The sequence below is a fragment of the Gossypium hirsutum genome, chromosome A01, assembly GCF_007990345.1.
Source record: "Gossypium hirsutum isolate 1008001.06 chromosome A01, Gossypium_hirsutum_v2.1, whole genome shotgun sequence".
NCBI classification, from domain to species: domain Eukaryota; kingdom Viridiplantae; phylum Streptophyta; class Magnoliopsida; order Malvales; family Malvaceae; genus Gossypium; species Gossypium hirsutum.
The window spans coordinates 13,903,593-13,974,646 of record NC_053424.1 but is presented as its reverse complement, the minus strand read 5'-3'; the positions used below and the strand labels follow the sequence as shown (position 1 = coordinate 13,974,646).

Genomic DNA, 71,054 nt, shown 5'->3' with positions numbered 1-71,054 from the left:
CCTACGCTTGAAGGACTCTAACAAACAAAAGGAAGTTCGAGGACTTATCTACAGTAGAACGCAACGAGGAATGCTCCACTATACTCTAAAACAAGCTGCCAACCAAACTAAAATATCCAGGAAGTTTTACTATCCTTTGCTTAATTGGTAATCTGAATGTTGAAAAAGCACTAGTTGATTTAGGCGCCGGTATTAATTTGATGCCATATAAAATGTTCAAACAACTTGGTCTTGGGGAACCTAAACCTACTAGGATGAGTATACAATTAGCCGATAGATCTGTTAAATATCCTAGGGGTATTATAGAAGACGTACTCGTAAAATTAGATAAATTTATATTCCCTGTTGATTTTGTTGTGCTTGACATGGATGCAGATGTGGAAGTACCATTAATTTAGGATGCCTATTCCTAGCCACTGGTAGAGCGGTGATTGACGTGGGTGACGGTAAATTGGTACTTAGAGTAGGTGACGAGGAGATGATCTTTAAAATTTACGATGCTATGTGATTCTCTAGGAAACAGGATGATTCATGTTATTTCATTGACTCTATTGATCATGTTACTCAAGAATCTTTTCAGGAGATTGTATAAGAGGAGACGACGAAACCATATCCAGCTCAAGACGAGGAGACAGGTGAAGAACCTAATGACCATTCATCAAGACAAGTAGAATATGAGGGTATTAAGATAAACGATGACCTTAAGCAAAAACCCTCTATTGAGGAGTCTCCCAAACTGGAACTTAAACAATTACCAAACCATTTAGAATACGCATTTCTTGGAAATAATTCTACATTACCAGTTATTATTGCTTCTAATTTGTAACCCAAGGAGAAAGAGGAATTAATCCAAGTATTAAAAGAACATAAGAAGGCCATAGCGTGGAAAATTTCTGACATTAAAGGAATCAGCCCTTGTTTCTGCACCCATAATATTTTGATGGAAGATGAATACAAACCGTGTGTGCAAGCTCAAAGACGTCTGAACCCCAACATGAAGGAAGTTGTAAAAGCCGAGGCAATTAAACTTTTAAATGCTGGAATTATTTATCCTATTTCTGACAGTTCTTGGGTAAGTCCAATGCAGGTTGTCCCCAAGAAAGGAGGCATGACGGTCGTGACCAACGAGAAGAATGAATTAATCCCAACAAGAACAATTACAGGGTGGAGAGTTTGCATAGACTACAGGAAACTGAACGACGCCACAAGAAAAGATCACTTCCTCTTACCATTCATTGACCAACTGTTGGAAAGATTATCCGGACACATGTATTAATGCTTTCTAGACGGACTCTCTGGTTACTTCCAAATCCCAATAGCTCTTGAAGATCAAGAAAAGACAACATTCACATGCCCATATGGTACGTTCGCTTATCGTAGAATGCCTTTTGGATTATGTAATGCTCCTGCCACTTTTTAGCGCTGTATGAGAGCCATATTTGACGAACTCGTGGAAGATATCATGGAAGTCTTCATGGATGATTTTTTGGTATTCGGTAACTCTTTCCATCTCTGCTTTAAAAATTTAAAACGAGTTCTAATAAGATGTGAGGAAATAAACCTTGTGCTTAACTGGGAGAAATGTCACTTCATGGTTCAAGAAGGTGTTGTATTAGGGCATAAAATTTCTAGTAAAAGGATTGAGGTGGATAAATCTAAAATAGAAACAATCGAAAAATTACCGCCCCCTAGTTCAGTTAAGGATATTAGAAGCTTTTTATGACATGCTGGTTTTTATAGAAGATTTATTAAGTATTTTTCTAAAATAGCTAAGCCTTTGACTAAATTACTAGAAAAATATATACCTTTTAACTTCGATCAGGAATGCTTAGAAGCATTTCATACTTTAAAGGATAAATTAATTAATGCTCCAATCATAATTGCACCTGATTGGAACTTGCCATTTGAACTAATGTGTGATGCGAGTGATTTTGCAGTAAGTGCAGTATTGGGACAACGAAGAGACAAGCATTTTCAACCTATCTATTACGCCAGCAAAACCTTAACGGCTGCACAAGAAAATTATACTACTATAGAAAAAGAGTTGTTAGCCGTGGTTTTTACATTTGATAAATTTCGATCATATCTCATATTGTCTAAAGTTGTTGTTTACACTGACCATTCTGCCTTTCGGTACCTTTTAACTAAAATCGATGCAAAACCTCAACTCATTCAATGGATTCTCCTATTGCAGGAATTCGACTTGGAAATTCAGGACAAGAAAGGTGCTGAAAATCTCGCGGCTGATCATCTGTCCAAGCTCGAGAAATCCAATACCATATAACCAGATGACGTGGAAATAAATGATTCGTTCCCTGAAGAACAATTTTTTGCTATATCTAAATCCGAGGTACCTAGGTTTGCAGACATCGCAAATTTTTTAGTTGCTAACATTATCCCAAAAGGGTTAACACACCAACAAAAGAAGCGATTCTTTAATGATGTGAAAAACTACTTTTGGGATGATCCATTTCTGTTTCGCAGATGTGCAGATCAAGTCATCAGAAGATAAGTTACAGGATCAGAAATATAAAAAATAGTGGAACATTGCCACTCAGGGCCCACCGGAGGACACTATAATGGCACTAACACCGCACACAAAATACTTGAATCAGGTTTTTATTGGCCTTCGTTATTCAAAAACGCTATCAGGTATGTTACTTGATGCGACAAATGCCAAGGGACAGGTAACATATCTAAACGTGATGAAATGCCTCAAAACTATATGTTTTCTTGTGAAATATTTGATGTTTGGGGTATCGATTTCATGGGCCCATTTTTCAGTTCATTCGGAAATAAATACATCTTAGTAGCAGTTTACTACATGTCCAAATGGGTAGAAGCCCAAGCTCTACCTACTAATGACACTAGAGTCGTAGTACATTTCCATAAAAAACTCTTCTCGAGATTCAGAACGCCTAGAGCAATTATCAGTGACAGGGACACTCATTTTTGTAATACCCAATTTGAAAAAACCCTTAAGAAATACGGAGTTCATCATAGAACAACCATCCCATACCATCCTCAAACTAATGGACAAGTTGAAGTAGCAAACCGAGAACTCAAACGGATCCTTGAAAAAATAGTAGAATCAAATAGAAAAGACTGGGCAACAAAAGTAGACGATGCCTTATGGGCTTACAGAACTGTTTTTAAAACTCCTATAAGGACATCACCTTACAGACTTGTTTATGGAAAAATTTGTCATCTACCATTCGAACTAGAGCATAAAGCTTTTTGGGCTATTAAATTTCTAAACCTTGATCCCGAACTTGCAGGAAAAAATAGGTTGATGCAGCTGAACGAGCTAGATGAATGGCGAGCCAATGCATACGAAAATTGATGCCTATACAAGGAAGCAACAAAGCAGTGCCATGTCATTCATTTAAAGCAACGAAAACAATTTGAAGTTGGGGATCTCGTCTTATTTTACAACTCAAGACTCAAATTGTTTCCCAGGAAACTAAAATCACGATGGTCAGGACCTTTCGTAATTCAATCTGTTCATCTATATGGCACAATAGAGGTAAGTCACTCATCATACGGTACTTTCAAGGTAAATAGACACCGTCTCAAACTTTATAATGGTGAGAATTTTAAAGTCGATAGAGAGGAGCTACGACTCCACAAACCGTCCTGAATATAGCAACAAGGTATGAGCTTAGACTATAAATAAGCGCTTCTCAGGAGGAAACCTGAGTATTAACAATTTTAAATTATTTTAAATTCAAGTTTTAAACATTTAGGTCACTAACAGGGTATTTGAAGCACAGGTTCCCAGCTCTACACGGCCGATAACACGGCCGTGCTTAAGGCCGTGTGATCAACACGGAGGGAAACACGGTTGTGCATTATGGTCGTACAAAAATAGGGTAAATAATTTCCCCAAAACACGGGATACGATAAATCCACACGACCGTGCGACATGGCCGTAAGTGAATTTGATAGGTGAACACAGGCGTGGGAATAGAAAAACATGAGCGTGCCAGGGGCAAGGCTCGATTCTGTTTCTTCGGCATGGGCGTGAGACATGCCTATGCTGTGAAGCTGTGGATAACAATACATGGGTGTGGTACCCTAACACATAGGCGTGGTACCCTAACACATGGGCGTGGGAGAAGCGAACAAAGCTAGGAACGGCCGTGCGATATGGCTGTGGGCCACACACGCCCAAGACACACGGGCGTGGGATAGTAGCCGGGCACGACCTAAATTGAAAATTTTGAAAAACACGGGCTCACTTTCAGAGTACACGGGCGTGGCCCTAGGCCGTGTGGCTTCCCCCTATATAAGCAAACCACTATTCATTTTCTTCTTCCTTTCAAAACCCTAGCGGAAATCTCCCCATTTCCACTCCCTAATCCCTATTCCGGCCACCATTCCACAAATTCTCACTTCCTCAACCCCCAACCCACCCTAAACTCCACTCCACCTGCATTAATCCTCACTTTCCCCTCTCTTTTCCCTCCATTTTTCCTCTACACGGTTGTACCCCCACAGCACGAGGACCCACTGACTCAGCCACCACCACCCTCTCGTCCAGTTCATGCGGCGACTTCATATGTTGACATCTCTGAGCGCCTCACCTGATTCGAGCAGCAGTGTTTTCAACAATTTGACAACATTGATGCTACTCTACAGCAGATTTGTCAGCACCTCCACATCTCATCGCCAATCCCACCTCGCGAACAATCCAGTGATAAAGATGTTTAGAAATATTTATTCTATTATTTTATGTTTTTAATTTTTATTCAAACTACTTTTTATTTTTTTATTTTTATTTTTATTTTTTAGTAGATTTAAAATTTTATTATAAATTTCAGTTATTTCTTTTCAAGTATTTATTCTTCCTAATATCTCCTAAAAAGTTCCTGATTTTATCACAGTTATATAGAGCTCTTAAGCTCATCATCACGTAGGAACTAAAACTCCACCGGGAAAGGGTCTCCACGACTACCATGTCCTGCTCGACCACGACCATAGCTACCACTAGATATAATATTCTTTTCGTGCAGGACTTATGGCCTAATGAACCTCTACGACCGCTAGAGTATCCTCCTCCACTCTCGAATCGATCACTCTCCAAAACTCTAGTTCGAGGAATTCATCATACAAGAAGTTTCACTTCTCTCCCAATCTTATTTTTATACTCTAATATCTATCTTTGTACATTGAGGGCAATGTACATCTTAAGTGTGGGGGTATTTATTTTATTATCAGAAAAATCACTGAATAATCATCTTCTTCTCTTGAAAAACTCTCATATCATATTTAGGATAAATTTTAATTAATTTATGATTTTGATTGATATATCTTAAATTAAAACATAGGGATTTATGCATTGATTATTTAAACTTTAAGACAATAGAGAGTCAAGCATGATGAGTTGATTTTTAAGAATTCAAAATCTTAGGCTGTTTCCCTAAGTCTAGGTATTACTTTGAATTGGAATTCACGAGTCTAAACATTAAAAAACCATAATTTTTGTGAGATTTTTGAGCCTTTTGAGCATCTATTCATCCTTTTATGCTCACTTTTATTATTGCTTTGAGTGCGTCAGTATTGAACTGTTATTCTAGAACTTGCTTGATTATGCTTGTCGAAACCACACCATTTGATTTGATATATCAAAATGATTAAGGCACTTGGGATTAACCCACTCATGCCATGAAAAGCCTACCCCCACGATTAATCCCTAGTAAACCTCCTTGAGCCTAACAAACCAATTTTTGTATTACCCTTAATATTAACCTTTAACCCATTATTGAAATCTCCTAAATTAATCCCTATTTTTGTCGAGATTTGAGTTGAATGGATTGCATAGCTATGTTTTGATCTTGATATTTAGTCTATATTATTTAACTTGTTCTTAAAAAAAAAACTATGTATGCATATCTGTAATTTCATAATTCTGAGAGAAGCTCTGTTGTACGCAAGTGAAGATTAACTCTTTTTCTAGTTAGGCAAACTTTCAATTCAATCTCGATTCTAACCCTTTCTTTCAGCTTGTGACCACACCTCCTAATCAAGCATCATTACAAACCTCTAAAGACCTTTTGATTGATGTTCCATCTTAAATTATAGTGGTGGAGATTTGATTTTCATGCAAGCCTATGGTAATGACTTTCCATTATTGACTATTGAGTGATTCCTTTATTATTCTTAAAACACCTCGAGTGATTTAAGTGAATCTTTAGTGAGGATATAAAACTCTGTGATATTCTAAATTAAAAGTAATTACTTAGATGAGGGAAGACACCTATGTTTTCGGAATAAAATGCTCAACTTGGAATGATTGAAACTTTTATGTTCTTTTAGTTAAATTCTCAATGTATGATTATGTAACACCCCTTACCCGAGACCGTCTCCGGAATCGAGTACGAGATGTCTTCCAATTTAACTTACCGATTCGGAGCATAAAAATTTGCTTTTAAAATTAAATTCACTGTTCATAACAACACTGTCCACCTGCGCAACTGTCACTAATTTAATTATAACTTGAGTTACGAAACTCAAAATTTAAATCCGTAAATTTTCCGTGAAACTAGACTCATATTCCTACTTACCATAAAATTTTCAGAATTTTTTACTTAGCACATTAGTACAGTTTATTCATTAAAGTATCCCCTGTTTCATAGCTCGATAGATCTGACCTCTTGGCGCTAAAAATCAAATATCTAATTGTACAGAATTCATATAAGGTTACCATTAATTTATTTTGAAAATAGACTCACTAAGGAATCTAAACATATAAATTATGACCTATAATTATTTCTGTACAATTTATAATGATTTTCTAAAGTTAGAACAGGGGACTTCAAAAACCATTCTGACCCTGTCTCACTAAAATTTAAATATCTCAAAATATAATATTCATTTGACTACACCGTTTCTTTCATGTAAAAATATACTTGATAAGCTTTAATTCTATATATAATTCACCCTCTAATTCCATTTCTACTATTTATGGTGATTTTTCACATTCACGTCACTGCTGCTGTCAAAGAAACTGCTTCTTTGAATTAGTTACCATTTAAACATACATAACTCCAAAACATATTCTTTAATAACTACTTCAATAGCTAACATTAGCCATATCATTTGGACATGCTCAAAATGATTAAGACTCTATACATGCCATAGTTTAAACATTTTGAAAAGCACATAATACCGAGATGGTTATGATAGTGTGATACGAGCTCCGACGGTCCACTATTCGATCAAGTTCAAATCACTATAAAACAAAGGAAAGAAAGAGATGTGTAAGCTATAAATAGCTTAGTAAGTTACATGTAAACAATAATTACTCAATTAATAATTAACACTTTTAACATATAACTAATCAAAACATTTCTTAGCAATTTCAATCACTTACACATACACAATCTTACCAATTCACTTGCATATACATTTTCACACTTAACATTTCATATTCACTTTAATTCATTATTAATCCCGTTGAACACTTGGAATATACACGGATACGTAGAGATTTAGCACATAAGTGCCACACTGATATGTAGCCGAAGCTACCACTGATATGTAGCCGAAGCTACCACTGGATGTAGCCAAAGCACCACTGAAATGTAGCCGAAGCTACCACTGATCAATAACACTGGAAATGTCCACGGGTCTGCTCACACAAGCTGTCAGGTGTCTGCAACACATGCTAGATCACCCAGCACCCGGGACTCTCTGTAACACTGTAACACTGGTCTTTAGGGACATGTCACTTGTATCCAATTCTATTCCTAAGTTCAACCGGGAATTTACACTTAACACTTTATTTTCAACACTTTATCACTTGAATAATTCATGAACAACTTTCCTTCCACATTCAATATTAATTCACATATCAAATATAATTCACAATTTATACAAATATAACTATTATTTACATATAACTTACCTCGGATGCAAAACGACTATTTTTGTAATTTAGTCGATAACTTTCTCTTTTCCCCGATCACTTGCACTATTTCTTCTTTCTTGATCTATATTAACACAATTTAATACATTTTATCAATATTCCATTCAAATACAATTCATACACAACATTTTGACACATTTACATTTTTCCCCATAACTTTTCAAAAATTCCACTTTTGTCCCTAAGCTCGTAAAAATAAAATTCTCTAAATTCTTAAATTTCAAACTTCACTAAATCATATTTCATGCTCATAACGGGCCTCAATTTCACAAAATCACAACTTTATGCACACTTTACCATCTTTCACAATTTAGCCCTTTTTCAACATTTTTCATTGAAATTCATCTAGTAAAACTTGTAATTAACACTTCAAACATTCATTATCTAACATCACTAATCAATTTACAATTATATCATGAATGGGTCAATTTTTAAACTTTAATTTCATTTAAATTAAATGGTAGAAACATGAAATTCAAGCTTCAATAAACATAAAAATACGAAAATAATTAAAAACGGGGCAAGAAATCACTTACAATTGAGCTTAGGAAAATCAAAACCCTTAACTATGGTAAACTGAAACTTTCGGCAGCAAGCTTCTGATTTTTTTGAAGAAGATGGACACTTATTTTCTCTTTATTTTGTCTTTTACCCAATTTGGACAAAAATGCCCTTGACCCATTACTTAGATATTTTTCTAGAAATACCCTTTTGTGTCCATAACACTAATTTATGGTCTAATTGCCACATAAACACTTCCAATTTCATGCAATAATTCAATTAAGTCATTTAATCACTAATTAGACACACTTTGCATTTTTCTCAATTTAGTCCTAAAAATTCAATTAAGCACTAAAGCATTAAAATTTCCTATCCATATTTTCACACAATATTTCAATCAATCAGTAACTAATAAAAATTTATAAAATTAAACTATTTCACTTCGGATTTGTGGTTACGAAACCACTATTCCGATTAGGCCCAATTTCGGGCTATCACAATTCTCCCCCTTAGGGATTTTCGTCCCCGAAAATCTTACCAGTGAATAAGTTGGGATACTGTTTCCTCATAGCCTCCTCGGTTTCCCATGTTGCCTCTTCCACCCCATGTCGTTGCCATAACACTTTCACTAAAGCAATTTCTTTGTTTTTCAACTGTTTCACTTCTCGTGCCAAGATTTGAATCGGTTCTTCTTCGTATGTCATATCCGATCGAATTTCCACTTCAGTCGGTGAAATCACATGTGATGGGTCCGATCGATATCGCCTCAACATAGAAACATGAAACAAATTATGAATTCTTTCCAATTCCAGTGGTAAAGACAATCGATAAGCCACTGGACCAATTCTTTCTATCACTTCATACGGACCAATAAATCTTGGACTTAATTTGCCTTTACGGCCAAATTTCAAAATTTTCTTCCATGGAGACACTTTCAAAAATACTTTATCTCCCACTTGAAACTCAATCTCTTTTCTTTTCAAGTCCGCATACGACTTCTGTCGATCCGATGCAGCTTTCAAACAATCACGGATTATCTTCACTTTTTCTTCGGTTTCTTTTACCAAATCGACTCCATGTAACTGATTTTCATTAAGTTCAGTCCAATATAATGGAGTCCGACACTTTCGTCCATACAACGCTTCATAATGTGCCATTTTTATGCTTGACTGATAACTATTATTATAAGCAAATTCCACCAAAGGTAAATATCTTTCCCAATTACCTTCAAATTCCAATACACAACATCTCAACATGTCTTCGAGTATTTGAATTACTCTTTTAGACTGTCCATCGGTTTGGGGATGGAATGCTGTACTAAAATTCAATTTAGTACCCAATGCCTCTTGTAATTTCTTCCAAAACCTTGAAGTAAATCGTGGATCTCTATCAGATATAATAGACATAGGTACACCATGTAATCGGACTATCTCAGCAATATACAATTCAGCTAACTTGTCAAGTGAAAAACTCATTCGCACAGGAATGAAATGAGCCGACTTAGTCAATCGATCAACTATAACCCAAATTGAGTCTTTCTTTTTCTGTGACAATGGCAATCCAGAAACAAAATCCATAGTAATTCTATCCCATTTCCACTCGGGCACCATAATAGGTTGAAGTAATCCTGAAGGTACTTGGTGTTCAGCTTTTACTTGTTGGCACACTAAACACTTTGTCACATACTCGGAGATATCCCGTTTCATACCCGACCACCAATAAAATTTCTTCAAATCATTGTACATTTTTACACTACCGGGGTGAACTGCCAAATGACTATCATGTGCTTCTTGCAAAATTTTCTGAATTAAATCAACATTTTTCGGAACACATATTCTATCACGAAACATTAAACATCCATCTGAATCAATCTGAAAATTAGAATTATTGTCCACTGCACACTGAGTCTTTCTTCTTTGCAATTCATTATCCACTTTCTGAGCCTCACAAATTTCTTGAAGAAACAATGGTCTAGCTTTTAACTCTGCAAACAATGATCCATCTTCAGTCAATGTTAATCTCGTATTCAAAGCTCTCAAAGCAAAGAGAGACTTTCTGCTCAAAGCATCAGCAACTATATTAGCTTTTCCCGGATGATAATCTATCACAAGTTCATAATCTTTCAACAATTCCAACCATCTTCTTTGCCGCAAATTCAGATCTTTTTGTGTCATAACATATTTCAAACTTTTACGATCTGTAAAAACACGACATTTCTCACCATATAAATAATGACGCCAAATCTTCAAAGCAAAGACAATAGCAGCCAACTCTAAATCATGGGTAGGATAATTTCGTTCATGCGGTTTCAATTGTCGAGAAGCATACGCTATCACCTTTCCTTCTTGCATCAATACACATCCAAGCCCATTTAGTGACGCGTCACTATAAACAACAAATTCCTTTCTTGACTCAGGTTGCACTAACACTGGTGCCTCAGTTAAACACTTCTTTAATTTCTCAAAACTTTGTTGACACTCCTCGGTCCATTCGAACTTAACATCTTTTTGCAACAATTTTGTCATCGGTGAAGCTATCATCGAAAAACCTTCTACAAATCGACGATAATATCCGGCTAAGCCCAGAAAACTCCTAACTTCAGATACATTTCTTGGAGGCTTCCACTCAACTATTGCCGATATCTTATTCGGATCCACTCGAATGCCATCTCCCGAGACAATATGCCCCAAAAATCCAACTTCACTAAGCCAAAATTCACTTTTGCTAAATTTAGCAAACAATTTCTTTTCTCGCAGCGTTTGTAGCACAATTCTTAAATGTTCAGCATGCTCGGCTTCACTTCGGGAATAAATAAGAATATCATCTATAAACACCACAACAAATTTATCCAAATAGGGCCGGAAAATTCGATTCATCAAATCCATAAAAATAGCTGGAGCATTAGTCAGACCAAAAGGCATTACAAGAAATTCATAGTGGCCATATCGGGTTCTGAAAGTAGTCTTTGGCACATCTGACTCTTTAACCCTCAATTGATAATATCCGGATCTCAAATCAATTTTGGAAAACACTGTGGCATCCTTTAACTGATCAAACAAGTCATCTATTCGGGGTAATGGATACTTATTCTTCACTGTCACTTTGTTAAGTTGACGATAATCAATACACAATCTCAATGTCCCATCCTTTTTCTTCACAAATAGCACGGGAGCACCCCACGGAGAGTAACTTGGTCTAACAAATCCTTTATCTGTCAGCTCTTGTAATTGCACTTTTGATTCTTTTAATTCAGTTGGTGCCATTCTGTAGGGAGCAATCGATATTGGAGCAGTACCTGGCATTACTTCAATACCAAACTCTACTTCTCTAATCGGAGGCAAACCTGGCAACTCTTCTGGGAACACATCTACATATTCACATACCACTGGCACTGATTCGATCTTTATTTCAGACACTTTTGTGTTCAACACATAAGCAAGATATGCTTCACAACCATTTTTCAAACATTTCTGAGCAGACATGGCAGAAATCACAATTGGCATCACATTTGACTTATCTGTTTCAACCCGAAGAACTGTACCACTACAACACTTCAACTCAAGAATTTTCTGACTGCAATCTATCTTGGCCTTATGTAATTTCAACCAATCCATTCCCAAAATAACATCAAATTCATCAAATGGCAACAACATTAAGTTGGTAGGGAAACACTGACCTTGTATAATCAAAGGACAATTTTTGCATATTTTATCAACTATCATATGCTTGCCTAAAGGATTCGACACTTTAACCACATACTCAGTCAATTCAACATACAAATTCTTATCAGACACTAAATTCATGCATACATACGAGTGAGTAGAACCAGGATCAATCAATGCAAGAACATTAGTGTCGTAAAGAGAAAATATACCAGTGATCACATCAGGAGAAGATGCTTCCTCTCTAGCTCGGATGGCATAAGCTCTTGCTGGAGCTCCCACTTTAGATCTTACAGTCGTGTCTTTTGTTACGCCTCTACCACTAGTTCCAATCCCCACATTTCTCTGTGGTCTTCCTCTAGCAGTCACACTGCTCGATCTCACATTCTGAAACTTTTCTATCTCTTCTCTTTCCGGACAATCTTTCACAAAATGATCTTGAGATCCACATTTAAAACAAGCTCGGCTGATTAAATAACATTCCCCCAAATGTCGTTTTCCACAATGTTGACATTCCGGTCTAGTAGGTTTAACACTACCTGTACTTGCCATAGAAGTTGCCTGAGCTTTAGAACCTGAATATTGTCTTCCTCGATCTCTTTGAAAATTCACACTAGAAACATTCGATTGAGTATTCATTTCTTTAAACTTCTTCGCTTGAGACTGAAATGGCTTGCCCATTGATCTTTTTCTTTCATCTCTTGCTTCACTTTCCACCTTTCTTTTCTCTTTGCTCAATTCTTCAGCCTTGATAGCTCTTTCAACTAGTACCACTAACTCTTTAATTTCAAGAATTCCCACTAGCAATCGGATATCCTCGTTTAATCCATCTTCAAACCTTTTACACAATGTAGCTTCATTAGATACACACTCTTGGGCATACTTGCTTAATTTGACAAATTCTCGCTCATATTCGGCTACCGTCATGCGCCCTTGTTTCAATTCAAGAAACTCTTTTCTATTTTGATCAATAAAACGCTGACTCACATACTTCTTCCGGAATTCTTCTTGAAAGAAGTCCCATGTAACTTTCTCTTTAGGCACCACTGACACTAAAGTTTTCCACCAATTATAAGCCGAATCCCTCAGCAATGAGATAGCACATTTGAGACTTTCTTCTGGAGTACAAGATAATTCATCCAACACTCTGATAGTATTATCAAGCCAGAACTCTGCTCTTTCAGGATCATCATTTACATTAGCTCGGAACTCTTCGGCTCCATACTTTCGAATTTTGTCCACTGGAGGCTTTGACAATTTTAACACTTCAGTTTGTTGAGGAGCTATGGGAACAGCTTGAGGAATAGGAGGGGGCGGAGGAGGTTGAGCATTAGGATTAGTTCTAACAAACTCAGTGTACCAATTGTTCATCATTTGGAGAAAAGCTTCTCGAGCCTCATCTCCTTGACCCTGAGTCTCGAATCGACTTTCAACAGGCACATTACTTTGAGCATCATCAGCTGTATCTCGGTTAGAATCCATTACTATAAAAAAAACATTTTAAGATGTCAGGAGTCGTCACACTATCATTATTCAATTATGACATGTATAGATAGTCTATTACACTCGCTACGTTAGTCCGAGAATCGACTAAACCGTAGCTCTGATACCACTAAATGTAACACCCCTTACCCGAGACCGTCTCCGGAATCGAGTACGAGATGTCATCCAATTTAACTTACCGATTCGGAGCATAAAAATTTACTTTTAAAATTAAATTCACTGTTCATAACAACACTGTCCACCTGCGCAACTGTCACTAATTTAATTATAACTTGAGTTACGAAACTCAAAATTTAAATCCGTAAATTTTTCCTGAAACTAGACTCATATTCCTACTTACCATAAAATTTTCAGAATTTTTGACTTAGCACATTAGTACAGTTTATTCATTAAAGTATCCCCTGTTTCACAGCTCAACAGATCTGACCTCTTGGTGCTAAAAATCAAATATCTAATTGTACAGAATTCATATAAGGTTACCATTAATTTATTTTGAAAATAGACTCACTAAGGAATCTAAACATATAAATTATGACCTATAATTATTTCTGTACAATTTATAATGATTTTCTAAAGTTAGAACAGGGGACTTCAAAAACCATTCTGACCCTGTCTCACTAAAATTTAAATATCTCAAAATATAAAATTCCTTTGCCTACACCGTTTCTTTCATGTAAAAATAGACTTGATAAGCTTTAATTCTATATATCATTAACCCTCTAATTCCATTTCTACTATTTATGGTGATTTTTCACATTCACGTCACTGCTGCTGTCAAAGAAACTGCTTCTTTGAATTAGTTACCATTTAAACATACATAACTCCAAAACATATTCTTTAATAACTACTTCAATAGCTAACATTAGCCATATCATTTGGACATGCTCAAAATGATTAAGACTCTATACATGCCATAGTTTAAACATTTTGAAAAGTACATAATACCGAGATGGTTATGATAGTGTGATACGAGCTCCGACGGTCCACTATTCGATCAAGTTCAAATCACTATAAAACAAAGGAAAGAAAGAGATGTGTAAGCTATAAATAGCTTAGTAAGTTACATGTAAACAATAATTACTCAATTAATAATTAACACTTTTAACATATAACTAATCAAAACATTTCTTAGCAATTTCAATCACTTACACATACACAATCTTACCAATTCACTTGCATATACATTTTCACACTTAACATTTCATATTCACTTTAATTCATTATTAATCCCGTTGAACACTTGGAATATACACGGATACGTAGAGATTTAGCACATAAGTGCCACACTGATATGTAGCCGAAGCTACCACTGATATGTAGCCGAAGCTACCACTGGATGTAGCCAAAGCTACCACTGAAATGTAGCCGAAGCTACCACTGATCAATAACACTGGAAATGTCCACGGGTCTGCTCACACAAGCTGTCAGGTGTCTGCAACACATGCTAGATCACCCAGCACCCGGGACTCACTGTAACACTGTAACACTGGTCTCTAGTGACATGTCACTTGTATCCAATTCTATTCCTAAGTTCAACCGGGAATTTACACTTAACACTTTATTTTCAACACTTTATCACTTGAATAATTCATGAACAACTTTCCTTCCACATTCAATATTAATTCACATATCAAATATAATTCACAATTTATACAAATATAACTATTATTTACATAAAACTTACCTCGGATGCAAAACGACTATTTTTGTAATTTAGTCGATAACTTTCTCTTTTCCCCGATCACTTGCACTATTTCTTCTTTCTTGATCTATATTAACACAATTTAATACATTTTATCAATATTCCATTCAAATACAATTCATACACAACATTTTGACACATTTACATTTTTCCCCATAACTTTTCAAAAATTCCACTTTTGTCCCTAAGCTCGTAAAAATAAAATTCTCTAAATTCTTAAATTTCAAACTTCACTAAATCATATTTCATGCTCATAACGGGCCTCAATTTCACAAAATCACAACTTTATGCACACTTTACCATCTTTCACAATTTAGCCATTTTTCAACATTTTTCATTGAAATTCATCTAGTAAAACTTGTAATTAACACTTCAAACATTCATTATCTAACATCACTAATCAATTTACAATTATATTATGAATGGGTCAATTTTTAAACTTTAATTTCATTTAAATTAAATGGTAGAAACATGAAATTCAAGCTTCAATAAGCATAAAAATACGAAAATAATTAAAAACGGGGCAAGAAATCACTTACAATTGAGCTTAGGAAAATCAAAACCCTTAACTATGGTAACCTGAAACTTTCGGCAGCAAGCTTCTGATTTTTTTGAAGAAGATGGACACTTATTTTCTCTTTATTTTGTCTTTTACCCAATTTGGACAAAAATGCCCTTGACCCATTACTTAGATATTTTTCTAGAAATACCCTTTTGTGTCCATAACACTAATTTATGGTCTAATTGCCACATAAACACTTCCAATTTCATGCAATAATTCAATTAAGTCATTTAATCACTAATTAGACACACTTTGCATTTTTCTCAATTTAGTCCTAAAAATTCAATTAAGCACTAAAGCATTAAAATTTCCTATCCATATTTTCACACAATATTTCAATCAATCATTAACTAATAAAAATTTATAAAATTAAACTATTTCACTTCGGATTTGTGGTTACGAAACTACTATTCCGATTAGGCCCTATTTCGGGCTATCACAGATTACCTACGGATTAATTTGAGATATTATTAATAGAAATTATAAGTTGAGAAAGATTTATTTTGATTATGAGTTGAGAATTTTACTTGAGGACAAGCAAATGCTTAAGTGTGGGAGTATTTGATAAACCGTAAATTATACATATTTTTACCCCATGTTTAATGCATTTTATGGATGATTTCTCATTAGAATTGGTGAATTCGATGCTCCTAATGCTTTAGTTCCATGTTTTACACTTAGGAAAGCATAAGAGAGCGAAAGGAGCCAAAAAAGAGCCAAAAAGGGACAAAACGGACCAAATCGAGAAGATGACACAGCCTAAGCCTTACCACACGGGTAGCTCACACACCTATGTTTTTCGAGGGTATCGACCAAGGCTTTCACGATTCACACGGCTTGGCCATTGACTCACATGGCCGTGTGTAATTTAACGGATCGAACATGGCCTAGCAATCACGTCACACGGCCGTGGCACACGGGCGTGTCCCTGCCGAGCCCAAGTTAAGTCCATTTCGGAAAAGGCCATTTTAGAGGGCTTTTAGGCATTCCAAAGCCTATAAATACACCCTAGAAGAGGAGAAAAAGGGAGATGGAGAATAGAGGGGTAAGGAATTACTCCAAGGAAGCTGATTGATCCATCTCAGAAGCAGGATTCATCATCAAAACTGAAGATCTCTCCTCAATTTCCCTTCAGGAGTTTTGGATTTTCTTTATGTTTTGTATTCTTTATTCTTCTGAGATGTTTTCTTATTTAGTTATGAACGAAAACCCCTAAATACCTAAGGGGAATGAAACCTAAGACGAATCTTGTTATTATTTTCTTAATCGTATGATAAATATTTAACTTGTTCTTAATTATGTGTTCTTAATTCTTGTTTTGATATCCCAGGATACTGATTCAAGACATGCTCTTATTCAGAGGAGGAATAGACCCTATCTAATAGTACTTTTGTCATATTTAGGTGGAGTTGATTGCACGTCTAGAAATAGGGTGACAAGATTTTGTCGGATTAGGGTGAAACCTAATACGAGGATCCATAGATTGAGTTAATGCAACCCTAGAGTGTTAATTAGAGAAAAGTCTCGGTTATTCAATTTAGGGATTAGACGTTATTAGTCTTGAATAGGGATAATAACATAACTTAAGGATCTCTACGGAACAAGTTGAATGAATAAATCGTCCGGTTCGGAGCCAGAATAACAAGTAAAGTCTAGGTGGATTTTTCCTTAGGTATTGTCTCAAGTCTTTCGATTTTCCCAAAAGCAATTCCCAATTCTCTTCTCTGTGCGTTCTTAGTTTAGATAATTAGTCAATTAAAACAAAACCCCATTATTCTTAGGCTAGATAATAAAAAGATAGTCATTACTAGTACTTTTAGTTCCTTTGGGTTCGACAATCCGGTCTTATTAAAACTATACTACTGTTCGATAGGTACACTTGCCTACATCACGATATTAGTTAGTCTAGGTTTGATCTTCATTATAAATATTTATTACTTGTTACGAATCACGCGATCAGTAAACGAATGATGTGGTTGAGAAAGAGGTTAGTACGAGACGATACAGGTATGTATAGAACCTATTCGAGTATTAAGTAGAGAAAGTTCAATGAGATGGTATTTAATCATGTATTAAGACATGAGAAAGGTTTGTAGTTAATGTGAAATTGGCTTATTTACATTTATTTGATGAATTAAGTTATTTACATACTAGCTTACTAAGCTATGAAGCTTACTTCGTGTTATTTTTCTATGTTTTATAGTGAATCAAGGCTAACTCGGATCCGAAAATCGTCGGGAACATCATCGCACTATCGGACATCTATTTGGTACTTTTGAGTTGTGTATATATGGTATATAGCATGTATAGCCTAGATGTGGTATTTTGGTTGTGTTTATAGCCATAAGAGTTGGCCTGTAAATGATATTAATGTTAATGTGTGTTTGGCCATTAGAAATAGCTTGTAAATGTATATGTTTGGTTTGTATATATAGCCATGAAAGATGACTTACTTTGGCATGTTTGGTATGAATATGGTTAAATGACTTATGAAGTATAAATGCGTGAGAAATGCTTTGATGAAGTATGATTTTAGAAGTTAAGTTGATAAAGTATTTGATTAGGTAAATGGCATTGAATTGAATTTTGAAATTGGTTGAAATGGATATTGTATGAAGGGTACATTTGGTTGATGTTTTGGCTGCCTAATTGTATGATGAAATGGTACCATTTTTATTATTTAGGTGTGCATGAATAAGGGTGGCAAATTGGCCTTGCAAATGGCCTAATTTTGTCTACACGGACAGAGACACGGGCGTGTGTCTCAATCGTGTGTGATACACGATCATGTTACACGGCCGTGTGTCCCCTGGTGTTGTTATTAAAATGAAGTCAATATGCTCACACGATCTCACACACGGACGCATGACTAGCCGTGTGGTACAAGTTAGCATACCTCCTAATTGGCACACGGCCTAGCACACAGACGTGTGACTTGGCCGTGTTTCATAAGTTAGTATACCCTATAGTTTTGGCACAGCCTAGTACACGGCCTGGCATACGAGTGTATGTGGCCACTCTGAAAGGCACACGGGCTAAACATACATGCGTGTGGTTGGCCGTATGACTCAAGTCAGTATGTATGCCCTATTTTCACCCGGCCTGAGACACGGGCGTGTCTGGAGTTGTGTGAGGCACACGACCTGTTCACACGGGCGTGTGACCCCTATATGTTTGAAATTTTACTAAGTTTTAAAAATTTTCGTATGATATCGGTTTAGTCTCGAACCACTTCTAAAGCATGTTTAAGGCTTCGTAGGCCCTTGTACGGGACAAGTAACTGTATTGAATGTTTATGGGAAAGAATGTTTTATGGTTGATAAATGTATGGTATACGTTGTGTATTGATCGGTAATATCTCGTAACCCTACTCCGGCGATGAATACGGGTTAGGGGCGTTACAACTTCCCTGCAGGAACACTACTTAGGATGCTTTGTAAGGAGACCCCTTTATCTTAGCACCTTTCACATATCTTGTTTTATTGTTGTACACTTCCCCGCTAAGATCGTGATAATGACGAAGAAAAGAAAATTTTCGAAACAATAAACAACTGAACAATAATCGAGTATGATTTTTGAAACTACAAAGTAGTCTCAGACAAAATAGAAAAAACAATTTATAGACTTATTAGTACTTCTTCATAAACGTATTGTTTTGGGATTTAAGGCCACAACCATAAACATCTGAGCACCTACACAATGCCAAATGTTCCTCATCATGGTTATTACTCTTAAAAAATGTTACATTTATGACGACTGTTCTTATAATCTAATGCATCTTCACTTTTTCTAGGATAATAAGGTTATGATCAAACTCTAGAGAATGTCTCATAGAAGGTCACTTTATAACCTCACGCTTGACTGAGGAGGGGGCTATTGTTATATCTCTCTACCAAACGAACACATGTCAGCACTAGAAGCATCATTGACCCTTACATTAATTTCCCCTGAAATAAAATCCTGATAGGCCTCTCAACCTTAGTATCTTTAAGTATGACCACTGCTTTCGCTCAATGGGGTTATCCACTCGAACTTAAGTGTTGATATTTCCGTAATGTGAAGAAACTTTCAAGGTAATAAGGAGTTTATTTAGGCTTAACTACCTCATACTAATAAAATCTCACAATATGTGTCCATGGTTATCCATTATGCATTTAACGGGGCAAAATGCATATCCCGATACATCATACCAATGGACAAGAAGATCTCTCCTATAAATACCTTAAAGAATAATGAACAAGGGGATTGATCTTTTAGCACCCTAAAGTTATTCTAAGCATTTGTCTTCTTGATCAACCTGTCCTTTTGTTCTTGTTCCGACTCTCAACCTCTTCAGTTGAGTCGGCCTCCACAACACCACCTTATCCTCCTCTCTTGTTGTATCCTGCATCGACATATTTTATAATTTTATTACAAATTAAATACAAAAAAATAGAATAATTAATGGTTTTATTTATTTTTAATTAATGGTTTTATTTATTTTCAATTTTTAATCAACAATAAAGATTTTAATATATATATGTAAGGTAATTGTTCACTTTTATCAAATAAATAAATATGTAAGATAATATAATAATTTTTAGGCATAATGACTTATTTGGCTTTCAAATTTTATTAAAAAAATTATTTTAGCCATATTTTTAATTTTTCGCCTTTTTTAACCCTTGAACTTAGATTTTTTTTGTCAAATCATCCCAAAATAGATGAAAAAGTTAACTTTTTAAACCTTTGTTGATGTGGCATACATGTGGATTATCACGTGGATGACATATTAGTATTTAATTAATTTTTTAAAATTTAAAAAATTTAAAATTATTAGAATAATTAAAAAGTATAAAAATATATTTATATATTTTTTAATTTTTAAAAAATTAATTAAATACTAACATGCCATCCACATGACACTCCACGTAAATGTCACGTTAGTAAAGTTAACAAACGTCAACTTTTCCATCAATTTAAGATGATTTGACAAAAAATGTAAGTTTAATGATTAAAACTGATGAAAATTAAACAAAGGGCTAATTTTATTTTATTTTTGTAAAGTTGAACTCCAAAAATGATTATGCTTAATTTTTTTTTATCAAAATGCGAATGACAAGTATTTATATTCGAAATAAGATGAAAAAAATTGTAATTTATTTTTTAGTTGGAATGATATCTTTTATTTAGTTATCAATGGTAATTATGAAAAGAATTGGTTTATTCAAGTTTTTTTTATTACAAGTGAAGGCTAATTTACTAAAAAATGCCTATTTCTAAAATTATTTACAAAAATGGGCCAATTTTTTGATTATTTATCGGAAAGGTCCAAATTCCCCGAAAGTTCGTCCACGCCAGCGCGAAGTCAGGAGCTGTGTCAGGAAATGCGTCCTTGGGGGAGCATTTTTACCATGTTAGCACAAATTGCGCCCTCGTGGACACGCTTTGCTGATGTGGCAAAAACACTTCCCCCAAGACACGTTTTAGCCCGTGTTTAAATTTTCAAAAAAGGTCATTTTTTTAAATATTATAAAAATAGACCATTTTTTTTTAAATTTACAAGAATAAACCTTAAAAAAGGCTTAAAGTGATAACACCACTTTTTTTAAGGTGTCACCAATTAATATGGAAACAAAACTTACAAAGCAAATCTTTATATAGACTCAAAGTGGTGTTATCACTTTGACCCTTTTTTAAATGAGACTTTGGGTCTATATAAAGATTTGCTTTTTAAGTTTTATTTCCATATTAATTGGTGACACTTTAAAAAAAATGGTGTTGTCACTTTGAGCATTTTTTAAGGTTTATTCTTGTAAAATTTCAAAAAAATTGGTCTATTTTTATAATATTTAAAAAATGACTTTTTTTTTTAAATTTAAACACAGGTTAAAACGTGTCCCTGGGGGAGTGTTTTTGCCACATCAGCAAAGCACGTCCACGAGGGTGCGATATGTGCTGACATGGCAAAAACGCTCCCCAAGGATGTGTTTTGCTAACATAACCCTTGACTTCACGCTGACGTGGACGCGCTTTAAGGGAATTTAAACCTTTCTGGTAAATAATAAAAAAATTAGTCCATTTTCGTAAATAATTTTGAAAACGGCAAGTGAACAAGAGAAATTTAATTATTTTTTTTTTTGAAAAGTGGAGTACCGATACATTAAAAAATGGGAAAAGTAATAGCTATTACAGTTAAATCAAAATATCCTATTCTACCTACAGGCATTACAAATGCCCTATTTCTATTGCCCTTAATGGACAGTGTCCTCGGGAAAGCCCAACCGTCAAGAAACAAAACTTTATTCCTAATTAATAAAAACAAAAGTAAACCCTAAAAGAAAACAAAATAAAGTTAGATCCTTAAAGACATAGCCTTTTACCCTTCCCCCTAGCCATTCTCCTCAATGGCATCGACAACTTATCAGAGAGGATTGGTTTCGAAATAGTATCGATGAACTCGTTTCTTTTCATCCAATCCCATTTCCCATTGAGCTCTTCGGAGTATTGATTAATTTCTCCAAACTTAAAAAATAATCTTTCTTAAAATATTCTATTTGAAAACCCCTTATGTCCATTGTCACAAGTTGATCAATTTCTGAGGGAACTTCCTCAATCCAATATGCTGGAGTTTCAATTTTGTGGTCGTATTTTGCCATCCCATGAGCTACATTGTTCACCACTTTTGAGATATGCCTGAAGGATAAGTGTCTATATGTTGAAATTCTTGCTTTAATATCCTTTATAACATTTGCAATTTCTAACTTATTCATATCATCTGCATGCAGTTTCTTTATGATTGTTAATGCTTCTCCCTCAACTCTGATCTCTCAAAAGCCTAGATCCTCTACAAAATTGACAGCCTAAAGACGAGCCCAAGCTTCGGTGGTGGTGGGATCCCGAACATTTTCCCACTGGTAAACACTTGCTCCCATTACCAATCCCTTAGAATTCTTTAAAACAACTCCTCTTATACCTTTTTTTGATTGCTTATGGTATGATGCATCGAAATTTACTTTAACAATCCCTTCTTCTAGGGGAACCCATGTTTCCTTCACTGTTGTGGATCTTATGTCTTTTGTATCTTCCAACTGCGTTAGATCTGTTAAGTATGGTTTAATGAACACTACTATGTCCTGCACATTGTCTTCAACACCTTCATGCATAAGTTTAATTATGTTGAACCATAGTGCCCAAAAAGTTATAGCAATGTTGGCATAATCTTGTGGAATTTTATTTCCAAGTTCTATTACTAACCATAGCTCTCACTCTTGCTCTGTATTGTGCATAAGAAAGTTATCCCAATCTCTTGGAGAACCTGCTTAGTCAGATTGCAATCATGGAAGCAATGTGCCACAGTTTCCTCTCCCTCGAAGCAAACTCTTAATTTTCTAACCTTCAAGTTGCTTAGAGTAGGAATAAAATTGTATGTAATTTTCCATAGGTTTATTTTTATTTTACTGGGTATTTTTAAGCTCCAAATAAATGTAAAGTATTTCTTTGTATCTCCGGCCTATATTGTATCATTATTCCCCAACAATCCTTGTTCTTCTGTTACTAGCCACCTGTACCCATTTTTGGCTGTGTAAACTCCAAAGCTACCACCTCTCCATACAAATTCGTTTGTCTGTAAAGTGTTCACTAAAGGAACAGATCGTATCTTTCCTGCTTGCTCATCACTGAATAAATTGTTGATATCTTCGACCTTCCAGTTAAATGTTTCTTTATGAATTAAGTCCGAAACTGTTGTGTAGTTTATGTTTATGTTTTGACACTCTATTCTTCCCTTTCCAGGTTTCGACAACAATGCGTCATTCCAGATGTTCACTAGTTCCCCATTCCCCATTCTCCATCTTATTCCTTTTTCCAAAAGGCTACGAGCTCCCCAATTGCTGTGCCAAGTAAATAAAGGGTAAGACCCCAACCTTGCACTCATAAAATCTCTTTGTGAGTAATATTTTGCTTTCATCACTTGTGCAACAATATTGTCTGGATTGGTAATTAGCTTTCACCCATGTTTTACCGAGAAGACTATATTAAATTTTGAAAAATCTCTAAACTCAATCCCACCTTGCATTTTTGGGGTGCACATATCCCTCCAACTACTTCAATGTATACCTCTGTTAGTTTTTTGATTTCGCCACCAAAATTTGCACATTATATTTTCTAACTCGTGGCATAAAGAGACTAGTAATAAGAAACATTGCATCGTATAAACCGGTAAAGCTTGAAAAATAGACTTAATAAAAATCTTTTCTCCACCCATTAATAAATTGCAAATACCCCTGCTTTTTATTTTCTATAAAAAAATTTCTTTTAATTCAACAAAAGCATTCTTTTTTCTTCTTCCAACTACTGTAGGCAAACCTAATTATTTTTCCAGATTATTTGCAATTTGAACCCCCAATATATTTCCTAATTGATTCTTATACCCATTATTCACGTTGCTACTAAAGAAAACTAGTGATTTATCAAAGTTCACTAATTGACATGATATGCTCTCATATTTGTCCACTAATGTCTTCATTGTCGTTACGCTTTTTACTGATGCCTCACCAAAAAGGATATTGTCATTTGCAAAAAGTAAGTGATTAATTGATATATTCCCTCTTCCTAATCTTATTCCCTCGATATTTTTATCCTTCTTAGAAATATTAACTTCGAGAAGCCTTCTGTGCAGATAATAAAAAGGAAGGACTTAGGGGGTCTCCTTGTCTTAGTCCTCTAGTGGCCTTAAAATTAGTACCTTGAACGTCATTTAGCACCACTAAATAGGACGTACTTTTTATACATCTCATAACCAGCGATATCCAGCCTTTACAAAAACCTAGAAAGCTCATCATATTTTCCACAAATTCCCATTCTACCTCATCATAGGTTTTGCTCATATCTAATTTTAGGGAAAATGCCCCTATCCTACCTTTTTTTTTTCCTTGTATACGAATGTAGAATTTCATAAGCCATTAGAATTTTGTCTGTTATTTTTCGTCCGAGTACAAATGTTCCTTGTGCTTCATCAATACAAATATTAAGAATTTTGTCTGTTTTTTCCTCTATCGTCCCCATTCATTTTAACTCTCACCTCCTTTGGTTCCTCTATCAACCATTGGCTCAACAATGGTTCTGCCCTTTTGGGTGGAGCTCTCAAAGTGATATCCCATCCAAACTCCATCTCTGTTGTCGCCATCGTTAATCAGATTGGGCAAAAGCTTTCTCTATACGTTAGCCCTCCATAAAGAAAACAAAATAACGATAGCTTCTTATACTGAAACGTCGCGTATGTAGATTTATCCTAGCCATACACAATACGTTTCTTCCTTTTTAGTGGGGATCGCACATCCAAACGTACTCGAACCCTCATGTATTTCTTGGGTCCTTTAGTTGTAAGCACCACATCATATTCTAGAAAAACCCTTATAAAATCCCCCAATTGTTTGGCCATACCTTTTGAAATGTATCCCTTAAGTAGATTATGGATTTGTACCCAAATGTTTGTACATAAAGGTGGAACTTAAATCGGAGCTTCCCTTATAACTAAACTGTGGAAAATTATTAAGTGTCTAAAAACCAATGTAAACCATCAACTACCCTTTTTATATCAATCTCATTATAGAACCGGAATAAGATTCTTTTGTCTTTAATTTCTGTAATTGTAACTCCTTCAATCGGGTGCCATAGTTCTGCTAACACATACTTCATAGACGGAAAGTGTACTGCACTTTCAATTAATACTCTCCTTACCAGACAGAAGTTGAACTCGTCTTCAACTTCATCTTCTTCTTGCCTATATGTTGAATCTTTTTCTTCATTAGCAAGATTTAAATTTGCTAATTCATCCTCCATTCTTTCTGTTTTGCGCCTTGCAAAATTAATTGTCGTTGTTTTTTCCTTGTCCAGATCCCTAAATTTATTAGAAAAGACAGAGGGAACCTCTCCAATGAATCAGTGATGATATGCAATTGGAGGAGGCTTACTATTGTGACTACTTTTTCTTCATAGAAACCCTAGGTTTTTGGCTAAAATGGAGACAAAATCTCCAACAAAACTGTGAGTACAGCAGAAAAAAAGAAAGAAAATAACGTGCTACTTTGGCAGACTCTTAACTTTTCTATTAAATTAGTTTATTTTTTTTGACGTAAATACTGAGAGATTTATTGGAAATAAAAAATAAAGAGTCAAATACAAAAAAACCAAACAAATGATAAAACTAATAAACCACCCTTAGCTGTAAAGCACTACAGAGAAAAAAAATAACTCTCGGCAAAACTTAGTGGGAAAGATGGAACGAAAAATCAATGCCCACTTCTATCTCAGTAGCAGATCAATAAAAACCCAAAAATTTCTCCAGCCAAAAACCCCATACAGAGCACCCTTCAAAACTGAGAAGCCATGCCCGCAAGATCTTTGGCCAAGTAAACTTCTGCCACTGCTGGTAAGTCCTCGACCTAGAAACTATCTTCCGAAATCAACATCCTCTCTTTTGCTAACATATGAACAACCGTGTTCGCTCATCTGTCAACATGCTGAAAGGAAATACACTAAAAAGAACTTACTTTTATCTTTATTTCTTTGATGTAAGTCCCCATGTCTGAAAAATCTGGAAGAACTTGGTTTATTTTAACAATCGTAGTTCTAGAATTACCCTCCATTTGTACATGAGTAAAACCCATATCCCTAGCGAAATCCAGAGCCTAAAGGCAGACTATAGCCTCAGCAGTGAACGAATCCGAGACAAACTTATTAAAAATGGTTCTGCATCCCATCACCTAACCCCTAGAATTTTTGATAATAAAACTAGAAGATGACCGATGAAGAGTTATTTTGAATGCAGCATCGAAATTTACCTTAACAAAAGGTTCTTGAGGAGGCATCCAAATGAGATTCATTTTGTTCACTGGAGCAGGTATTCTCTCTTTCAACTCACGCATCTCCTTTATAACACTGAAAGTAAGAAAGCAAATATCTTGGGCTGATTGTCGATTTCCCTCCATTGTACGTTTATTTCGGGCTTGCTAGAGTGCCCAGGCCGTGGTTGTAGCAATTTCACGAAAATCATGCCTTCTATCTTGAAAAACCAAGTTAAGCCAGGTACAAAAATCCATACTCTCATTGAAATTTGACCAGTCAACCCCCATTGATTGCCAAACATCTTTCGTAGGTCCACAAACCAGGAGAGTATGCATGAAATTCTCCGAGGCTTCACCACAGTTGGGGCAACTTGGGGAAGAGCTAATACGTCTATTGTATAGATTAACAGCAGTAGGAATATAATCTTTTGTAAATCACCAAACAATGATATGATCTTTAGGGGAAGATTTAATTCCCAAATTTTTTTGTAAACTCCTGATGAGTCAGTATTCATAGCGTCTTCAACCCGCGAACCAACAAGACAGCGATACCCATTATGAATCGTATACCTGTCGGAGTTATCAGCAAACCACACCATTCTATCTTCATAGTTGTAAATCGAAAGAAGAATGCAACAGATTGCAATAGCTTCCAAAGGGGTAAAACACCAACTAATTAAATCCACTTTCCAGGACTTAGTAGAATAATCAATAAGCTCTGACACTCTGTCAAACCCGTTGTTTGCAGAAGTAGCCTGAATTTTTCCCCCTGCCCAATGGGGTAACCAATAATCTTGCAAAACTGAGATTTGGGAACCTGATCCCACTTTCCAGCCCAAACCATTTTCTAAAACCTTTCTGGCCGCAAAAATACTCTTCCAAGTATACAACAGATTGGTGCCTAAAGTGGCATTCCAAAACGAGGTATGGGGATAGTACTTAGCTTTATAAATATGTCCCAATAAAGAATTCAGATTAGTAACTAACCTTCAACCTTGTTCGCTAAAAGGGCAATATTAAACTTGCCAAGATCCCTAAAACCCATACCACCACAATTTTTAGGGATACTGAGATTAGCCTAGTTACACCAGTGCATTCCATTTCGAGTTGAAATTTTTTGCCACCAAAACCTACTCATGATACTTTCAAGCTTTGTATACAATGTCTTAGGAAACAGGAAACACGACATCGAGTATGTAGGAATTGCTTGAAGGACCGCTTTAATAAAAACTACTTTTCCACCTTGGGAAAGAAGTTTAGCTTCCCAACTCTGAACTTTCATCCTCATCCTATCACAAATATGCTGAAACGCATCTTTCTTTTTCCTCCCAACCATCGTAGGGAGACCCAAATATCTCTCCATACATAGCGATCGCTGAACTCCTAACATCTGCACCAAACGACTACAAGAAATATCAGAGACATTTGAGCTGAAGAAAACCTGTGACTTATCAAGGTTTATCTTTTGCCCTGATGAGTTTCATAACGTTTCATAATATCCATCAAAACCCGCCCTCCTGTATCGTTTGCATCGCCAAAAATAATACTATCATCAGCAAAAAATAGATGAGTGACAGCAGGGCTCCCCCTACAAATTTTCACCCCTTTTAAGTTGCCCGTCTGAATGGCAGAGTCTAATAAAACTGAGAAGCCCTCCGTGCAAATCAAAAAAAGGTAGGGGCTTAAATGATCCCCTTGACGTAGTCCCCTTTGAGGGAAAAATTTCTCACTCGAGGACCCATTGAAATTGACAGTATAAGACACGTAGGAGATACAATACATGATCAAACTAATCCATTCCGACGCAAAACCCATATGCTTCATCATTCCTTCTAAAAAACCCCACTCCACTCTATTGTAAGATTTGCTCATGTCAAGCTTTAACGCAAAAAAACCTTTCTTCCCTTTTCTCTTTTTCTTCAAAGCATGTAAAATTTCATATGTTATAAGGACATTATTTGAGATTAGTTTACCCGGCACAAACGCTGTTGGTCCAAAACCAATTTCAATCTGTTAGCAATGGTCTTAGAAATTATTTTGTATAAGACTGAACATAGACTAATAGGGCGAAATAGAGACATCATATCCTCATCACTTACTTTGGGAATGAGAATAATCTTGGGAGAATTAACTTCATGAAGTGAAGTCTCCCTATTAATGACTTGTAAACAAAACTTTGCTACATCCTACCTAATTATGTGCCAGAACTTTTGAAAGAAAACAACATGAAAACCATCAACTCCTGACACTTTAGTCGGCTCTATCTCCCAAAGAACCTCTAAGATTTCCTCCACCTTGAACTCACGCAATAGTTGTTCATTCATAGATGGAGATATTCTTGAGGAAACTCCTTCATAGGTATTATCATCATCCCTCTGTCGAGAACTAGTAAATAATTCCTTAAAATAGCTGACTACTGTCTTCATCATCTCATCTTCCTCAGTAATAACCAAACCATCCTCACATCTGAGTCTCATGATCTTATTCATGCGGTGTTTGTTAGAAGTAAGACTGTGGAAAAAATTCGTATTACGATCCTCATTCTTAAGCCAATTAGATCGGGCATTTTGTTCCCAATACATTTCGATTTTATCTATTTCCAGATTAAGATCTAGCTTAGCTTCAATAATTTCCTCCAAGGTCTCGTTATTCGGAGGGGCGTTGTAAAGAGCATTCAATCTGCTATTAAGATAAATCATTTTACCATCTTTCTCCCTTTTAATCCTCATTGCCCATCTACTAAGACCTTCGCCAATAGCATGGAGACGCTCCGGAACATTAAGATGCTTATTCAATTCCCACAAAAGCTCAACTTCAGCATAACATGACTCTTCCGATAACCACATTTTTTCAAATCGGAAATCCCGATTCTTAACTACATATTTATCATTAGCAGAAAAATTAGAATTTAGGAAAATAGGACAATGATCCGAAGTCGAATTTGGTAAATGAACAAGCTTATAATTAGAGAAAAAATTATACCATTGGAGATTCGCAACTCCTCTATCTAATCTTTCTCGAATATTGGTAGACTCAAAATTCCCCCTTTCCCAAGTATACCAACGACATTGGTAACCAAGATCCGTGAGTCCACAATAATCCAAAGCATCTCTGAAAGCTTCGATTTGTTTTTCCTCTCTAAGTCTTCCTCCATATTTTTCTTGATTAAATAAGATTTCATTAAAATCACCCAACACGACCCATGCTTCGAAAAATTATGACTGAGGTTTCCAAGCAGATTTTAAGAACCAATTCTGTCTCTAACATCAGGAGCTCCGTAAAACCCGATAAGACACTAATCTGGTCTATTGTTGTTATTAATGACCATAGCATCAATACAACTGTCATTATAACCCAATAGTCAAATATCAACCTCATTAGTCCAACTAATAGAAAGACCACCCCTAGTACCATTGGTCGCAACCTCAATTCCATTCTTATACTCGAACTTTCTCCTTATTCTTTCCATTCTACTTCTATCAACTTTAGTTTCCATAAAGAAAAAAATATGGGGACAATATTCTTTCAGCAAATGCTAAACACGTCGGACCGACCGTGGATTCCCTAGTCCACGGACGTTCCAGCTTAAAATTTTCATAATATTCGTCTGACCCGCTAAGTAGGTTCAGCCGATTTCTCATTTTGATAAAAGTTCGTCCATTCCCTATGCCTTTCAGAAGAATCGCTTTGAATTGCAACTTCCTGCACAAAATTGGGCCTCAATCTTTTTTTCCTTCATTGACAAGAATAGGCCATTCCTTATTCATTGCTCCATCGTCCATAAAATCCTCTTTACTTAGGGGAAAAAAGACTTACCCATCAAGTTTAACCCCAAATTTTTTTCATAAATGCACATCAAATTAGGAATATGTTGGTTCCTAAAATCGCTCCCTGAATTTGATCCTGATGCCCCTGCCATTACTCCCCAATTTGTAACGAAATCCTTAAGCCAAGGACTCCCACCTACCATCGCTCGCCGAGGAAGAGCTCTTAACGAAATATCCCATCCCATCGGTAAATCTTTACTCCCATGATACATTCGAATCGGACAGAAGCTTTTTCCATGTCCTAGACGTCCACATAAGAAACAGAAAGTTGTTAACTTTTTATATTTAAAACTGACACAAAATTCTTTCGATTTAACAACCAGTAATTGCTTCATTCACTTCAAAGGTTTTCGGACATCCACTTGCACTCTAATTCTCATAATATTTCGTAGACCTGCTGTAATGGCTTTTGTATCATACTTTATGAAAGAATCTATAAAGTCACCAAACTGTCTTGCAATATTTTCTGAATACAGACCTGAAGGTAGATCATGGATCTGAACCCAGAAATTGGCGTTATTGAGAGGCACTTCCAGCGTGTCTTCCCCTTCTTTTAACATAAAGATGATGAACAAATGATTGTTGAAGGTCTATGGTGACCCTTTAACCACTCTATCTCTGTCCACTTCACAAAAGAAACGAAAAAGAATTCTTTTTTCACCAATGTCAGTAATAGAAACCCCTCCTATAGGATACCAGAGATTGGCCATCACCGTGCGCATAGATTCGAAATTGATAGTCGTTGCTGTAAAGAAACAACCGATTAAACAAAAATTAATGGCCTGCTCCGTTAAGTTTTCTTCTATTTCAATCTCCCACAACTCTTTATCTCCACTCTCCTCTTCCTCTTCGATTCGTAAACTTGCTAAGATGTTCTCCATATCTTCGCAAAAGGAACCAAAACACAAAAAGATGACAGAAAACTTCCTAAAAAACCTAAGAACAGAAAAGCTACACTACGGGCATACAGAGAAAAGCCACACTACGGGCATACTTTTTAGGAATAAAATGTTTGTTTTTTCTAAATTAGTTTATTTTTAAGTGAAATCCAAAATATTTCATTAGTTTTAATTAAATAAGAAAAAGAAGTCAAATAAATTATGGAGGGATTCACTTATATATAATGTAAAAATTAAAATAATTTTACACACTTTCGTAATTATTTATATAATTGATATTTTAACCATTATATTTAATTTGTTGATTATATATTAATATATAGAGTATTTTTTATTGGGGTAAACTACACTCATGGTCACTTTTGTTTACCTCAAGTTACATTTTAGTCATTTATGTTTGAAATATCACGTTTTAGTCACTTACGTTATCGTGTTGTAAAATTTTAGACACTGACGTGGCATGTTAAATCATCATTTCAAACAATAATTTTAGGGTAAATTATACAATTGATCCCCATATTTCTTTTCATTTTGGCCAATTTAATTTTTTTCTTTTATAATATTTTAACTTTTCTTTTTTTTTTCTTTATTTTCCATTCTCTTTTATTTTTCCTTCTACTTTCCTACCTTCTCAATTTCTTTTAACATATTAGGAAGTCGAATTGGCAGTGAAGAAAGAAGCATGGTATGGGTTTTGGTTATAGGTAATGTTGGCTTTCGACTTCTCTTCACTGCCAATTCAACTTCTTAGTATGATAAAAGAAATTGAGAAGGTAGGAAAACAGAGGGAGAAATAGAAGAGAATGAAAAAAAGAAAGGAAAGTTTAAAGAACATAAAAGAAAAAATTAAATTGCTCAAAAGGGTCCAATTGTATAATTTAACCTAAAATTTTTGTTTGAAAAGATAATTTAACATATCACGTCAGCTTATCATTACATCGTTAATGACAATTAATGGCTCAGTAACTAAGTGACTAAAACATAACATTTCAAATATAAATGATTAAAATGTAATTTGAAGTAAAGAAAAGTGACCATGGGTATAATTTACTCTTTTTATTTTTATTGATACGATAGAGATATATTGTAAAGGTGCTAGTGGTCCATCTTCTACAACTTTTCTATTTGATTGATTATCACTTTGAGAATCTGCTTTCTCGATTGTTGGACAATGACTGTATAAGCAGAACAATTTTCATTTAAAATAGAATTTTAATTCACAAATAATATTATTCTGATTTTAATTGATTGCCATTTAAAAATATCAAATTCAGCATTTGGAATTAAGGTGTATGTATATAATTTAGTAGGTAACTCATAGGAGAGATGGTTAAGGACAATTTCATTTTTGCTCCTCCCAAATGATAAAGCCAAAAAATTGATAATCCTCACAATAATTTTATTTATATCAAATAATACATGCAAATGAAATAATAATGTGGAAACCAGAACCTTTTAAACTCTAAAAAAAATTTAAATCTAAAGAATCAACGCCGATCCAATAACCAAACTCGCTATTAGAACAACGAACCCCACTTCGTAACCAGATTTTGAACCCGACTCATCATTAACCGCTGGACCCTCCCCACTCTCCGGCAACGAGCCCACTGGATTCGCCATCGACGGGCTACTGGTCGATGGGAAAATTGCAGGACTCTCCGCTGGCGTCGTTGAACTAGAAGGAATGTTAGCAGAAGACTCGGGAGTTCCAACCGGACCTTCCACAACAGGTGGAGCCCCGACTGGAGTCATGGACGGAGGAGAACTTGCCGTTGGTGGTGGAGTCGCTAGGGATTGAGCCGGGGGGCTAGAAGAAGCAGGCGGAGTGGCAGTAGGAGATTGAGAAGGTGTGGGCATAGCAGTGGGAGTTGTTGCAGGCGGAGGCGATATTATCGATGGGGAACTGGCAGGAGTTGCCGACGGAGGTGATGATGAAGGAGATTTAGAAGGTGATGTCATTGGAGGACTTGAAGAAGTGGTCGGAGGTTTCGCCAGAGACACAGGAGTTGTCTTTGGCGATGGAGAAGGTGCATTATCGGCTTTTACTAGGATGCCAGTAACAGAAATAAAGAGAACACAAATAGAAACATGGATGAGTCTATTCATCTTTGCTTTCTAAATTCTTCTCTATTTGCTTTGATGATTGATGATTTTCTGTTTTTAAAAATGGAAAAGGAGAAAGTGAGAAATTTATAAAAGTAGGCTTTCAGAATTTGAAAATGTCAAGTAACAGGTTAAAGGATTTGATTAGGATAAATACAGAAATTTTGACTGTTGGGAGTGTATTTCAAAAAGTTGTTTCTACTAAAATAGCCGTTAACTCTAATTTGGTCGCCTTAGGGTATCAGAAAAGTAGACCCGATTCCAAAAATCTATAAGCTGTTCATGTATTGTATTCTTTAAAATTTATTATTTAATTCATATTCATATATATTTTGAAATATTACCAAATACTATTAAAAAATAATAATTTATAGGATAAATTACACAAATAGCCACTTAACTATAATAATAAAAAAATTCATTTTTAGTATCTAAAATAAAAAGTTCGCAATTTAAACACTCGTATTGCATAGTTCAATCATTTTGGTCACTCATGTTAAAATCACAAATGGCAAACTAACGTGTCAACTACAAAAATTAGTATAATAATAAATTTAACCCTTAACATTTACACATTATATCGATTTAATCATAATTTTAAAATATTAACTCTTAAAAAGTTATAAATATTCTTAATTTGATTCTAATTTTAAAATTTTTAAAAAAATATATAAAAATACATAAATATTTTTAAAATATATAATAAATTTAAATTTTATATTAATATTAAATAAACATATTTATATTAATATTAAATAAAATAAAAATCCCCACCCCTTCCCCCACCACTGTCTCCATCCCTCCCACCACCGTCCCTCTCCAAAAGTATATACATACTAAAAGTTTTAAGATACTTCTCTATAACCCTCCTCAACGCATTCAACGAAAACAGGTGACAGAAAATCAACTTGTGAAACCAAACTAATACAACTGCTAGAGGTCAAATACACAATATGACAAACAGATATTTTATATTGCTCTACCAATGACCACTCATCCCCATGAACGGTTTACAATGTTTCTCCCTTAACGAGGAATTCACTCTGCATGAACCAATTGGTATCCTTCAGTCATGTAGTTGTACATCTTATTGGTATCCTTCAGTTATGTATGTTACATCTTTACTGTAGAATGTTTTATATTATGTTATTTTTATATATTATGTAATTTATAATATAAATAAAAAATATTAAAAATAATACAAATGGACCTAAAACAAGTTTGGGTTAACTTGGACAAAATTTTAGTTTTATATTTCGGATTGGACCGAGCTTGATAAACACAGAAGTGTTACTATTATACATAGACCCAACTGAAACTCAGTCCGATCCAACCCATAAAGATCTGTAGTTGTAATTAAACTTAAGAATTAATGATATAAAATAAAAAATAAGATATAAAAATTTGTTTATTGCGTTATATCTAAAGAGTAATTCACTCAAAATCTCCTTATATGGAGACTTCCTCCTTTAAAGAATTTTGCCTTTAAAGCTTAATTATAAATAAAACATTTTGATCACAATAATTTGCATTGAAATAATTTCCGGATTTGTTAACCTTATAATCTATGTGTATATTACCACCTGAATCTGTTGTTGTGGTATCTATCGTTTGAATCACTTACAATATTTTTATTTCTTAATTCAATTACATTAATTTTTATTTAACTTGCTTCAAAAAATTATCAAAATGTGCCTTTTAAATATATAAAATTTAAAAGTAAAATTGAGTTGCATAGAAAATTTGCAAATGTCACATTATTTAACCCAAATTAAGTAATTTATAAATATTAAAATCATAATAACTAGAGCAGAGGGCAGCTCAAAATCATCACAGAAATATAATCCTAGTGTTTTATTCTTCTACTGGAAACCGAACTATAACTAAAATCTCTACGCTGCGGATCTCAAATCCAAGGGCCCAAAACTGCCTCTTCCTTCCTTTCACCGTACACGTGTTATTGAGTGACTAGTGGGCCCTATCATAACTAGCTTCTCTTAAAGCTTACACGTGTACCCTATGATGACCTAACTGGGCCAACCCAATTTGGAGTAGGCTCAAATTTAACAAACCCGAAATTACTATCAAATTCATAAGAAAATCATACACGTGTCAGTGATAGTGACAGATGGGAAACTACTTCGGCCTACCCAAATTATTCGGAGGCCCACCTTTACCCAACCCACTACCCATATGATGAAACCCAGTAGAACCATACACGTGTCCTTGATGCTGATGTACCATCATCCCATACACCCCACCACCACCACCACCACCACCACTAGCAGCAACAAGAGGCGCGTCTTTATCACGTGCAACCGTGGTCTTCTCGCCTTCCATCTCCCTAAACCGCTGCAAGTAAACCTTCAAGGGCTCAACGTAGTCTTCAAAGCCTAAGGTGGTCATGGCCCACAAGAGATCATCACCGTTGATGGTCTTCCTCTTCTCCTTTTGACACTTGTCAGACGCTTCTCCGGTGATGAAGCTGATGAACTCCGATACACATTCCTGCACCGTTTCCTTAGCTTCCTTGGATATCTTGGCGTTAGCAGGCAAAGCCTTTTTCATGATCCTGCCAACGTTAGCAATAGGCAGGAACCTGTCCTGCTCTTTCGGGGAAAAAAGATGGTTATTGTTGCCTGCTGCGTTTGAAGCGTTGTTTTGAGCTCCTCCTGATTCACTGTCTGAATCCGCCATGGCTGGATCGTTTTTGGATGGTGAGCAAAGGTCTATAATGGGTTTCTTTTCTCTTTTTTTTTTTTTTGCAGTGATAAAGAGGAACTTGAGTTGAATATATATATTATATATACTAGTACTAGTACTAGGTTTTCAGTTTCCTCTCTTTTGGTAGGGTTTTTATGGTTGACAAAAGCGAAGCTTGTTTTAATGGAAGATGCTGAGGACCAAAGAAAGAATATATATATATTTGAGTTCTTCAAATATCCTTTTCCCGAAAGAACACTTGACCTTATAGACAGATTTGGTACTTTGATACTGAAAAAACAGTGAAAGGGAAAAGGTGGATATATATGGAACTTTTATATATAGAGAATGTAAATAGAAAAAAAATTAGTATACAAAATGGTAGTAAAAAGGTTTGAGGAATAAAAGAAATTTAATGTCATATGAAATAAAAATTAGTAATAATGATTATTTAAATTCAAAGTGAAATTGATGTATATTTTTATATTATGCTTGGACTGAGAAATGATTCAAGCTTATTTTAGATAGAAAAATATTACAGAAAGTCAGTCATCAAGTTCCAAATATAAAATGTTTATGTTTGAAAATAAACATCCAAATAAATAGGATATATATATAGGATAATTATTTTATTTATTATAAGATAAGATAATTATCCATGTATATTTTTTTAAAATATCTAGTGTTTTTTCATTTTATATTGTAGTATAAATATAATTAGATTACACAGTTATTGAAATATTATATAATAAATATATTTATAAAAATTGGATATGCAAATTAGGTTTTATTTGAAAAAAAATAATGCAAATTAGGTTTTAGTTGAAGTAAAGTTAAAACATTAAAGTTTATGGTGTAATTTGTATTTTTTTCCAGATTTGTATAAAAAATTAAAATGAAAAAATATTTTAAAATAATATTTATTACTTTATAAAAAAATATTTTTTATATAATTTATTAATGATTTGGTTAATGAATAATACCAACTCAATCAAACTCTTAAATACTTATGATACAAGTGAAAAATTGTATCATATAACAAATATTTTTGCAAACATTGATATACAAACAAACAAATTGGTATTTTTTTATTAAAAATTATAAAAAGATAAAAATATCCCTAAAATAATATTATTTCAATCATTATTCAACTAAATTGGTGTTTGGTAGACTCGTAACACCAACTCATCAATGACTTAATATGTAATTCAAATAAATGATATATTTACTAAATTATGGCACACGTGAGTAAAAAAAATTTGTGTAACGAATATATTTATTATATGTCTATATTACAAATCAAATTATGCTTTATTTGAAATGGTAAAGTTGAGCCTATTATATTCATAGTGCTTTTGGTTCAAATTCCTTCAATTGTAAATTTATATTGATTCATAAAAAAATGAAAAGATGAAAACACTCTTATAATAATATAATTTATATGGTTAAAAAAATAGAGTTTTTGGTAAATTCATAATTGAGTTGACACTCGATTAATGAGTTACACCAATTCAATTAATCCTTTTATATTTACACTATTATTTAAGTTTTTGACTAAGTTAGTGTCACAAGTCACTGGGCACTAACTCGATATGGAAGTACGTAAATGTTCTTCCATAACTATTATTTTAAACATACCATATGTATTTTTTTTTCCGCGCGTGATAAGATTTTGAGTGTATATAGAGTTGTGTATAAAAAGAAAAGATATATATATATATATATATAGTATATAGATAGGTGGTTGGTGTGGTAGAGCTAGAATATTGATTTTGGGGGGCAAGCTAAAATTAGAAGTGTTATGTATCAGACGATTTAAGCATATAAGCAATCGAATCAAAAGAAATAGTATTCCAACATACCACTCTATTTAAACATATAAAAAAATATATTTAAAAGAAGCAGTATTCCAACAATTAAGACGAAATATATATCATTTGACTAAGTTAACCATTTTTTTATTCGTTTTTCACATGAATGCTCACTACTTCACAAGCTATCATTTGACATAATTTTAAATAAAGTTACCAAGGTTTTTTTCCTCCCCTTCACTTTGGTTGTAACTTACTATAATATTATTATCTAACAATTTTTTTTTTACATTTCTAACAATTTAGAAATCGTCTCCTAATCATTTTACATAAAAAACATACACATTTCACTTAATTTTATAAGCTTCCAAGTTCCATCAATATCCTTTAATGGCAACTTTTAATATACTTGATAAAACAAAAAACTATTGATACATATATGTAAAATAAGTTTAAAATATTCAAAATCTATTAAAAGTTTGAAGAAAAACATATTTTATATTTCAAATTTGGAGGAAAAAATGATAAAGAAATTTTTTTTTCCCTTTCCTTGCTAAGCACCAATACAAAGACGAAAGATAATAAAAGTCTCTTCATCTTTTCTTTATATATTATTATTATTATATTACTTATAAAATATTATTAAGCTTCTTTAAGAAGATTTTCACTTTATTTTTTTTAAGAATAAATTTTTTAATATTATTTTTAATTCTATAAAAATATTGGAGGGGCTTTCTTATATTTTTAAGAAATCTATAATATATATACAAAGAGGAAAATTACAAAATTCTTAAACTTTGGAGGGTCTACTTATATTTTTGGGAGAGTGATGGTGTAAATTTACAAAGGATTAAGTTGGAAAAAAATAAACTGGCCCCCTGGGCTGGGTGGTTGGCTCTGGGTCGTTCTTTTCTGATAAGAGTGTTGTTTCCACAGGTAAAATCTAAGCCCTAGATTAGTTTCCAGAGTATGACTCCAACGTGATTAGCGTGGACTTTTCCTTTTCAATCAAAGCACTTAAAAGTAATTATGTCCAAAATATCTTTGGGTATTGGAATAATTAGGTAAGTAATAAAGATAAAAGACAAATTACTAAATTATAATTAAGCAGAATAGTTAAACTTTCCCGCAAAAGTCATTATTGTTTGTTGCAAGACAGTTAAAAAATATCTAAGATGACAACCAAATTATTATTAAATACAATTTTGAGTGTTTTGATTTTGACTTTTTATCACATTATTACATATGTCAGCTTTAAGCATATTCTTAATTTCACATTTAGAAAATAGCATAATAATTTTTTTTGACTTTCAATTTTATAAAAAATTATTTTAATTATTTATTTCTTTTAATTTTTAAATTTATATTTTTTGTCAATAAAAGATTAATATTTTTTTTTAATTTTATTGATGTGATATATATGTGGATTGCTACATGGATGGCATGTCAACATTAAATTTAAATTTAAATTTTTTTAAAATTTAAAAAATTAATTAAATGATGATGTGTCATCCACGTGGCAACCATGTTTATGCCATGTCAATAAAGGTAAAAAAAATTAACTTTTCTATTCATTTTAGGATAATTTGAGAAAAAATACAAGTTCATAAGCTAAAAGAGACGAAAAATTAAATAAAGGACTAAAATGAGATTTTTTGTAAAGCTGAAAGGTCAAAAAAGTCATTTTTAAGATGGTAAATTTATAGATAGTTAAGAATAATATTTCATATTGGAGTTTTGATAAATCCTAGTTAGTTATTTATAATAACATTGTATTAAGTGTCAAATGTTGAGATATTATTATATAATAATTATAATTTGTTAAAGAGTGTCATTGGAGTATTCTTATTAGTATTATATTAAAATGTTTTTTATGAATGCACTAAAAAATTATGAGAATAATAAAAATAATATGTTAAGTAGGCATAAGATAAATAGTCCCTCCTTAACAAGACTCTATACCATTAATAAGAAATGATAAATCAATTGAATGCTACATCTCATTGTATTGTATTGATGAAAAAAGGACTTTATAATATAATAATCTAAAAAAAAAATTAGTTTGAGGACAGTTGGTGTTCTTGTTTTGTTTTGGGTACAAGGACAGTTGTTTATTATATATCATATTAAGTAAGCATTTCATGTACTCAAAGGAGTTTATTTCCTGTTAGTACTAATAATATTTATAGAAAATTTGAACTTTGAAATGCTTTGTTGTTTTCTAATTTTCTTCTTAATATATTATACTTGTGGGGGCTTCCTACCTTTTATTTAAAACCCATTTCATAAATAATGTTTTTAAGCCTAGGATGTGTAATTCATAACAAATTTATTTTATTAGGGTAAATTACTCATTCAATTTTTTTTATTTTAAACATATGAAATAAAAGATTTATAAGTTAATCATTTACGTTACATAGTTCGATTATTTTAGTCACTTTTGTTAAAATCACAAACGGTAGATTGCTGTGCCAATTAAAAAAATAATATAATAATAAATTTAGCCATCAACTTTTACATATTATATCGATTTAGTCATAATTTTTTAAAATTAACCCTCAAAATTTATAAATATTCTCAATTTGATCCTAATACTAAAAAATTTAAAAAAATATATAAAAATACATAAATATTTTTTTAAAAATATATAATAATAAATTTAAATTTTATACTAATATTTATATTAATATTATATTAAAAAATTCCCCCACCCCACCCAGTCCCTCTCCCTTTCCCCACCATCATCTTTGTCCTCCCCTCCACCGTCCCTCTCCCCACTGGTTCTCCAAGAGAGACAATGGTGGAGGAGGGAGAGGGATGGTGGTGGGGGAAAGGGAAAGGGACGGGGGATGGTGGTGGGGGAGAGAAAATTTTATTTTATTTAATATTAAATTATTAATATAAAATTAAAATTTAGATTTATTATTATATATTTTAAAATATTATGTATTTATATATATTTAAAATTTTTTAGAATTAGGATCAAATTGAGAACATTTGTAAATTTTGAGGGCTAATTTTTTAAAATTATGACTAAATTGATATAATATGTAAAAGTTGAGGGCTAAATTTGTTATTATACTAATTTTTTTAACTGCCATATCAACTTGCCGTTTGTGATTTTAAATGGAGTGATCAAAATGATCGAATTATATAATGTGGGTGCTTAAATTGTAAACTTTTATTTTGGATGCCTAAAATGAAAATTTTTGAGAGTTGGGTCACTGTCTATGTAGTTTACCCCTTTTATTATTGGTATTCCACAAAAGCATGCACTATCTGCTTTGAATTTTGATTATTTAAGCTTTTATTTATAGACTTCTCAAGTTGATAACTAAGGATAGTCCGTGAGTGCTCCAATAATTAGTGGGGGAATCAACTTTGCATTAACTCCAAATTTGCTTTAATTTGTTTAGCCTTAAATTAATCATATAACCATGATTTGAGACTTGCACCTTCAATACATCAATCTGGATGCATATATGATATCCACAAAAGAAAAAGGATACCGGGGTTTGCATTACAGAGGAAAATTTCTACAAAATTTGTTAATGGTTCTACAAAAAGGCTACCTCGTATTTAATTAAATGCCAAGAATTGCTAAGAAAAGCAACTTAGAATAAATTACAACCTAACCTACCAAGATACAACTAAAAAGTACATATTGGCACAAGATAGAGACAACTATACTTACTTCCATGGTGTTGTTTCCCTTTCCTTGTTGTAGGTCAGGCTTCAAGCTCTTGACCAGCAGACTGGGCTCCATCTTTCTCACCATCCTCTTCTCCATCTTCATCATCTGCTAGTTTGGTAAGCTCTTCCTGAATCATCAGCTTTGTAGATAACTTCCTCGGGGTGAGGTCAGTATCAAACCTTTGCACTGAAACGTACAAACTCTCCATTAGGATATATGCATAGAAGATAATTCTGCAGCCTCAAGAGTGAGGCACTCAGTCCCGAACAACCTTTCGTATTCCGAGTCAAGGTTCCATCAGAGTCTAGAAATAAAAACTCAGAACACAAACCATTGCCAAGACTTCCTTATCAGAAGACATTATGATATTAATCAATGAAGATGGTTTCCATGATTGGTTTTTGTAATTTGATACTGGATGCAAGGTATGTTACCATATTACTTCCTTGGAAGTGCGAAACAAACGGTTTAAAATTCCAAAGTTTTGCCAGAAATGCAACATATTTAACGTATGTTACTAAGATGTATCGTTTATCTTCAGAATTTCATACAAGTGAAAAGAATTCATTTCTTGGTGCAAAAAAAAAAAATATACGAAGCATACCAAGTAGCTTCAGAATGTCAGTAAACGTCACCTACAGAACAAATTAATACAACTTATGTCAGCAAGAATATTAGAATCAACATCTACAAGGAAATGAAAACATGAGCGTAAAATTTTAAATCCTTTAAGCAAAAGAAATTGCAATTGCATATATCTAGGTAAAAGTTGTCAAGATCACACCAGAAGCTGAATGAACTTCATAATACTTTCTCTATTCATTAATGTGAGAGTACAAGTCTTTAATAGATGGAAGAGAATGAGAATAGCACTAACTAACTTGACAGTTAACAACTGCTTTAGCTAACTAACTAACTTCTAACTCCTTAACACTAACAAAACTCAAAAGCACTTGAGATTCTTATGTCTTATCTGAAATAAAATTGACCAAAAAAGGATCAAGGATAGCGTGTTTCAGAAAACTTAGTAGCAAAAGTAATGTCATTGTTATAATCATTTCCGAAACTGCAAAGCAATGGAAAAGACTTAGCTGATTACCGTACTGGCAATTGGAAGCAGAGAGGGAGTGTACGACAATCTCACTGCATGTAAATATTTTACTAATCAATCTAATATGTTTATGCATAAAGATAATAAATAAATTGAACATCAATAGCAGCACTGTACTCAATGAACCAGCTAAGTATGTTCTTATTCATGATTACATTAACAGACCAATTAATTATGGTCCTCAGACGTTGTCCTTTCCAATCAATGGAGGTGCTGGATATGACAATAATTTTCGTGCTGACCTATTTAGCAAGGAACAAAGTCCTGATAGCCCGACTTTCTAATTTACAACCAGAATACCAGAATAAAGTTTGATGTCAGGACCAGACTCATGCTATTACAAAATGTTATGTAACTGATTCAGCCATTATAGGTACTAAATTTATAGCAGATCTTACCGTATTGAAGTCAACTTCCTTAAGAATCCCACAAATTGTAGTCCTTAGTTCATAATCACTAGGTTTAACTTTCCTCTTTTTAGCTTTGTCCTTTCCCTTTGCAACCATTTTGCCTTAATAGCACTATACACTCATAACCCAAAAGTTTGTCTTACAAAATTTGCCACAAGAAACAAGCATATACATATAAAATGATAATGACTTTTACATCCATATATCTAACGATTTAATGGAAACTAATAGTTCTTTAAACATGATAAACACACTTGACAGGTCTAAAAGCACTGCAATGGTTGTTGAAATATTATATTTTGTTAGGGTTGTGTGACCTAAATTCTAAGAGTTTCCTTGCAAGTCAAGCTAAATAAAAATATATTTTCTTTCTAGAATATTTAGTGTTTATTAATATGTTATATTTAGCATTTATTAGCATAGTTTATTTGACTTACTAATTTAGTCTATAAATAGGCTCTTTTACAACCTTAGAAAAACACACCTATTAGATATTAGAACTCATAACACATTTAGAGAATTTTGAATTTACGTTTTGGGGGTTCTTTGTTTTCGGGTTTTCGGGGTTTAGTTTTTATCTCCATCTTTTGTACTTTTTATTCTATTGCCATTATAGTAAAATTATTTTTGCCCGTGGTTTTTTTATCCTCTTTGGAAGGGTTTTTTCCACGTTAAATTTGTATATTCAATTTCTCAATTTATTCCGCTATTTTTTTCTTATTGCTTAATCGGGTTGATCCTAACAAGTGGTATCAGAGCTAATTCAATTTTTATAGATCAGCTCGTTCAGAGATGGCAACAACAAGGTTTGAAATTGAGAAGTTCGATGGTGAGACAAATTTCAATCTATGGCAAGTTTGGATGATGGCAATTCTAGTTCAAACAGGCTTGAAAAAAGTTGTTACCGGGAAAAAGCCTGAGAATCTAAATTAAATAGAATGGGAAGAACTTGATGAAAAGGCTTTGTCTACAGTCCAGTTGTGCCTCGCGAATACGGTATTGCAGGAGGTATTGAGGTATTGATAGAGAAGACCTTATCCGCCTTATGGAAAAGGTTAGAAACTCTTTATGCGACTAAGTATTTAGCTAACCGTTTAGTGTTGAAACAACGTCTATTTACGTTTCGCATGAACGAAGGTGTGCTTCTTAAAAATCACATATGTCAATTCATTACTCTTTTAAATGATTTAAAGAATGTTGAGGTTCAGATTGACGATGAAGATTAGGCTATGCTATTATTGTGCTCTTTACCCCTTTCATACAAGTCTTTTAGGGAGACCCTGATTTATGACAGAAACAAACTCTCGTTCGAAGATGTGAAGGGTCATTTGTTGAGTAGAGACAAACTAGACAATGAGTTTGGTTTGGATAGTAAGGCAGATAGGTAAGCTTCCGTTTTGGTAGCATCAAAGAAACGAGACAAAATGTGTCACTATTGTAAAAAGTTAGGTCACATCAAAGTAAATTGTTATAAACTGCAAAATAAAAGAGTTGCTGAGAGTAACGAAGAAGATGTAGTTGGTGCTAATTTGGCCGATGAAGGTGGTGATGATTTCTTGTAGTGTGTCAACAAGTGATAACTCCAAGCTCACGTCCGAGTGGATCCTAGAATCGAGATGTTCTTTCTACATGTGTCCCAATAGAGAATGGTTCTCCACATACAGTTCAGTTGAAGGTGGAGTTGTACGTATGGGAAACGATTCATCCAGTAAGGTAATTGGTATTGGTACTGTTAAAATTAGGATACACGATGGGACGATTAGGACACTCTCAAATGTCATGTATGTACCTGATTTACGAAAGAATCTCATCTCCTTGAGTATTTTAGATTTGAAAGGATGTAGAATCAACATCGAGTCGAGCGGTATTAAAGTATCTCGTGGAGCTCTCATTTTGTTAAAAGGTAAAAGAATTGGCATTTTTTATATTCTGGAAGGATCTACAGTGACCGGTGAAATCGGATGTCCCTCGTCCGTTACGGAGTCAAAGTCAACTCGTTTGGAGCGGAGGCAACTTGGTCATAGGAGGGAAAAATGTATGACTGTTTCATTGAAGAGAGATTCTATTTTGGATATAGGTTTTGAAAAGTTAGGGCACTGTATTCGTGAAAATTAGACCTGGGTTAGTTTTTGATTTGGCAGTGCACAAGTCAAAGGCTAGAAGTCTTCCAGCTTCTAAGCATAGATTTGACTCAGTTAATTCCCTGCATAGTTCAAGGTAGGCCCGTGGCGGGCTTTGGCAAAGATGGCGTTGAAAGAATTCGTGTCAAGGTGGAGATTTTAGAGTTGTGTGACCCAAATTCTAAGAGATTGTTTGCAAGTCAAGTTAAACAAAAATATATTTTCTTTCTAGAATATTTAGTATTTATTAGTATAATATATTTAATATTTATTAGCATAGTTTATTTGACTTACTAATTTAGCCTATAAATAGGCTATTTTACAATCTTAGAAAAACACACCCATTAGATATTAGAACTCATAACACATTTAGATAATTTTGTGTTTACGTTTTGAGAGTTCTTTGTTTTCGGGTTTTCGCGATTTAGTTTTTATCTCCATATTTTGTACTTTTCGTTCTTTTGCCATTATAGTAAAATTATCTTTGCCCGTGGTTTTTTTATCCTCTTTGGAGGGGTTTTTTCCACGTTAAATTTGTGTGTTCAATTTCTCAATTTATTCAGCTATTTTTTTTACTTGTTGCTTAATTGGGTTGATCCTAACATATTTCTAATGTCAACAAGTAGAAACTAAAACCTTTGTAGATTGGTTTGATTTGGTCACAGACTTGGCAGCCCTTTTCAACTTTCTACTCTTATTAGACTGATAACAAACAGAAACTATATCTTAGAAAATGTGTAAAAATTGAAAGTTAGCAAAAGCTGCAGTTAAAGTTCAAGACCTTGTCTTTCACAGTAAGTAGAACGACAATTGTAGCATGAGGGGCCTCTAAAAAGTCTATCAGCTTTGCAATGATATCTTTCTGTAAGTCCATTTTACACTTATTAACAACTATTATAGATGCTCAACTGCTTTAGTATCAAATTAGCATTATGTTAATGCTAGTGAAAGTAGTATTAACAAATCCTCGTACAAATGACAATGCAGTACAAATTGCATCACCAAATCAGAGTTCATGAAAACCACAAAATTCACCCCTTAGCCTTCTATTGAAGCACAACCCCAGTAGCAGGATCGAATTCGATACAACTATTGTGTTCTTAGATAGGAATAGGGATAAAAAAATTCTCAGAACTTTCCTAACTATAAAAACTAATCACAGAAATGAGGTTTCTCTACAGAAAACATTTAAAACAACAAAAAGTTGACTTTCTAAAGAAAAGAAAAGGAATGAAAAGATTACTCAGATATGTAACTTTAAATACATATACAGACTTGCCTCCATTTTACTGCATTCTATGTACGAAACAGAACGACATTCATAGCCTATACATTTTGGCTTTTATTGATCAATTTGCATGAATGTTAAGTAGCTATCATTAAGAAAAAGTTCTTCATGAATCAAAGAAATAGAATGGTCATCATTTCTTTGACATGTGGACATAATTAAAACACAAATTACAGTAATAATCAACAAACTTTCCTCGCAGTAGCCCTTGTACTTGGTATGTCGAGCATGTCACAAAACTCCAGCAATTTCTCTTTTACTTTAGTTTTTTGCTTCTCCTGTAATTATCACAAATTAGTATTATTTAATATCAACCGATAAGCTAGTTAACCATACATCTGGCTTAAACTATAAGATACTACAAACATCTAATAGGTTAAACGTTAAAGCCCATAAGTGAAATTCTTACAAAACAATCAATTATGTACAAAAGAAATTTAGCTTCTTAATTTAACCCTCTCACCTCATTTTCAAGCCACACAAAACTAGAAAAATGAGATATATTGCACTTAACCTGAACAGCTTGCAAAAACCAGGAATATAAGTCCCATAAACAGAAAACAAATTAAGCAATGTACTTCTACAGCAATTGAAAACCATCCAAGAAGAGCTTCTTTGCAAAGACACATGGCCATGCTCATGCACACATGTATACTAGAAATTCCATTTAGGTGTTCTTGTAAGTTTGGTATGCCTTGTAAAGTGAAACATGGAAAATCCTGGACATAAACAGATAAAAACTTTGACAGCTATCAAATTACCTTTTCTCTCCTTCCAAAGAGAATTGTATGTAGTCTGAGAGTGTCATCAAGCGTCCTTCTAGACAACTTGAAAGTCCCTGCAGAAGATGACATAGCAGATGTCATTTACTTGCATAATAGTCCTGAGCTAATATCAAAGATCTATAACATAATTAAGGTAAAGAAACAAAATTAAACAAGAAACAACATCCTGAACTACATTTGGATTTACAACAATAACATCAAATAAACCTATTGTAGGTTATTAGCCATGTAAAGAATACAAGATATAAAACAAGTAATATTACTGACACAAGAAAAAAGAACACACCATTAGGAATAGGTTTAAGTACAGTACCACGGCCCTGCAAATGCTAAAGTAACTTATTAATTCATATGGACCATCAAAATACTGAACTTACGAATCTAAATCATTATTTGAAAAAAAAAAGATAGCCAATGAGAAAACCTTTTTGATTTGGAATTCCCTAGAAGCATCTTTGTCAATAAATGCAACCAGTCTTTCAACAGATTTATGTTCACGCACAGGGCGATCTTTGAGAGGAGTTCTTTGTTTTGTCTCCTTCTTCCCCCCCTCACCTTTTTTTTATCTTCTCTTTAACCTTCTCCCCAGAGTTTTGAACTTTCTTACGCTTCTTAGATAAATCTTATTTACCCAGATAAGCTTTATTCATATTATAGGAATATTTTTATTTTATCTTTTAATGGTTTATTAGAATAAAGGAACTATTTTCCCAATTAGGATTAGGGCTTTTTTCTCTATTTAAGTTCAGTTCATTAGTTAATAATAATAGAACAGTTTTATTAAAAGCTCTCTTGAAAACTTTCATGGTATCAGAGTTAAGTTAAATCTCTAGTAACATTATGGTTAAAACAACATTCACTAGAGATAAGAGATCCAGCAATCAAACAGAGGTAGAAAGTTTTATCGTTAAAACAACTACCGAGAGTACAATGACTCAAGGGATAGAGGTGTCTCACTTTTCTTTTCAACTGACATCTCACAAGCTGAATGGCAAGAATTATCTGGAATGGTCGCAGTCTGTAAAATTAAAAATTGATAAGCGCGGCAAACTAGGTCATTTAAATGGAGAAGTTGAGCAACCACAGGTGGGCGATCCAAAGATGAGCAAGTGGAGGTAAAAAAATTCTATGATAATTGCTTGGCTTATTAATTCCATGGAAGCATCCATAAGTAAACCTTTTCTTTTTCTTCCAACTGCTAAAGATGTTTGGGACGCTGTGAAAGACACCTATTCAGATTTAAAAAATGCTTCACAGATTTTTGAGTTAAAAATAAAACTTTGGAAAGCTAGGCAAGAGGAAAAAGAAGTTACTTTTTATTATAACGAGATGATGTCTCTTTGGCAAGAACTGAATCAGTGTTATAATGATGAATGGGGGTGTCCCAAAGATAGTGTAAAAGCTATGAAAAAAGAAGAGAATGAAAGCGCTTATTTTTTTCTGGCTGGTTTAAATAAAGAATTTGATGAAGTGAGATCTCGGATCCTAGGGAAAAAACCACTTTCAAAACTTCGTGAGATTTTTTCTGAGGTTAGAAGAGAGGAGACAAGGAGAAAAGTAATGTTAAAGCCAAGGTTTGAAGCTAATGATGATAATTCTGCTCTTGTAACTATTAAAAATAATGATGATAGTGAAAAAGGGAAAAACCCTTGGTGCGATCACTAGAAAAAATATTGGCACATTCGAGAAACGTGTTGGAAGCTCCATGAAAAATCGACAAATGGAAGGAAAAAGAGTGGCAATGGTTGTGGTTCACAATTAGGAGATAGCAGAGCTTTCCAAACAACTAATGGAAATTATGAGGGCCAAAGTTCTCTGGAAAGGGTTTCCATTCACTAAGGAACAATTAGAGCATCTACACAAGTTTTTTTAGTCACCACAATTTTGGATGAATTCTTCTATTCCTAACTCATCCAATAATTCTTCTTCCTCTTTTGCCCAATCAAGTATTGATTTTTCTATTTCTTTTAGTGTCAAGCCTTGTAAAACAAATACGTAGATTGTTGATTCTGGAGCTAGTGATCACATGATTAGTAGTCATTTTCTTTTTTCAACTTACACACATTGCGGAGGAAATAAAAAGATCAAAGTAGCAGATGGGTCCTTCTCGGCAATAACCAGGAAAGACACTGTTAAAATTTCGTCTTCCTTGGTTTTACATGATGTTTTACATATGCCAAATCTAACTTGTAATCTCATATCGGCCAGTAAATTATCCAGTCCACAAATTGTCATGTTATATTTGACTCCTCTATGTGTAAGTTTTAGGATATGGTCTCGGGAAGGATGATTGGCAATGCTAAAGAATTTGGTAGAATTTACTTTCTTGAAGACGACCATCTAAGTCAACCAACAACTACTTTATGTTTAAATTTTGTTTCTGATTTTGATAAGATTATGATTTGGCATTATAGGCTTGGACATCCTAATTTTTACTATTTAAGATATTTGTTACCTAATCTATTTAAAAATAAAAGTCCTTCTTCATATCATTGTGAATTTTGTGAATTGGCTAAACATCATCAGTCATTCTTTCCACCTCAAAAATATAAAGCCTCTAAACATTTTTCGTTGATTCATAGTGATGTTTGGGGACCTTCAAGAGTCTCGACTTTTTTAGAAAAATGTTGGTTTGTCACATTTATTGATGATCATATTTGAATTTGTTGGGTGTTTTTATTAAAAGATAAGTCTGAAGTTAAAAATGTGTTTTAGTCTTTTTATGCTATAGTGAAAACACATTTTGGTGTGAAAATAGAAGTATTTCATACTGACAATGGTAGGTAATTTTTTAGCGACCAATTAGGTGTTTTCTTAATCAAACATGGAATAGTCCACCAAAGTTCTTGTACAAATACACCACAACAAAATAGGATTGCAGAAAGAAAAAACCGACATCTTTTGGAAGTAACTAGAGCCTCGATGTTCACTAGTTAGGTACCACATTATCTTTGGGGTAAAGCTTTGTTAACAACTACATATCATATTAATAGAATGCCCAGTAAAACTCTAAACTATAGAACTTATTTTCGTCTCTTTAAAGATAACTTTCCTAACTCTAATTGATCACAGATTTATCCCTCCGAGTTTTTAGGTGTAGTGTTTTTGTTCATCTTCGCAACTAAGGTAAACTAGATCCTAGAGTAAAAAAAGTGTCTTTGTTGGCTATGCTTCTAATAAAAAAGGGTTACAAATGTTATGATCCAATTAATAGGAAGATTATTGTTACCATGGATGTCACATTTGTTGAAACACAATCTTATTTTGATTTTAATCTTTAGGGAGGGAATTATACTAAGGAAGATTCTATAATTGATCAAGAAAAGATTAGGAATATACAACATAGAGATTCTAATAATGGGGAAGGCCAATTTATGATTAATACAGAAATTAATGATGTTAATGTTAATGAAAAGAAGTATGAAGGTGTAGAGTCTGATCATGAGAATAAAGAACAAACAAATGAGTTAATTGTTTACTTAAGAAGAAATCAAAATCAAGAAAGTGGAATCCACCAGATTCATCATCAAGAATCCGACCCGCAAGATCTTGTCAAAAGTCCAAGTAAAGCTCATAATCCAGCAAATGAATTTTCTGATTAGACATTCCAATTGCCAAAAGAAAATGTGTTAGAAATATTGTCAAATATGCCATGTCTAACTTTGTATCCTATAAAGCCTTGTCTTCGATATTCTCAACCTTTGTTTCGTGTCTCGATACTGTAAAAATACCCAAAAATATGAAAGATGCTTTACAAGTTCTTGAGTAGAATGAGGCTATTTTAGAAGAGATGCGCGCTCTTGAAAAAACAGGTATATTAGAAACAGTGGAATTACCTGCAAGGAAAAAACGGTGGACTGTAAATGGGTGTTCACAACCAAATTCAAAGCAGATGGATCTTTAGATAGATATAAAGCCTGGTTGGTGGCTAAAGGGTACACTCAAACATACGAGATAGAATATCCTGAAACATTTGCTCCAGTAGCCAAATTAAATTCCGTAAGAGTTCTTTTATTAATTTTTGTTAATCTTGATTGGTCTTTACAGCAGCTAGATGTGAAGAATGCTTTCCTAAATGGGAAACTTGAAGAAAAAGTTTACATAGATCCTCCTCTAGGTTTTGAAGAAAAATTTGGAACCTGAGTATGTAAACTCAAGAGATATTTGTATAGCCTAAAGCAGCCTCCTTGAGCTTGGTTTGAACGGTTCACTCAAGTTGTTAAAAAACAAGGTTACTTATAAGGGCAAGCTGATCACACTATGTTCTATCGACATTCACAAAAAGGTAGAATAGTAGTTATTATAGTTTATGTCGATGATATCATTCTTATAGGAGATGATGTGGATGAAATAAGGCGTCTCGAGGAGTATCTAGTATTAGAGTTTGAGATCAAAGACTTGGGTCCTTTGACATACTTTCTTGGAATGGAAGTGTCTCGATCAAAGAAAGGTCTTGTGGTCTCTTAGAAAAAAAATGTGATTGATCTTTTAAAAGAGGCTGGGATGAGTAGTTGTTGCCCAGCTAACACACCAATTAATCCAAATGTAAAATTCAGAAATAGAGAAGGTTGATTAGTTGATAAAGGGCAGTACAAAAGATTAGTTGGTAAGTTAATTTACTTATTACATATAAGGCCAGACACAACTTTTGCATTGAGCTTAGTGAGTCAATTTTTGCACTCCCCAATGGAGGAATATGAAGAAGCAGTGTTTCAAATTCTAAGATACTTGAAGAGTTCACCTGGAAAGGGCTTATTCTTCAAGAAATCCGAATAAAGAGGAATTGAATCTTATACAGATGCAGATTAGGCAAGCTCAATAATAGACAGAAGATCTACATCAGGATACTTTACATTTGTTTGGGGAAACCTTGTAACTTGGCGAAGCAAAAAACAAAGTGTTGTAGCAAGAAGTAGTGCAGAGGTTGAGTTTAGATCAATAGCTCAAGGAATTTGTGAAATGATGTGGTTAAAAAGAATTATGGAAGAGCTGAGGAAACCAATAATTTCACCAATGAAGTACTGTAGTAGCAAAGCTGCCATTAGTATTGCTCACAACCCAGTCCAACATGATAGAACTAAACATGTTGAGATTGATAGACACTTTATCAAGGAGAAGATTGAAGAAGGCCTAGTGTGCATGCCGTTTGTTCCTTCAAAACAACAGATTATTAACATACTCACCAACGGACTTTCTAAGACAAATTTTGATTTTCTTGTAAGCAAGTTGGGCATGTTTGATATATATATGCACCAACTTGAGGGAGGGTGCTGAAATATGTATATATTTAAAATTTATTTAGGTAGATAAATCTTATTTAAGTAGATAAGTTTTATTCATATTCTAGGAATATTTTTATTTTATCTTTTAGTAGTTTATTAGAAATAAGAGAACTATTTTTCCTTATGTTTTAGTAGTTTATTAGAATAAGAGAACTATTTTCCCAATTAGGATTATGAATCTTTTCTCTATTTAAGTTTAGTTCTTTAGTTAATAATAATAGAATAGTTTTATTAACTCTTCCACTTTCTCCTCCACCTCATCTTTGTTTTCCTCCTTTTTTACTTCCTTGTCATTTACTTTTGGATGCGATTCTTCTTCCATTGCTTCAGTTTTTGAGTCCTTTCCTTCTTCAAATTTTTCTTTGCTTTCCTTATCTTGTTTACCCTTTTGGTCTTCATCCATCTTCTCTGTCTCAACATTTTCATTGTCTTTCTTATCTTCTTTCATTTCTTTTACCACATTATTTTCTTCTTCTATTTTCTCGGCTACAGCTACACCAGATTTCTCCGGCAGAGAAGTCCCATTAGCCACTGGCTTAGGGACTTTAGTGCTTGCTTTTTCTTCACCCATAAACAATCAAATTCAAACTAAAAGCTTTGAAAAGCCACTTCTTTTCCCTAAATTCCAAAGTTTTACGATTGAGTAACAAATAGGCTGCAAAAACCAAATAAAAGTATTTATAATACATGATAAAACAAGAGTTAACTGCACTCAAGACAAAAGAACCAAGTAAACAATGGTAACACTCAGCACACCATGCACCCATCAAAAACACCTACATTGAACAAATGCTTAAACATGTGGAAACAAACGGTTCATTTAACATTTTCAAATTTTGTGGTCATACTAATTTGCAATAAAAATTTCCAACGCAATCTTTTCCCATAACAAAAGAAATTTCTCTACACACAATAAAATTCTCCTAAGCTTCAAATAAAATACAATGAGCAAACAGTTGTAACTCTCCATGAAAGAAAAATATAAACTCAAGAAAATCAAAATCCAACTGAAATCAGCTACGATAAATCAAAATAGAACGCAAGCAATCAACACTTTATACTACATAAGAAAAGTAAAGCACTTACAGAAACTTTTTTAAGTAAAAAGCAAGAATTGCATCATTATAAACCCAAACTTGAATAACAAAAGTTGTTTGGTTGTCAATATCATAATTCTTTTTTTTTTTTTGTTTCTCTACCTATATGAAATAATAAAGCGCAGCTTAACAAAAGCTAAAACCAGAGTCTATTATTAGGAAAATTTCAATTTGAAGGCAGAACAAAATATCCTAAATTTAACAATTGAAAAATCGCTTCATGTACCACATTTTTCAGCAACCAAACTAATCCCAATAAATCTCAATAAAACACACTTAAAAAACCAAACAAATTACAGTTTTAAAACATTGAAATAAACAAAAATTCCGAACAAAAACTAAAAAGAAATTGAAGGCCAATTACCAAATATAAACAGAAGAATCGGAAAAAAGAAAAGAATGCTTACTGTGATGTACCAGTTCTTTATTAACATTCAAAAAGTGTTCTAAAAACTTTTAATTGATTGAAAACCCAGATTTAAAATCTAGTTAAGTTCCACGTTGGATGGGAGAGGGAAATTAATGGACGGTTCTCGTTTATTTAAATCCAAGGGTTGAGGAGGGCCCACATTTTGAGGCTTATGGGTTATGGCCGTGCTAGATTGGGAGGAATTTAAGATATGTTTTCATTTCATCACTTCATTAAAAATTTATAATTTAATCATTAAATTATTCTATATTCTTTCATTAAATTATTTAAAATTTTTTATCTAAGTAATTAGGATATATTTTTTTAAACAATTAGACTTGATAATGAGTCCAGTTTGAAGACCCGTTCAAAAAATAAGATGATTTGAGTAAAAATATAAATTTGAAAAATAAGTTTGGACAAAAAAATAATGCCTGTTTAGAAAACGGACCAGGCCTCAAGTAACTTTTTTTGGCCTAGCCCTGCTCAAATTTGCCAAAAAAATAACATTATTTTGCTACCATTTCACTATTATATTGCTATTGTTTTGTTGTAATTGTTCGGATATTGTATACTCTTGTTTTATTGTTAATTTTGCTACTATTTTAGACACATTTGCTTGTTAAGTTGCCCTTGTCTTAATGTTTATTGAGTATAAAAACTTTTTTTAATTTTTTTCAATTTGTTGGGAAATATTTTTTTTAATATTTTGAGTGTATTCGATGATTATATTTTTAAAATTATTTTTATATAAAAAATAATATAAAAAATTTAATACGGGCGGGCCAAGCTCAGGTTTTAGCATTTTTATTTGGATCAAACTTGGGCAAAATTTTAGACCCATTTTTTAGGTCGGGTTGGATCAAATGAGCCTGGAATTTTGTTATGGCCCAACCCCGCCCATGATCACCTCTAGCGATGATTTGATGAAAGGTACGGTGGATCAGTACCCATCGATGAGTTGAAGAACGTACCTTAAAAAAGTCTTTTTTTTTAAATGAAAATTTTCGAATAATTCAATGACCAAATTGTAATTTTTTTAATTAAGTGACCAAAATGAAAACATATACATAATTTAGTAACTAATGATGTAGTTTACACTAAACAACTCAATATCACTCCATCCTTGAGAAAAGGCTTACCAGTCTTTTTATTTAAAGAACAATGATTTCTTAATGTTTAAATATTAATTTTCAAAGGAAAAATATTTGATATACTCCCAATGAAGTTTTTAGACTCCATAAATAGAGTCAAGGGCTGACAAAGGTATAGTAAAATATTAAAAATAAATATTTTAAAACAAAAGAGACATGTCATAATTTTTAAAGACTATTTGTAGAAAAAAAAAGTACTTTGTCAATTAACCAAATACTAACAAAATGCTACTTTATATCTATATATAATATTATTTTTAAAATATAAAAATTATATACAAAATAATTTTTTAACCACATTTTGAACGTAATAAAATTTAATTATTTAATAATTTTTGTAGAAATATTATTAAAAGTAAATTTTATTATATTAAATTAATATAAAATTTTAATTTTATTTCAAAATATAGATAAATATAACAAAAAATTTAGAAAGTAATGTTAATAAAAGAATAAGTATATAATATTTCTCTATTTTAAATTTTCTATTTACATTTACACGTGAATTATTTTTAAATATTAGTAAAAATAATATTTAATACACTATAAAAATATAAGTATGATATACTATCATCAAATAACAACAATAATAATGGTCATGCTTTTATACATATATATTGTAGATAGATTAATTATTATTTAATTATATTTAAGTAAAATTATTGGTATTTATTTATAAATTTTCTATTATTTTTTATTTTTATTTAAATAAAAATAATGGTATCATATTATTATTCATTAATGGAGTGCGAATCTCTCATATAATATTATAATTATAATATTTATATTAAAATTTTGTTAATTTAGTGTAATAATTATAATTGATAACTCAATTGTAAAGCTATTGCATAGGAGATCAAGAACAACTGTTCATGACCGTGCACCCAAATTTGATATTAGTAAAACCAAAAAAGAATGATATAATCAATAGGAATACCAAAAAGAAATCCATTTCCACGAGAAAAGGGCAATTATTTCCCTTGCGATATAAAAGTCAAAATGTTGATACCTTTATACATTGTGTGTCAAAAAGATTAGACATCCTCTATAAAGCATTAAACTTCATCATAGATATGCCAAAAAGTAAGGAATTAAGTCCATGCTATTTAAAAACAACAAAATAAACCAAAAATAATATTAATTCCTAAGCTAAAACATCAAATAGTTGAACTCAAAGTTTAGAAGATAGTGATTTTAACTCTTAAGCTTGAATTTCAAAAGTTGGAAATTTGATAGAACCCATTGAAATGTCGATTTCAATTAGATTTTCTTCCTCATTTACCTCATTTATTTCTTCCAACAACTCAACAAGGTCTTGCTGGTGGAACATAGGTTCTGGCAACAAAGTTGGCAAACTGGATTGCAGATTTGGTTTTGGTTCTTCATTCAAACCAGTGGGGTCATTGCTTGGAATAGCTATTTCAATGAGACCTTCTTCATCATCTTCTTCTGAGGTTGAATATTCATCTGAGATTTCACGATTTCGCTCCTCATTACCTGAAATCATCCACTTCATCTCAACATTTTCCCTTTCTGATGTTAAATCTAGTGAGTCATCAACTTGGAACTCATTCACAATGCCATTATCAGCTTCTATGGATGCATCTGAAACTGTTTTGTTCATCAGTAATGGCGTTAGTACTTCAGCTTCAACTTGCAGCTTTGTGGAAGATGGGTTCTCTACCAAAACCCCATTACTTTTCTTTGAGAATTTGACGAGGAAACTTGTTGATATAATCAAGATTGTTGTAGTGAAAAGGATAACATAGAACCCCAAACCAAGGAAACTAGTTAGAACAAGTGAAGGAACAAGGATCGAAACACAAAGTAAATAGGGTTTGAAGAGATCAAATGGTGAACACCTTTGGTTCTTAGTTGCTGTTTCTACCATGTTCAAAAGATAACAAAGTATAGTGAATTGCAAAATAGAACCAGAGATGCTACAAGGAGGAGAAGATGAGAGAGCAAAAGCAGTAAACCTCCTTTTATGACTTTGGGTTCTTGTTATTTTCATAAAACTATAAAGGAACTAACTTGAACCAAAAGAAAACCAAGTTGCTTTCTACCAGATCTAAGTTGGCAAAACGTGAAAGAGTTGGCTAAAAATGAGGATAAATTGGTTGTACTGAAACTCTGAAATCAGAAGCCTTTATTTCTCTCTTATACCAGCGTTTCTTGAAAAATCAAAAGAAACAGCTCAGCCTTTTGTATTCCACTAAACAGCTTCGCTCTTATCTTTGAAAAAAAAGAGAGCAAATCTCTAGTTTTTTTTTTACCATTAACTCAACAAGGTTAGCAATTGCCAAACCCATCTGCAACATAATGTTTATGACTTAAATAATTAATTCAACTCAACTTAGTTGACCTACAAACATTTGTAGGTGTTAGGGACCACAAACTCGAGTCTTAGATAGAATCTAGGTTATATACCCGTGACTCAAACAAGTCCTATCAGATGATTGAGTGAGAAGCAAACCACAAAAGGATAACAAGAGGTGTTTGCGGATTCAGCTCGCATGATAGGCTCGCAGATCCAGCTCGCACAAACTAAAGGAAGGTTGCGGTCTTAGCTTGCGTGTGTCCAAGGATCTCGCAGAAGGGGGACCGTGCTACACAGGCAACCCAGAAGGAAACACATGTCTTGCAGGCCCGAAACCCACACGAAATGTCAGTACTAAGAACAGAAAGGACCATGTGCTCCACAGACAACCTAGAGTGAAACACGTATCCAATAAGTCTAAAGCCCACACGGAATATTAGTGCTAAAAATAACAGAGTTAAAACAAAACAGTAGGATGATATCATGAACTATGATAACATGTCCAAATACTCCTATTGATAAGTATAAAGACAAAATTACTAAACAGTAGGAATCCAAAATTTTCACCCTATCATAAATAAGTAACAAAATACTGAGATATACTATCGCAGTATTGAGTAATCAGACTCATTGATGATAAAATATGAATATGCAACATATTTTTATATCTTATAAAAGAATAAGAAAAAAACAAAGAACGAAAGTACATAATTATTTATTGTATTTCTTTCTTAAGCAAAAGAGAACAAATCAAATATCCCAAAGACAAAGTATAGTGCAAGTGGTAAGTGGTATGTTGATTACACGAGGGCTTAAAAGTTAAAAAGTCAAAACGGAACCAAAAATCAAGCATCATAAGTAATAATGTTTGATTTTCTTTTGTCACCAACGTAAATCCAACAAGATGCAATGAGCGTTAAAGGTTAGTCCATTTGGCGGTTTTGCAAGCCCCACCAATTCCAAAGTCTGAAGAAATGTTTATTAGATGGTCCCATTACTGCTCTGTTGCTGCAGATCATCCACACCTACCAATACCATTGGTTAAACGACCAGGTTCATAGAACTTAAATGCATGTGGAGACAGATCAACTTCAAATCTTCCATCTCTTCAACCAACCAATAAAAAATATTAATTTTTTTACTTCACTCAGTAAAAATGTTACGTCAATTTTTTAAAAATTTAATCTTAATTATTTTTAAGAGTAAAACCATGTAATGATAAAATTGAGAATAAACAAGAAAAGACAAAAGAAGAAAAGGCATGCTTAAATTCAAGTAGACAAGCTTACTGTATGCGTAATTATCATTTACATGTGATAAGGTTACTCGCGTCAAATGATGAGATTCGTCTTAATCTAACAAAATAACAGATACCGAAACTGTGGTTTTAGCATCAAACAGTCTTGCAAAATTAATCCAAACTCAATAAAAGAAAGAAACCTGTGAATTTAATCCAACTCCAAAATTATGTTATCCACCCTCAAGGACTTTAGCTACTAATTGCTATAGACTCTGCGATATGTGCCTCCATTGAGGTTGAAAAATGACGAGTAAAGCCCTACACGGAGTTTCCATTCTCGTCTCGTAGCAAAACAAGTCTCCCTCTATCTTTCAGCACAAGCTGCATCGACGTTACACTTAATAAGTTTCCCAGCCTCCGGTTTCTCCCAGGAGTTGCCTACGATATTTGAGTAATGTTGCACCAACTAGGCTTTAGCGAAAGTTCGTTTCGAGTTGATGCATGTTGTTCATCACCACCGAGCAAACCTTTAAAATTTCTGTTATGTTTGTTATGTTCATGTTAGTTACTAAAAATGTTGCGTTTTATATGTTTGTATTAACAATAAAACGGTGTGTTTTGAGGAGTGTGGGTTGTGACTAAAACGGTGTGGAATAATTTAAACTGTTCCCCATGTGCACATGGGCGTATGTTTGCGCAGTGTAAGTCACATGGCCATGTTGCCAGGCCGCGTGGTCTATCTCAGACTATGTGGACCACTTTTTATATTTTTAAATTTTAATAATTTTTTAAGTAATAAAAATAAATTGATTAAGCATGCAACATAATTAAATTAAAAAAAACACTCGATTTGCTTCCCAAGAAGCGCCTATTTAGAGTCTAAACTCGACTTTCCCTTTCATGCACACGGTTAATTAGAATTTGAGTCAAAGCTTCTCTCTCTGATTATCAGTATCACCACCAAAATAAAGTTTGAGTTGATGGTCGTTTACCTTAAATGTGTCGTAATCAAGGTGTGTTACCTCAATGGTTCCATATGGGAATACGTTCTATACCAAAAATGGATTCGACCATCTTGACTTAATCTCTTTAGGGAACATTCATGGATCTAAATTGTCTAGCAACACTTTGTCTCTAACTTTGATTTGGTTTGTCCTCATTAAATGCACATCATAGTGTTGCTTTGTTACTTCTTTGTTTGCCATTTATCTAATTCATCGAGCAGCACTATTATTTCTTCTCTTGTCCCTTGATTTTTTATCACCTTGAAGAGGATACGGTACTAACACATTTTCATGAGTGATTTCCTACAAAGAATGTTGAGCCGCATGATTACTAACATCAACAGAATAACGAGTATCATCTCGCTCACTAGAAACTCTCACAATATCACGTGATTGAAGAGTAACCTCCTCATCACCTACCCTCAGCACAAGTTCACTGTTACCCACATCAACGATAGTTCTAGCAGTTGCTAAAAAAGGTCTACTTAAGATCATTGGTACCTCAGTATCATCATCCATGTCGAATATAACAAAATCAACACGGAATATGAATTTATCTATTTTAAGAAGCACATCCTCAATAATATCCCTAGGTTACTTAATTGTTATGTCGGGTAATTGAATATTCATCCTAGTAGGTTTTGGTTCCCCGAGACCAAGTTGTTTAAACATTTTATAAGGCATTAGATTTATAATAGCACCCAAATTAGGCAAAGTTTTTTCTATATTGAAGCTAGCAATAAAATAAGGAATAATAAAACTCCTAAGATCTTTAAGCTTAGTGGGTAGTTTGTTTTGGAAAATGGTCGAGCACTCTTCATTAAGCTCTATAATCAGTGGTTCGTCCAACTTCGTTTTATTTGTTAACAACTCCTTTAAAAATTTTGCATATTTAGGCATCTGTGAAGGGGTTTCAACAAAAGGTAAGTTAATATGCAATCTTTTCAAAAGTTTAAGAAATTTACCATATTGTTAATTCATACGATCTTTCTTCAACTTTGTAGGATGTGTAATTGGTGGTTGGTATTCTTTGACCACAAACTTATGCTCTTTCTTGCTTTCTTCAACCCCATCATTTTTCTCAACAGCTTCTAAATTCAGCTTCTTTTCAGGCTCGGCCAACACCTTTCCACTTCGTCCAGTGATTGCGTGAACTTACTCTTTTGGGTTGGTTTCAGTGTTACTAGGTAAACTGCCTTGTTGTCTCTCCTAAACCAATTTAGCAAGCCGGCTAATCTGATTCTCGAGACCCTAAATAAATGCCTACTGATTCCTCAAAGTTGTTTCAATGTTTTAAAATCTAACTTTTGACACTGAAATGAATTTAGTCAGCATCTCTTTTAGATTCTATTTCTTTTCTTATTGATAAGGTTGTTGAAAACTCGGAGGGGTTTGTGACCTTTGATTTCCTTAACCACCCCAAGAAAAATTTGGATGATTCCTCCATCTTGGGTTATAATTGTTGCTATAGGGGTTATGCTGAGGTATAAAATTATTACCCATAAAGTCGACTTGCTCATGATCCATGTTAGACTTGAAAGGCAAAAATTCTGGATTAATCATCCCTGCTCCAGTTGCACCACATTGCATTACCGGATTCATCTGTTTACTATAACTTAAACAATCAATTTTTTTAATAACAGCTTCCAGTTGACTCACCAACATAGCGACTGCATCTATATTAAAAACATTGATCGCCTTGGTAGGCTTTGTTCTCATAACTTGCCACTGATAGTTATTCAATGTCATCTCCTCAATAAATTCTTGGGCTGCCTTAGGTGTTTTATTATTCAGTGTTCCTCCAGTTGTTGCATCAATTATCTACCTAGTTGAGGGATTCAAACCATTGTAAAATGTTTGAACTAGAAGATGATGATGACACCTTCTTAGAAGATCCTTAAATATCTCTCATGCATCATATAATGTCTCAAGCTCAAATTGAGCAGAAGAAGAGATATCATTCCTTAACTTGGTTGTTTTGGTTGGTGGAAAATACTTCAACAGAAATTTTTCAGTCATTTGAGCCCAAGTATTGATGGAACCTTGTGAAAGTGAATTCAATCATTGTTTCACCTAGTTCCTCAAAGAGAATGGGAACAACTGTAAGTGTATGACATCATTAGTAACGTCATTGATCTTAAATTTGTCGTAGATCTCCAAAAAGTTAGCTAAATGAGCATTCGGATCCTCATCTTGCAATCCATCAAACTGAACATGCTACTGCACCATTTGAACTGTGTTCGGTTTAATCTCAAAATTATTTACAACAATAGTCAATCTAACAATACTCGATATAAACTCAATCAAAGTTGGCTTAGCATATCATACATAGTTTGAGGAGCAAGATGTACAGGAAGTTGCTGATTACCAGGATTATTATCTATCTCCATAATAATGTCATTTTTCTTGATCATGTATGAAAACCTGTTGTTGACCATGCCTTGCTTCTCTAACTTCTCTTTGATTACTGTGAGCAGTTTTTTTGATCTCACTGTAAAAAATTAATGGTTCTAACGGATTGCCTCTAAACATAAACCAATGGAACTTGTAAGAATCAAACAAAAGAAAAATCTGAATTTAAAAATAAAATGAAAAACAAAAGTATTAAAAATAAAATAAAAATGGCTAAATTAATAGAAATAAAGTTTTCCTAATATTCTAATCCTCGGCAACGACGCCAAAAACTTATTGTGTCACTAAACTAGATAAAATTTTGACTAAAGCAAGTGCACCTATCAATTAATAGTATAGTTACGATAAACAAAGATATTGTTCCCACGAGGACTACAAATATTAGTAATTACCATCTTTCTATTATTTAACCGAATAATCCAAGTGATTGATTAAAACTAAAATTAACTAATTTAATTAATTAACGAACACGACAAAGAACAAAACTGGAAAATGATCGAGTAACAACCAAGAAGCTAAACAATACTTAACAAAGAATTCGCCAAAACTTCATATGTCACTATCAATCTAAATTACGCAATTTCTTTACTTAACACCTTGATCCATAGAAATCCCTAAATTATGCTAATATCTCTTTCGATTATAAGAGCAACTGACTTTAGGTTGATTAATTAAAATTTCTTTCTAATTAAAACTCATATTATTGCATTAACTCGTTCTATGGATTCCCCTATTAGATTTGACTCTAATCCGATAGATTTATGTCGTCCTATTTTTAAGATTGTATGCATGCAACTCCACTCAGTTACGCAAGATCTAATCTTAAATAGAGTCTATTCAACCACAGATTTAAGCACATCGAACATGGATCAATAATCTAGAAATATTAAACTAAGAATTAAGCATACATAATTGAGAACAAGAAACTAAGTTTTTATTATGTAAAATAAAAATCAAACAATAGTAGGGTTCATCTCCCTAGGTATTTATAAAATTAGTTCACGCTTGAAAATAGAAACATCCAATATACAGTATAACCGAAAGAAAGAAAGAAAACTCATGATAACTTTCTAAAAAATCAATTGGGAATCTTCAATGTTGACGGAAATGAAGTTAAAATATATTGTTTTTAGCACTTATAGTTGAAAAATGAAAATCAAATAAAAAAAAATCTCATGCACAACCTATGAAGTTATATATTTAAGTAGTAAAGGTGGACTTCTTCTTCAAGCATTTAAACAAAATTCAAATCCTAGAGTTGATATTTGTTGAGAGAACTATACTTGTATACCACTCTAACTTGAACATAAATATATTTAAACCGTAAAAAGAATAAAATGAATAAAGATAACATGTGATTTATACCAAAAATATATACACTTGATTTTTCTCCTCATATAAACACACGTAACAAAATAGATAAATTGAATTACAACACGAATGTATTATTTGGTTACTAATATAATATTAAGAGAAATATTTTTTTTATTATATATGTATTAATAGTTAGACATAAAATAAAGAATGATTAGTATAATTTTAAACTTGTAATTAAAAAGATGAAAAAAACTCTTGTAAAAAAATAAGAACTCTTTAAAATAAGCGAAAATTTTCTCTTTACTAAAAATATGTCAAAAAATAATTAAATATTACTAATTAAATTAATTTATTACTTAATCATAAATTAAAATATACTAAAATATAATACTCCTACCAAACATAAAATGTATAGGCAAACATAATCTTTAGCTTTCTCATCTTTCTCTCTCAACTTTTCCACATTGAGTAGCTTAACTTCTTTTCACCATTTGCTTTAAATTAAACCTAGGAATGGTCACTTGTAGATGGTGAAATTTTACTAAGGTACATGAAAAGTCACTAGGTTGGTGTAAGGAATGAAGGATTGAGAATCTTTTCTCTTGTCTTCTCCCATAAGCCGAATGTAAACGGCTATCAACTTCCTCTCTTTATTTTTTCTTTCAGTCGTGTGTGTGTGGGTGTTTTTTTTGTTTTTTTTGGGGGGGGGGTTGAGGCAATGTGAATGAATTGCATTACCTTCCCGCCTCTAAACTGTCCTTCATGCAGTTCAAGCAAAGTGTCCTTTACACACCTTGACACACATACTTATCTTTCATCAAGATATTTTAATTAATTATGAGATATGATATGATGATTATTTATTTCATCCTTTAATTATATGATAAAAATTCTATTAATATTTATAAGAATAAAACATATTTCAGAAAAAAAATCTTATTAAGTCACTTTCTTCAAGCTTTGGGAAAGGAGATTTTCTTTTTTTTTAATTACGATGTTGAATGCGAAAGGGGATGGACTAGCTCCAGTTCTTATTATTAACTTCCTCGAGTGGCGGTTAATTGTAAATTCCCTCTCATTAACCAGCATTCATCTTACTTCCACTAGTGGAATAGGTGGCATTCTCATAGGCTATTGTCCATCATCCCACTTAACAAGTGTCCAAAACCAACGCCCATATATGCTAGGTGTTGCCCAACTTATATAGCCACTTTTCCTTCATATAATGATAAAAGTTTGCAGGGATAGTTATATAAAGTATACAGACAATCTTTTATAATTTAGATAATTGAGTTAGGTGTATAGTTTATTAGTTACGTGGTTTATCTATTAGGTTTTTATGTATACTTTTATAAGGTAAAAATGGATACTTTCTTTGATTAAAAAATATAATGTGCGTATATAAACATCAATAAAAGTTATTTTCATCATTCTATTTTGTTGTTTTAAGAATTTTGTATTTTAGAGGCAAAATAAAATCTTAAAGACAATGAATCACACTTCAAGTATATATTTTATTTCCCTCAATTTTTTCATGCACTATAAGTTTTCTTCCTTGTACACAATTTTTTAAGAATCTTTACTTATACATCTATACTTATTATAAAACTCCTGACATAAGTTACTATTACGGGTTAATTGAATGTCAACTTAGTTAAGAAAATATGAAAAATCTTCATTTACAAAGTAAATTGTATTATTTGAAGTGTATTTTATCATTTTATATCTTTTATATAGAAATATATATATAATAAAATTTGATATCATACCTTTAGTTTTCAATATTTGTATTTTACCATTCAACTAAAAATTTATTTATTATTTATGTCAACTTTTATAAATATATTTGTGAACCCACATCATCGATATTTTCTATTTATATCTCAATCATTATAAGTTAGTTTTTAAAATGTCTATCTTAATTCTACAAATAATATTGCCTAAGATTTTTGGGTGTTTATGATCCAAGTTTAGTTAGTAAAAATCACTTGGGGTTGTAAATCATCTCTAGACCATCTTCATACGTTTGATGTCATACTCAGGATAGGATGAAACCAAAACATGAAACTCAAGAGGTAAATTGATTAGCTACACTATGTTATGAGTATTTCATCAGTTACTATTACTGTTGCAGTTAGTTAAAAAAGTTAGTTGTTAAGCAAAGTAGTTAGTTGTTAGTTATTATCTGATTGTATTAAATACCCTCACTACCATATTCAAGGGAGTCAATGAGTTTAATAAACAATTCTTCTTATCTTCTTTACTACAACATGGTATCAAGAGCTAGTATTTTCTCGGTATAAATGGATTTTTTTTCTGTTTCTTGGCTACAAAGGCTGTTCCAATGATTGATACTCCTCATCATTCCTCCAACATTAAAGAAGCAGTTCATTCGCAGGGTCATGGCAGTATCTCTTTACAAATAGTTCATTATTTCTCCAAACATGACACAATCAAACTCAGTGATGATAATTTTATCTTATGAAAGCATCAAATTTTATTGATCTTTGAAGAATACGATCTTGAGGGGTTTGTGTTAGGCACGGTTGCTGTTCCTTCTCCACTTATAACTGGGAACGAGGGTCAGTTAATTGAAAACTGTGCCTTTCTTGTTCATAAGAAACAAGTTCTCGCCTCTTGGCTATTGTCTACAGTCACAGATGATGTCTTGGTGTATCTCACGACGGCCAAGACCAGTTTTGAAGTCTGGACAACCATTAAAAGATGATTTGGTGCCAAGTCTAACATCAAAATCTCGAGTATGCACCATACTTTATACTTGTTCAAGAAAGCAAATCTTACTATCAAAGAATATTTGTTCAAAGTAAAAAGTCTAAATGATAGTCTAATTGCAGTTGGTAGTCTGGTTATTGAACAAGAACAAGTGTGCATTATCTTTGCTAGCCTTTCAATGGAATATGAGTCCATTTGTGTGATCGTCTCAAGAACTCCTATGTCCAATGACTTGCTGACTGAGATGCTTCTTGATTGCGAAGCACGACAGATGGCTCTACTAACAGAAGTCCCTTTATAGGCTAATTTGGTATCTCACCAGAAACAAGATGCAGTAGCAAGGTCAAAACATACTGAGGACTCCAAAAGCTATCATCAAGAGTTTAAACAAGGACAATGAGGGCAAAGAAGAGGCTGGACTCATGGCAGGGCTCGTGGTAATGGTCGTGGTTGGTCTCGTTCTAGACCGCAGTGCCAATTATGTGGAAAAATTGGTCATGTGGTCCAAAAATGTTATTAGAGATTTGATGAAAATTTCTCTGGTATTGATCAAGGCTATTCAATGACAACCAATTATCATAATATCAATGGGCAAAGTTTCTCTTCTCCAGCACATCATTGCTCTATTATGTCTCATTGTTGTGGTTCATCTTCACAAACTCATTCTCTATCCCCTCAGAACACTCCTCAAGGTTCTTCTTCTATTCTAATAGATCAGACCTGGTATCCTGACTCCGGGGATACAAACCATACTACTCCTAACATGGATAGTCTCACAACTACATCACCCTACATAGGTACAAGTCAGGTGTCTACATAGGGTCTTCTGCTTTATTGGCTGGTCCTAGGCTTTTACGACTCAAGAATGTACTGCATGTTCTTACTGTTTATAAAAACTTGCTATCTGTAAGTCAGTTTGCTAGGGATAATGGCGTCTATTTTGAGTTTCACCCATTTTTGTATTTTTTGAAGGATATTCAGAAAGGGAAAACTCTTCTAGTGGGCCACATGCATGATAGACTTTACAGGTTCGATGTTTCTCGTGTTGCTTCCAACACAACTGTTGCTACTCAAGGATCAAGATCAAAACTTATATGGAATGCTCAACTTTCCTCTTCTATTGAGTTATGGCATAAAAGACTTGCCCATCCCTGTAATAGCACTCTTATTCATGTTTTGCATGATTGTAATATTCCTTTCAAACACAACAATTTACCTTATGTATATTCATCTTATCAATTTTCCAGCTCTTCAAAAACAGTGTACTCTTTACCTTCTATGTCTGATGTTTGAGGACCATCACAAACACAATCCAATGGTTTCCTCTATTATGTTTCCTTCTTTGACATGAATAGCAGGTTTTGAGGTTTTTAACTGTTTTCTTCATTTCCAGAAACTGGTTCAGGTTCAATTTGGTTGTTCTATAAAAATGCTTCAAAGTGATTGGGGGAAAAGTATTGATCTTTTTCGAATGAACTCTCTCGGTTTGGCATTTAACATAGGGTCACATGCCCTTATACATCTGAATAGATTGGTGTTGTTGAAAAAAAGTATAGACAGATAGTTGACATGGGACTCACCCTCTTGGCTCTGGCATTTATGCCTCTGGAATTTTGGTCATATGTTTTTGCTCATACTGTTCATTTGATCAACAAGTTACCCACTCCTGCCCTACAAAGGAGTAGTCCTTATGAGAAGCTTTATAAAGCTAAATCTATTTATTCTCAACTAAAGGTGTTTAGTTGTGCTTGTTTTCCCTATTTGAGGCTTTTTCGTCAACACAAACTTCAGTTTTGATCTAAATAGTGTGTCTTTCTTAGAGTTGGTACTAATCAAAAAGGCTATAAGTGCCTTGATGAAGATGGTCGAATTTTCATCTCTCGACATGTTATGTTTGATGAATCACCGTTTCTTCACATTTTACCTTGGGCTTCACCATGTCTTTACATCAACAGTCACATGTTCCTATGGTTGTAGCTACTGCTCCTCAAGTTGATAACTCCACTCCTTTATTAGGGTCAACCAGGGCTTTTCTTGTAGCAGGTTCACCTTAGGCTTCTTCTAACTCGAGTTCTTCTTCCAATTCAGCTACTATTGTGCGAACTTCTTCTACGGGTCAACATGCAGAACCATCAGTAGTAGCTTGTGTTCCTACTTCTTGTGATTAGTCTGATCATCTTGAAAGGTTTGGTTCATTTATGAATTCACATCCTATGCAAACTCGGTCAAAAAATGGCATTTTCAAACTTAAGGTGTTCTCGTTTATTCTGAATGAGAAAGAGCCAGCATCTATTGCAGAAGCATTCCAAAGTCCTGCTTGGAAAGCAGCTGCACAAACAGAATATGATGCCTTACTCTCCAATCACATTTGGGATCTTATGCCCTTACCTGCAGGTCGTATGGCCGTAGGTTCTAAGTGGATTTTTAAAGTAAAAAAGAAATTCTGAGGCTCGGTAGCTAGATACAAAGGCATGCTAGTGGTTAAGGATTACCTTCAAGAGGCAGGCATTGATTTTCAAGAGACATTTAGTCCAAAGGTTAAACCAACAACGATTAGAGTGGTTCTAGCACTGGCTATTTTCTTGGGCTGGTCTCTTAGGCAAGTGGACATTAATAATGCCTTCTTGAATGGTGATCTGCATGAGGAAATTTACATGGTGCAACTATCAAGTTTTGGACAACAAGGGAGTAATGGTCAAAAACTGGTATGCAAGTTAAGAAAGGCTTTGTATGGCCTCAAGCAAGCAACTCGGGCTTGGTTTTACAAGGTGAATGAATTTCTTTTAACTGCCAAATTTGAAGTATCAAAAGCTGATAATTCCCTTTTTATTCATCGTACAGGGTCTCAGTTGTTCTATGTTCTAGTATATTTGGATGACATTATTGTTATTAGACTAACTTTTGGGCCATCGATCAGTTTGTTAAAGAACTCGATGTTTAATTCTTTTTAAAAGACTTAAGTTGAGCAACTTCTTGGGCATTGAAGTTAACTACACTCAAGATGGTTTTTTTTCTTAGCCAAAAGAAATACATTCTTGATCTAATTCAAAAGGTTTCCATGGGAAAATCGAACGACTCTCCTATACCAATGGTAACCACTTGTCATATGTCAGCTCATGTAGGCAGTCCTGTTGAAGATAAACATATTTACAGAAGCATAGTTGGTGCTTTACAATATGTTTTAATTACCAGACCAGACATTGCCTTCTCTGTGAACAAAGTATGTCAGTTTATGCACAAACCATTGGATCTTCACATTAAAGCTATCAAAAGAGTCTTGCATTATTTGTAGGGTACTTTGGATCATGGATTAAGGTTCACTCGAACCTTGAAATTTTTGCTCGAAGGATATTTAGATGTGAGTTGGGGATCAGATGTTGATGATCGCCGGTCGACTTCAGGCTATTGCTTGTTTCTTGAGGGAATCCATTTTCCTGAAGTTTGAGAAAACATCAAGTGGTCTCCAGGTCTACGACTGAGGTAGAATACAAAAGTCTTGCTCATGTCACTATAGAAATGGTCTGGATTCAGTCCTTGTTATCCGAACTATATGTTCCAGTTAAGAGTAAGGCATTAGTATGGTGTGATAGTTGTTGCAATAGTAGTGAATCCTATTATGCACTTTAAATTCAAACATGTAGAGTTGGATTTATTCTTTGTAAGGGAGAAAGTCGCAAGAGGATCTCTTCAAGTGGATCATGGACCTAGTCAAGATCAGGTTGCAGACATCTTGACGAAACCATTATGAGCAGGATTGTTTAACAAGTTCAGGAATCAGCTTAAAGTTCTTACCAATAGTTATGAAGTTATAGAAGGGAGAGAAAGTCCACAAGCATGGGGCATGTTATGAGTATTTCATCAGTTACTATTACTGTTGCAATTAGTTAAAGGAGTTAGATAGTTGTTAAACAAAGTAGTTAGTTGTTAGCTATTATCTGATTGTATTAAATACCCTCACTATCATATTCAAAGGACTCAATGAGATTAATAAACAATTCTTCTTATCTTTTTTACTCTAACACACTATTAAGATATATCAGTATTTTCATAGAAATATCAGATGAAATTCATTTTTAATGTAATTATTTATGTAACAAACACCTACATACTTTATTTAAGCATCTCATATTTAAATTAAGTCTAGTTGCATGCATCTTAGGTATAGAGATCTAACATATGACAGTCTCCTAATTTTGTACAACAAATTAAATTCCCAAAGAAAAAATTGCTTAACAAAACAAATAATAATTACATATAATAGTCGAAAAGAAAGAGGGGATTGTCCCCATCATTTACCAAGTCTTCCAATCATGCATATTGGACCTTCCAATCATACTTGTAATCACCAGATATAAAAATACAATAGAAAAGTATGTTGGGGTTTGAAATGGAGCTGGAAATCACAATTTTTCCAAATAGGATGCTCTTGAAGATCATTGTTTTTCGACTTTACATGAACAATTGCATGTTATCCGATTGAGTAAATGAATGTGATATACAACATCCCAAACAAAATACCCTACTCCTAAACCTATTTCAGCCCTCATAATCATAAAGCCACATCTTCTATAACTACATAATAGTTAAGATTTTGATTTGTTTATATATGAAATAATAAAATTAACCCTAAAGCAACGCATGTAGAAAGG

At 33.5% G+C, this 71,054-nt stretch overlaps 3 protein-coding genes, 1 long non-coding RNA gene and 1 other non-coding gene across 7 annotated transcripts; 2 read left to right on the top strand and 3 right to left on the bottom strand.

Annotated features, from left to right (window-relative positions):
• The first annotated feature begins 22,180 nt into the window (after positions 1 to 22,180).
• LOC107931524 (uncharacterized) lies at positions 22,181 to 27,179 on the top strand. 3 transcript variants are annotated; one of them, XR_005901180.1, is made up of 6 exons: positions 22,181 to 22,756; positions 23,634 to 23,751; positions 25,737 to 26,271; positions 26,671 to 26,742; positions 26,856 to 26,927; positions 26,998 to 27,179. It is a non-coding gene; the product is annotated as an uncharacterized lncRNA (long non-coding RNA). The 3 variants fall into 3 exon arrangements; XR_005901178.1 differs by having other exon boundaries at positions 26,856 to 27,179; XR_005901179.1 differs by having other exon boundaries at positions 26,671 to 27,179.
• Positions 27,180 to 32,891: 5,712 nt separating this feature from the next.
• Positions 32,892 to 33,518, bottom strand: LOC121209814 (classical arabinogalactan protein 4). The gene has a single exon (XM_041081449.1). It carries the CDS (start codon positions 33,516 to 33,518, stop codon positions 32,892 to 32,894), a length of 627 nt encoding a protein of 208 aa, XP_040937383.1.
• Positions 33,519 to 35,227: 1,709 nt separating this feature from the next.
• On the bottom strand, positions 35,228 to 36,514 carry LOC121206172 (nuclear transcription factor Y subunit B-3). The gene has a single exon (XM_041076616.1). It carries the CDS (start codon positions 36,210 to 36,212, stop codon positions 35,652 to 35,654), a length of 561 nt encoding a protein of 186 aa, XP_040932550.1. The 5' UTR covers positions 36,213 to 36,514; the 3' UTR covers positions 35,228 to 35,651.
• A 4,989-nt stretch (positions 36,515 to 41,503) lies between these two features.
• LOC107947644 (uncharacterized) lies at positions 41,504 to 43,340 on the bottom strand. The gene is made up of 3 exons (XM_016882228.2): positions 43,233 to 43,340; positions 42,328 to 42,358; positions 41,504 to 41,909 (listed from the first exon to the last, which is right to left on the bottom strand). The coding sequence occupies exons 1-3, from the start codon at positions 43,338 to 43,340 to the stop codon at positions 41,758 to 41,760; spliced, it is 291 nt and encodes a 96-aa protein (XP_016737717.1). The 3' UTR covers positions 41,504 to 41,757.
• Positions 43,341 to 61,807: 18,467 nt separating this feature from the next.
• Positions 61,808 to 61,914, top strand: LOC121206448 (small nucleolar RNA R71). Its single transcript, XR_005901493.1, has one exon. It is a non-coding gene; the product is annotated as a small nucleolar RNA R71 (small nucleolar RNA).
• Positions 61,915 to 71,054: the final 9,140 nt, after the last annotated feature.

Coding starts and splice junctions, on each gene's coding strand:
- LOC121209814 (XM_041081449.1), bottom strand. CDS start 33,518: ATGAATAGACTCATCCATGTTTCTATTTGTGTTCTCTTTATTTCTGTT.
- LOC121206172 (XM_041076616.1), bottom strand. CDS start 36,212: ATGGCGGATTCAGACAGTGAATCAGGAGGAGCTCAAAACAACGCTTCA.
- LOC107947644 (XM_016882228.2), bottom strand. CDS start 43,340: ATGGTTGCAAAGGGAAAGGACAAAGCTAAAAAGAGGAAAGTTAAACCT. Junction 42,359..43,232: donor AGGAAGTTGACTTCAATACG/GTAAGATCTGCT, acceptor TTTGTTCTGTAG/GTGACGTTTACTGACATTCT. Junction 41,910..42,327: donor TGACATTCTGAAGCTACTTG/GTATGCTTCGTA, acceptor TGTACGTTTCAG/TGCAAAGGTTTGATACTGAC.